Source organism: Dermacentor andersoni, chromosome 4 (assembly GCF_023375885.2).
Source record: "Dermacentor andersoni chromosome 4, qqDerAnde1_hic_scaffold, whole genome shotgun sequence".
Classification (NCBI taxonomy): Eukaryota; Metazoa; Arthropoda; class Arachnida; order Ixodida; family Ixodidae; genus Dermacentor; species Dermacentor andersoni.
Window position 1 is genome coordinate 224,005,162 of NC_092817.1, and position 72,089 is coordinate 224,077,250.

A 72,089-nucleotide genomic window follows, 5' to 3' on the forward strand; every position below is an offset into this window, starting at 1 on the left:
GTACTACAAAAACATTGCTGCAACCCACAAGGACACATAAAAGACTGGTATATCTGTAGCATTTCTTCATCTAGCACACAAGACACACCGGGGTGGGGTGAAAACACAGACACGTGCTAACTTCCAACAGATTGATTTTCAGAAGCGTCCCACACATATATATGGCAATGAACAAGAGCATGGGCATCTACAACTGCGTTTGTAACATTCGACGTGATACAGGCACAACGAATAGGCCAATACAACAATCAAGAAAAAATTTACTTTCCAAACACTTGATGGATAGTTCAGTTGTAAATTGCAATAAAGAAACAAAAGTTTTTGTCGGGCGGTTTTTTGTTGTGCTTCCCGCCAAGTCTTTCACTCCTTATGGTTGAGATAATTTTTGTAATAAATCAATCAATGGTGTGCACTCGCACACACGTCCCGAAAAAATTTTCGACCAAGATTCTCAAAAGCCATGGCAGGCTACGCAACCACTATTTCCAGCTAAGTATGAAATAAATGAAATACCAACATATTCCATATTTAGCAGATTCCAGTGAACCACAGTGCAGAAGAGCAAAATCCCAGAACATCGTTGATGGAGTGTGAAGGAAAGAAACAAATGATGGTGTCACGCGAAATGTCTCTGTCATCATGCCAAGGATTACAGCCTACCTCTCACTAACTCTAGCAGAACAAACCAACAAAGAAAATAACACAACATAATTGGAGCATCGAATACGAGACAGGCACAGCTAAAAAAAAAAAACATTGGCATAAAAGCTACGAAGGATGAAAATGAAGAAATGGTTTTACTTATTATAGTATTTTTGCTTCCAAGCACGAAACATATATATAGGCTTACAATTATTACAATGCTGACTTGTAACATTCCCTCACAATTTCAGCCTTTCTGCCCACCCTTCCCCGTGAAACCCAGTGCTCCTTCTGGCGCAGATGGTCCTTGTGCAACTGCAATTTCTTCATTGCAACTCTAGTTGCCGGTGATGCCAGTGCTCTTTTTTTTGCTTTCACACCTGAGCACCCTTGTGTCGGTGAACCTCTAACAGCAATTCCATTGCTTGTGGTCACGTTTTTTTCAGGGAGCATTCTTAGCTCATGTAACGAGCCAAACAACTGCTGCAACACTGTGTCATCATGAATGTAGTGCAGGCAAGACAGTATGCGCTCGGTTTCAGCCCTTATCTTCGATTTGAAATGGAGCCTGCTCTGCTCAGATGTTTTCGGCAAATCACACTCAAGATGTTCAGTGTCTACGCCACCTAGCTCTTCAGTGTGTCGTGCATCAGATGTGCAGCCTGCAACAGCATGAGCAGTCATATTCGGCCCTTCCCTGTATTCTGCAGGCAGACGTGAAAAACCCCACCCATCAACAAGCAAAAAACTGCAGCAAAGTGCTTGCATGGCAATTTTGACCTGTTAAAGTCGAAGCATGTGCACCTTGGAGTGCTGAAGCTAACCTTATGAAAGCCCCTCCCTTCATTGACAGAACGAATACAGAATGTTCCTTCCTCACTGCCAACTTCAACGTCCTCGGACCCGTAATCAGACGCTCGTGCAAGCCGCTCCATAATGTGTTTAGCTACAACAGGAGGCCTCCCATGGAGGAACTCGTGCACAGCATGGTGGTAAAGAAGGTATGCAGGTGAAAAACTCAGATTCGCCTGCAAGAATTGCACCTCTTTCTGCGGAAAAAAAATTTCAACCAAGACTTTTAAAAGCCCCTGCAGACTACGGCGACCGCTATTTCCAGCTAAGTATGTCTTGAGTTCCTTGTATTTTGATTCAGTTCCATTGTTCGTGCCAAAAGGGAGGTCCAACCTATACATCTTTACCCACATTTCCTTTACTGAGAGCCATTTACTGCTTACATAGGCTTGCAACTTCTCATTTTTCTTCCGTTGTGGTGACTGCTTCACAGCTTCAATAGCTTTTGTTAGATCATCCTCATTCGCACTGGATGCTATTTGCCTGAGCATTTTCTTCACAATGTCGACATCTTCTACTTCATTTTCTTTTTTTGAAATCCACCTGTGCCAAGCCTGTTCTCTGTGCAAATCACACAGGACTGGCCGACTGTTCGGGAAGGCAGCAGAAAGTGCGCTGATTTCCGCCTGGCAGTAGTCCACCATCCAAAACTTAGGACTCAGAGTTGGGTTCCAGGCCTTAAAGGTGTTTAGCGCCTCTTCGATGCAATCAGCTGTTTCACATTGCACCATGAATGCACCAGCAATAGCATAGGAACTTGCAGTCTTCACTACAATAAGGAATAGTGGTAGGGCATAATCCGTTGTTTTATATGTGGCATCAAGACATACCACATCATCACTATACTTGAGCATCAGTTCCCTCTAGAACTCAGCCTGAATGCAAAGCAGCAGTGTCTGCTCGCATTCCTGTGCACCAGTTTCCAAAGCGTCACAGTAAGGTAACTCATCCAGCGGCTTCTCTTGCCCTTCTGAATGATGTTCCATTGACTTCACATGATAGGGTCGAAAAAGACATCTTGTTCCAGGTGCTTTCTCAATCATTTGCTCAACATACATTGCTACATTTTCTTGATCAATTGAACTAAATCTATCCTTACGGAGTGCCTTCTGGATATGATTTTTTATGTGTCTTTGTAGGGTAGAAATCTCTGCATGTGGTCGGGGGGCACTGCTTGTTTGAGAACAGTACATCTCGGACAAAAAACCTCAGACAGCTCTCAACTGTTTTTACAGATGTCACACCTTGTTGTACAAGCTCACATATTTTTTTTTACACTTCTGAATTTATTGGCTGCGCATAGCCTGCACACCGGGCATCAGTGTCATGGTTGCAGTGACTTTACCTGTCGTACATGCAGACATAGAAGCGATGCTGGCGCAGAACAGCTTTACCACTAGCTTCTTCTTGCAATGCCAACCTCAGCCGGGACATCACCTCCTTCGAAGCTGTCTCGTGCTGCCATTTGGTACATTGTTCTGAGATGTTAATCTAAAGAGAAAAGAGAAGAGCAGATGGTAAACAGAGTAAACAAAATTAAGTGGTTCTGAATTTTGTCTGAAGGAAATAATAACCTCTTTCAGTGATAGAGAATAGAGATAAATTTGACATACGAAAGCAAAGGCATGACAGCTTAAATGCATAGGCATTAGAAGCTCATGTCATTATATTGGTGACATTACAGAACAACATCAATACAATAACACTACAATAATTTTAAATAATTTTTTACAGCTTTATCAGCATTCGCCAGGGGGTCTATACATGGCCAAGCATCCTTTATCCACAAATACTGCAATTCAGTGCTGTAAAGCGCACTTTTTTTAATGTTTCTCAACCGACAGTTTCACCTGTGGCATCAAATGCTAAGATTTTGCATCAAGAATTGCAGTATGAATAAGTGAAAAGATCCTTACAAAAGGCAAGAAATAATAATGACAACAAACAAGAAAAATCTTGCACATTTGTGCAACCGTCAATAGTATTACAAAACGGAGACTGTCCATGTTTGTCAGGAAGCATTTCAAGATGTATGTACAACACTCTTGGTTGCTTGGGCCTTGTAACATGCGCTAGCAATTCTACTGTGAAATCAAACTCATGCGCTGACCCAGCATTCCCAAAGAAGTGTAGAGAGGGATATATCTCGTCTCAACAAGCATACTTGGATTATGAGGTTATTGCCATGACATAGAAAGAAATTATTAAAACAAGTAGTTACGTTCACAAGCTGAATAACATATCATTCAGTGACTGCAAAAACAGTCATAAATAAAGCTGTAAGACTTGTAGGTTGAATAATTGTCCATACCATCTCTAAAAAAAAATTATTATTAAGACAAGGGCGGAGGCGGAGGCATGTACTTAAAGGGACCCTGAAACGATTTTGACGATTTTCCACAAACGTACCGAGTCATTAGAGTAGGTCCTTCTGATCATTAACTGACACATCTAAGTGCTCCGCGTAAAGCGTGTAATTTATCATAAGGTTTTAAAAATGCACATCGCCGCCGATCGGAGCACGGTGCTCGGCGGAATTTTAAGCCGCCCCTACCCATATGACGAAAATCACCCATATGACGTCAGTGGGGCGAGCTATCCGATTGGCTGACCAGGGTGCGTGATCAATAATTTTTCCAACTTTATGGTAAACAAATGATCTTCGTAATAGTTGGAATGTTAGTTCATTTGTTTTTATAAACAGAAAGTAACATAAAGAGAATGCACAAGAACGATTTTTCAATACAATTAAGCACTTCCGGCACACAGCAAGTGTCGTCTGCTTGTGTTACAACGTACTCTATTTTGACGAGAGCTCCGCGGTCAGAGTCGGTCTCAGTCTTTTTTTCGCGAGCACTATGATTCGACATTGTTGCTTTGTGGACTGCAAACGTAGCGACTGGCAATATGTCAAGCTGCGACATCGTGTCCCTCTGCAAGGCAGCATAGGAGCGAGCTGGCTGCTGCGCATCGGACTGCCGCTATCCGATCGGCGCCAGGGTTTGCGCGTTTGTGGCCGTCACTTTGCACCGGAAGATTACTAACGCAATAGCGTTTCGCGAGTCCGGTATTAGGGTAAATGCAAGCGCAAGGGGACAGGGTCTGGCCGCTTGACTGTGCCGTAACGGGATGAGCCATGGGATGAGCAGAATCGCAAATGCGAATGGTCTGCACGGTGCAGCCACCTGGTGGCACAGCTCCACCATACACAGTAGCAGTAACGAAGTGTATTCTTCTTTGGCTGCTGGTGTGTATTTTTCGCAGGAGTGTAATCATCAACACTTTGTTTTTATAAATGTTTAAAATGTTTTACACTTGGTTAGAGCAATATTAGCGCTTTGTTTGGCTGGTTAAGCGCTGCGCCAACAAGTGGCTGGACCGTGCAGACCGATCAGGCCGCACGTACGTCTACGCTAAAGTTCCTTCATCAGCTTGAGTTTATGCCTCCAGTCATTTGCCGAAACTTGCCTGTGGTTACCGGAATACCAGACACGTTCGGCGCTACGACAGAATGCTCGCAACGCACGCTGCTTCGATAGCTCCCGCTTGGGGTCGACGGCCAAGCGGCTAGCGGAGAGGTTTCACGCGGGCGGGGGCGGGCTCCAAAACAACCGGAAGTGGACGATGTGACGTCGCATCATGACGCGAAACCAGTGAAGGCGGAGCTTAGCCCCGATCGCTCGGCGAACGAGTTGAGGAAGAAAAGCATGACTAGGGAGGAGGGTAACTTCTAATCGCTTGTAGCTCCATTAATACGTAACGCTTCACTTAAATTGTGGTGTGAATGTTCTACTTTAGCTGTACCCTACGCGTCTACAAAATTTGTCCGAACCGTTTCAGGGGCCCTTTAAGATTTAAAATTGCTCATACTCATAGGCATTACCCCGTCAGTTCAGCCACTTTCAACCAGACGCATTTCTGCACTCGAAGAGGAGCAAAGAATGCCATTCAGTACTGATTTCACAATCCACATGCATTCACAAAAACATGTCTTTCATAGCGCATATGTCAAACCACAAGTTTCTTTCACAAAATTAGTGACAACTAGTTGTGCTTAGTGGATGCCCCCAATTTTAACACCCCAAATTGTCCTAAAATAAATAATTAAAGTCAATGTATGGAAAGAGTAAGAGTTTTTTCATTGGAAAAGAAAAATGAGAATTTAGGCATCATTCGAAATTCGCTGCATGTCAGTTCATTACTTATTTGGCTGCAAAAATTTTATTCATGACCGCTAAGCTGATGAAGTGAATGTCTAAGCTGAAATGGTCTAATTTCAAGTCCCTTAATTTAAAAATAAACATGCAGCTAAAGAAGGCTGTTTACGTTATCATCAATGTTGTTCTTCCTGGGCGTCCAGCGAATAAATCAATCCGAAAGTCAAAAAGTTATATATAGGCTACGTGTTCTTGCTTACCCTGAATTCCGGAAACAACTCCACTTGTTTTACATGCATCATTGCAGTGCAGCCCTTCTTCTTCGTTCCTTGTAACTTCACCTTTTTTCGTTGGAAGGTAGTTGCTGACCATTCTGCGTCTTTCTCCTATTGAATGAAGTGACATATCGAACATCCGTACGCTATAAATAATGACAATTACATTTGGATGAGTGCATGCAGTTAGTGCATTCATTATGAGTTCAGTATTGGTTCCTTGCTCATGCTCTTCCTTCATGGAACAATAAGTTCCATGGTCGCTTTAGCTCCTGCCAGTTGTCAATATTATAATTTAGCTTCGGAGCAGCACTTCGCATGTTCCCTTGGGCACAGGCACCAAAACATTTGGCTCACATTTACATTAGCATAATAGATCAACCCTCCCTCCCGAACTCCTCCCCTCTTCACCCCCCACTGAATTCCGTGGATTTTACAAATTTTTTAGTGTATAGGGATAGAAATGCTAATAGGGCTGGGTGCTTAAACACCTTAATCTGATTAATACCTAACATTTGAGTAACTAACAATCTTTTAACTATCGCTTTACTGATTTACAAGCATATAGTACCTAAAATGGAAGAAAACTGCATTTGAACGAGACAGGTCATCTTTAATGATGTCCACTTTCACATTATTTGATGCTCCCTGTGCTACTTATTTATGGATTTGCCTACCTCTGCTGTGTTAATATTGCAGCATGCCATTGGTAACAAATAAACCCTGCAACCAACAAGCTGGTTCCAATGTGTCTTACAAAACACTGGGGAGTTCATGCTCACTCCTGCTTTTTAAGCACTTCATAAGGCACCAAAAAAATGACGTGTGGGATGTGTTTTGCAGTAACTTCACCAATTTTCTTCAGGTTAATGTCAACTGTATGAACGTGCCACCCAGTTACCTTCATATTTCTCCGTGCTACTAATAGTAGGCTTACAAATCTCGCTTATTATATTCTTCCGTGAATTCTGCCATGACACACAGCACTGGAAGTCCTGCTACTAGAGTACGGTTAACTTCAGTCTAACCTCCCACAAGTGCGTGTCCCATTTTTAGATGGTATTTTTGACTAATATCAAGGTTACGACCTCCATCGTCATTACGGGCATAATAAATTGATCAACAGAGGAATGGGTAAATTTCCACACTTTAAATATTAACTAATTAAAGAAATATGAAAGAATCCTGAATAAATAGTAAACGTTAACGATGTTGACTTGCATAGACTTGAATGGATGCACTGTCCGCTTCTGTTTCTTCAGAAGCATCGCCATTGCTCAGTTTTAACGGTATTTTATCATTACAGAAACTATATAAATACTCACTTGGAATGCTTGTCTATAAATCTGTTAACGGTAAGCTCCTGATCTCTATAATTAATTACTCACGACCAGCTTCCTCACTGCACATCCACCCGGTTCACTTCTACCAACAGCTATTCATTACCACAACCTAGAACTAATCATGGTAAATTCACTACTAATTTTTTCCGCCACACAACTCAGGAACTCATTAACTTGTTGTATTAAGATGCAATGTCATTTATACACATTGAAATCGACCCTCCGTGAATTTTTTCACTTATTATGTTCATTTCATCATCACCATTTTATTATCAATTATTTTGTCTTATTAAAATACCTTACAGTGTTAGCTATAGTATCTCATTTTGAACAGTGCCTTATGTGGCATATAGGTGCCTTGGATTTACTTATTCTACTCATCTCTAGCGGAAGGTTCCTTGTGAAGTCTGTTTACTATGGAACCGCCCTCTGTATGCATGTATTATTTCCCATTTAAAACCTAAAGAAACTTATAACATTTCACTGCAGTGATGCGGACGGCATATATGCTTTCGTGAACGCGCATAAGCAGAATTTCATGCGACGTACCAATGCTTGCACGCTTCAGTGCGTAAGATATATGAGCGCATTCTACCCATATCGGCTCTGCGCGGTATCCGTGCAATTGCCACATACTTGTCGAGCACTTCTTGAATCTTGCACCTTGTGAAGGTCTCGCCCGAAGAGGCAGCCCCTGTCCACGGCTTGGACAACCTTTTGGACAAGCTTGGACAAGTTTTGCGATAGCCGGCGCACGGTGCAGAACAGTACGCGTGTAGAACCGGCCTACGTGCGACCACGGAACAGCCGTTTGATGTGTTTGTGGGTTTACGTTCTGTGGAGCCTTGCTGACTTTTGCAGCACATCCGCTAACCTTCACTTCCCTGCGCTTGCGCGCACAGATAAGATACGCCTGCAGTAGGGAGGACTCGTTCCTGAAGTCAAAGCATCAGCTTCTTTCCCATGTTCCTGTATGAAGCGTCGGCTGGCAGGCGCACAGTGCCAAGGGCAGCGAAAGGCACATATTCTGCGTAACGCTCGTGTATGGAGATACACCTGTGCAGGTGTGCATGAACCTCGAATGCGCTCTGCTTAAAAGGCTTCGTGCTCTCGCGAGTACTGCGAGAAACAAGCAATAGCTAAGCAACATGTGTTTTAATATGTACAAAAGCAAGTTGCTACTGAACACGAATGTTCTAAAACCAGGACTGAATAGAGAAAAAATCAGACATCCACCCACTCGTAGCAATTGCTACAAAGGAAACCCATACGGGTTCCTCGAAAGAAAAGCCTCACAGTTGAAGAAAAATTCGTCCTGGTCCGGGAATCGAACCGGAGACCACCGCCTTTTCGGGGCAGCCGCTCTACCATCTGAGCTAACCAAGCGGCTAGCAGATGGCAGGGCGAAGTCGAATTTGTCGACAACACGAAGCAAAGGCAAGAGTTTGACATGGTAGTTCTGCGGAAACCCGCAGGGTGGAGAGAAGTAATGAATAAAGGGAAAATCAGACATCCACCTGTTCGTAGCAATTGCTCCAAAGGAAACTCATACGGGTTCCTCGAAAGAAAAGCCTCATAGTTGAAGAAAAATTCGTCCTCGTCCGGGACTCGAACCCGGGACCACCGCCTTTCCGAGGCAGCCGCTTCGTAGCAATTGCTACGAACGGGTGGATGTCTGATTTTTTCTTTATTCATTACTTCTCTCCACCTTGCGGGTTTCCGCAGAACTACTACGTAAAACCAGGACTATGCATTCTTGCATAACGTACTTTCTACGTGCTGCAAATGCACCATGTGCTATCAAAAGCAGAAATCACTGACCTGTAAGGCGTTCACTGTACAGATTCTGGAACGCATAGGTTTCGGCCTGCGATGACATAACTCAGGGTGTCTACTGAGTTGATATTTTCAAAGTCCGCGAGTTTTCAAAGTTTTCCCTAAGTGCTTTCGCAAGATTCCCCGAGTGACACAGAACATTGTTTTCTGTCGACAGGTTGACACCATGTCCCCCGATGCTGTCACTCTCTAGTCAGCATGTTAGAAATAAAAAAAACAACCTAATCCAGTTTTAATAGTAAGCAGTAGTGTTTATTTTATTCAAAACAGAAAACTCCCCGGAGGGGTTAGTAAAATACACAGTAAAAAAATATTGTTACGCGAAGGCCGAGTCAGTAAGACGAGTAACTATTTGCACGTTATATTGACGACAGCGGCTGAAGGGCTGACCGGTTAGATTCACAGTGCGAGCCCAGTTCGTTCCTTTTCCTTTCTCGAGGGATGCCACCCACGCGCCTCGTTCGAACAATCAAATATCAAACGCGTGTAGCATAATCCCCCGGCGGCTGAAGCGACGTCCCAGAGCGTCTAAATGTCATCACTGGGAGGGTGATGCTGCTTCAGTCATGTAACGTAAACGATATCACTGGACTGGGAAGCAGATGAGGCATCAGGGGCGATTTCGTAGGTGACGGGAGTCGTGGTGCGAAGCACACGGTATGGGCCTGTGGAACGAGACAGCAGTTTTCCTGACAGGTCGACCTGACGTGACGGAGACCAAGAATCACCAAAGAACCAGGCGGGAAGTGTATGTCTCGGTGTCGCCGGACGTACTAACGCCTTCGACTCTCTTGGGATTTCAGAAGACGGTCACGGGAAATTTCCCTTGCGTGGGAACAGCAGGCGATGGCCTCAAGTGCATATTCATTGGTCGATGCCGCGTGAACAGGGAGGGTTGTGTCGAGGGGCAGTACTGGTTCTCGGTCGAACAGAAGGAAAAATGGGGAATAACCGGCTGTGTCGTGGCGCGAGGAATTATAAGCAAATGTGACACACGGCAGAGCGAGGTCCATGTCAGTGTGGTCTGAAGAGACATATTTCGCGAGCATGTCTGTGAGAGTGCGATTGAGAGGATCCTTGAGGCCATTTCTTCGCGGATGGTATGACTTGGATAGCTTGTGCCTCGTGGCACAGGACTCCAGGGTGTCCACTATAACTTTTGATTGGAATATCCGGCCACGGCCTCTGAGAAGTTGTCGCGGAGCTCCATGTAATAAAACCTCGTCGCGTAGAAGAAAATTGGCGACTTCTGTGGCGCAGCTTGTAGGAAGCGCTCGGGTGATGGCATAGCGCGTCGCGTAATCCGTGGCCACAGCGATCCACCTATTCCCAGATGTCGAAAGAGGAAAGAGGCCAAGTAAGTCCAAACAAACCCGAAAAAATGGTTCCGCGGGAATGTTGAGGGGTTTAACGTAGCCAGCAGGGAGCGTCGATGGTGTCTTGCGTCGCTGGTATTTCTCACACGCAGCTACGTATCTTCGAACGAAGCGAGAAAGCCCTGGCCAAAAGAAGCGTTGGCGGATCCGGTCGTAGGTACGTAACACATCCAGGTGACCGGCAGTGGGGAGGTCGTGAAGTTCGCGGAGAACAGCTGAGCGAAGGCGTTTAGGGACCACAAGGTGTAATGCAGGGCCGTCGGGGTGAACGTTTTGGCGGTAGAGTACGCCATCTTAAAGTGTGAATAAGCGAAGGGAACTGTCGGCAAGTAACGATTCCAGGTGGTCAATGATGATACGCAAGGACGGGTCACGGCGCTGCTTGTCGGTGACATGGAGCAGTGCAAAATAGAGAGAACACAGGCGTCGGCGTCAGTATCAGACGTAGAGGTCGCATCTTCGACTGGGTAGCGAGAGAGGCAATCTGCATCCTGGTGTTGGCATGCCTACTTGTTAGTTACTGTGTCAGAATATTCTTTTAGTCAAAGGGCCCAATGACCGAGCCGTCCAGTAGGATCCTTGAGCGACGAAAGCCAACAGAGCGCATGATGGTCTGTGACTACTGAGAAGGGCTTGCCATGTAAGTATGGGCGGAACTTTGAAACAGCCCAGACGAGAGCAAGACATTCGTGCTCGGTAATCGAATAGTTTCGCTCTGCAGGTGTCAGGAGCCGGCTAGCGTAGGCTATAACGCGGTCGTGTGCGCGTTGGCATTGCGATAAGACCGCGCCGATTCCGTAACCACTGGCGTTTGTTCGGACCTCTGTAGGTGCGGACGGGTCAAAGTGGGCCAAGACCGGTGGAATGGTGATAATCGCGATTAGGCGTGAAAATGCTGCAGCCTGAGGGGAACCTAACGTAAAAGGCCCGTCTTTCTTCTGAAGTTCAGGGAATTTCACTGCGAAATCGTTCACGAACCATCGGAAATAAGAACAGAGCCCCACAAAACTCCGGACGTGTTTGACAGACTGAGGTGCAGGAAAAGCCGTTACTGCTCGAACGTTCTCTGGATCGGGTTGTACTCCGGAAGCATCGACGAAATGGCCTTGCACTGTAATCTGTCGGCGTGCGAAGCGGCACTTCGATGTGTTTGATTGGAGCCCAGGCTTGAGGAAGACGTCAAGGATAGCTGCGACGCGCTCAAGGTGCGTCTCCAATGTAGGAGAAAATGAAAGGACGTCGTCGAGGTAACAAAGGCAAGTTGACCACTTGAAACCTTGAAGCAGAGAGTCGATCAGCCGTTCGAACGTGGTGGGGGCATTGCATAAACCGAACGGAATAACCCTGAATTGGTAGAGGCCATCTGGAGTGACGAAAACGGTCTTTTCATGGTCTTGCTCATAGACGGAAATCTGCCAATGACCAGATCGAAGGTCGGTGGATGAAAAGTATTTGGCACCGTGAAAACATTCAAGAGCTTCGTTGATTCGTGGCAAACGGCAAACGTCCTTTTTAGAATTCCAGTTTAGGTGGCGGTAATCAACGAAGAAACGCCACGTGCCATCTTTCTTTTTGACGAGCACGACCGGTGACGCCCAAGGACTCGACGAGGGCTCAACAATGCCTCTGGCGAGTATCTTGTTTACTTCCTGCTGAATAACTTGCCACTCTGCCGGGGACACGCGATATTGTCGGCGGTGAATGGGAACATCATCACCAGTGTTAATCCGATGCTTAACAAGGGACATCCGACGAAGTGGTCGATTGTGAGTGTCAAATATGTCGCAGTAGCAAAGCAAATAGCGATATAGGGCGGCAGCTTGGTCAGGTGCGAGGTCCGGAACGACCATGAGACGTAATGGGCCATCGAGGTTCAAGAAATCCTGCGGGTAATCAGAAGGATATGGAGACGCGTTGGTTGATAAAGCAGTGACGTGTCGCCTGTCATTGACCGAAGCGTGGCCACCGCTATGCCTTCAGGTAACACTTGCTTCGTCAAGCCAAAATTGCGTACGCGGACACACATCCGATTAGTGGCAAGGGTTAAGACGGAGTGTCGCACAGAGATTTCGTGCGCCAGGAGGACATCACGAATAGGTGTAACGACATAGTCACCATCAGGCACGGCTGCCGTTGGGGCCACTTCGACGAAGGTTAGGGCTTTTGGAGGTAAGCGAACAAACGCTGTAGTACAGAGCGTGTTCCGTTGCTCGGGGCGAACGTCTGAAAGAAAAGGAAGCTCGAGGCACAGCGTGTCGGTGGAACAGTCGATTAGGGTAGAATGCGTCGCAGAAAGTCGAGCCCGAAGATTAGGTCATGAGGGCAACTGGTCAGCACAGTTAACAGGACTGGAACTTGGCGGCCAGCAATTGCTATACGAGCAGTGCAGATAGCCCTGACGGCACCAGTGGTGCCATTTGCGACGCGTACGACTCGAGTGATGGCACGCGTAAGCACTTTTTTGAGGCGACGACATAGGTTAGCGCTCATTATGGACAAAGCCCTTTTTTGAGACGACGACATAGGTTAGCGCTCATTATGGACACTTGGGCTCCAGTATCAATTAATTCTGTCAACGGAACAGCATCTACGTCTACATCAATTAAGTTCGTGTTGGTGAGGAGCGTGAACGGAGGATTTGGACACGACGAACGTGATGCAGCACTACCTGCACTAGCTGCATGGCCTAGTTTTTCGTCCGGGATGGTCCATAATTGGTCGACGACGAATTGCACTCGGGCTGTGAATCTAAGCGGTCAGCGCTGCAACCGCTGTTGTAAATATAATCTGTAAATAGTTGTTCGTCTTACTGACTCGTCCTTCGCGTAACAATATCTTTGAAAAAAAAAATATGTAGTGCGTCTACCAAGTTGACATTTCCGAATTCCCTTTGTTTTCCAGGTTTTCCATGAGTGCCTTTGCAAAGTTCTTTGGGCGACGCAGGAGCATGTTTCATGTCAATACGGGCTGAAACCATGTCGCACGATGCTGTCACTCTCTAGTAAGCATGTGAAAAAAAAATTTTAAAAGACGATTGAATCCAGCTTGAATACTAAGAAGTAGTGTTTATTTTCTTCAAAAAGAAAATAGAAGGGAGGGGTTAGTAAAATGCACGCAAATAACATCCCTTCGAAAAAAAATGCAAATCGATTCGAACATTCTCAAGTACGAATAAAGAGTAGATGCATACAAAAGCAAATATTTTCGAATATGAGCTATTTCTATCAACTGATGGCAAGCTCACTGGTATGAGTTGAGTGGATTTGAATTGAGTTGAATGGCACATAAGCAGCTAAGGCCCAGCAGCCGGCGCCAAACACTAGGTATAGATTCTTTAAAAAGGTGGGACATCTCAGTGAGTCCTTGTCTGGGCAAGAGCCCGTGGGGTTCCAACAAAAATAACTAATGACCTCGGCCTTCTTCTCAGAGATGAGAAGGTGGATGAGGTGTTCTGTGTATAATGTCTCCTAATAATCGTGTGACTGCATTTCTGGCATGAAGTGCTGTGAGTGCACTTAGGGAGTCTGTGTATATAATAATATTTACGAAGTTCTTCTTTACTATTTTTTCTATGGCTAGAGAAATGGCGTAACATTCAACATTGAAAATGGATGTGCACTGCGGAAGTCTCACTGTTTCTTCCCAGTTCCCTTGGACAACTGCACTTCCACTGGCTATTATATTGATGAACCATCAGTATATTAGTCTTTGAAACTGCTGTATTTTTCTTGTAGTGCCAGGAATTCCTGAATATTGTGTTGGGGTGGGGTTCGTGCTTTACGGAACTGTGTTAAAGTGAGATCGCATGCTGTCGGAAAGATGAACCACGGGGGTAGTGGATTTTGTCTGTGGGTAATAACAGGTAATGTCCATTATGCCAAGATTCCGACACATTTCTTCAAATCGCAGGAGCAGTGGTCGTGTAGTTTGTGGTTTCTTGTTGAAAATTACTCGATAAGGGCATTTTGTTACAAGGGGATAGCAAATGCGTTTGGTAGAGATTGTACCTTAAGAATGTATGCACAGGTTAGAGCGGCTCTTCTAGTGTCTAGTGGGGGTTCGTTTGTTTCTACGTATAGGCTGGCTATAAGATATGTTCGGTATGCACCGCATGAAATACGCAAGCCTGAGTTAGGTACTGGGTCTACACACTATGCAGCCATATTCTAAGGAGGAACGTAATAATAACAATAAATGTGTAGAAAGCGTGTTCTATCAGACCCCCAATGTTTATATGACAGTACTTTGAGCATTACAGTGACTGGGAACCTTTATTTTTGAGGGTGTTCATGTTAGGTAGGAATGTGAGCTTTTTGTCAAAAGTTATGCCTAAATATGCTTGTTAATTCTTTACTGGAAGTACGGTTTCATTTAGGTATGGCGTGGAGTCGAGCTGTAGGCCTCTTTTGAATGAGAAGACAGCAACTGTTCTTTTTTTTGGAAAACGTAAATCCATTTTTGTCTGCCGAAATCGCGAGTTTGGTCAATGTGAGTTGTATGTGTCTCTCACATTTTGGTAAGCTGCATTATGTCATGCTATTTGAAGGCCATCGACATATACAGAATGCATAATGGACCTAGGAATAGTTTTTGCTATGGAGTTTCTTTTTAATATGAAAAGTGTCGTACTTAAAATACAACCCTGTGGCACTCCATTCTCCTGGACAAATTTCTTCGAAAGAGTCGCACCCAGGCGTACAAGAAATGAACGGTCAGACACGAAATCTTTCAGGGAGTTCAGCATCCTACCACAAATACCAAGTTCCACTAGGTCGCGGAGAATACCCAACCTTCAGGTGGTATCGTAGGCCTTATTGATATCGAAAAAGACTGCTAAACAGTTTTGCTTGTGTACAAATGCTTCACGGACTGTGTTTCCTAGGCGGACGAGATAACCAGTTGTTAAACACGCTTTTTTTAAATCCACACTGGTGGATGTCAAGGAGTTCAAGTGATTCAAGAGTGAACGTCAGCCTAACGTTCAAGATACTTTCAAATGATTTTGCGAGACAACTTGTGAGAGCTATAGACCTATAATTGCCAGGGGTGGTTGGTGGTTTTGCAGGTTTCAGAAACGGTACAATCACGACTTTTTTCTAAGCCTCAGATATTTTTCCCGATACCCTTATTTTGTTGAAGAATTGTAAAAGTGCATTCACAGCAGCGTCTTAGAGGTGAGCCAGCATTTCATAGTGTATTCCATCAGGGCTGAGTGCCGCGTGTTTACCTGCGGACAGTACTTTTTGGATTTCGCGAAGCGTGATTAATGTATCATAGGACTCATTTGTAGAGCCACTTGTAGGAATATTTGTTTTTCGGTTGTATGTTTGTACTTCAGAAACGATTGAGTGTAGTGTGAGGAACTTGATACATTCGAAAATGTTCCCCTAGTACGTCGGCCTCTTCCTCTCTACTTGTTTCTATGCCAGGAGCTATTAAAAACAGCATTGTGAAAGGGGAGAAGCTGCTATTTAATTTATGGACTTGTTCTCACATTTTTTTTGGATGTGGTTGAACTGTTGATAGAAATATAGTTCTTCCAGGAAGCTTTCTCAGCATCCCGATGGATGCCGTATGCATTGACTTTTGCCTTAGTTTAAATTTACAAGATTATCATGGGTTGGGTATGTACGGAAAATGCCCCAGGCTTTGTTTTCTTTCTTTTTTGCTTCCCTACATTCTTGCGTGCACCAGATTTTCTGATTATGTCGAACCACTCCTGAGGACTGAGGAATAGCTAGCCGCGCAGGATTATTAATACAGGTTCTGAACAAATTGTTTACATCTTAGATCGCCGACATTGAGATTACTTGAAAAAACTGTATGCAGGCTGGCCTGTGCTCGAAAAAGTGCCCAGTTTGCTAAGTGTAGCTTCTAACGACGTGGTTTGCTTGGGATGATTTGTGGTGGGGATGATAAGTTAATTTTACATGAGGGTGAGCACTTGCGTATGGGTTGTGAACATCCCATTTAATATGTGTAAAAAGTGATGGAGAACTAAAACGTAAATCTGAGCAGCTCATTTTTCCTGAGCTCGGAGAGCAATCTGTGTGCTTTCCTCTATTGAGCAGGCAGACATTATTTGATCGATAAAGTCTTCTATGGTACGGCCTCTAGTGTCCGTTTGGTCACTCTCCCAAAAAGATGACTGTGCATTACAATCCCCTACTACTAAATATGGCTCTGGTAGCTGTTTGAAAAGTGCTTCGAAATCATGAAGTGTAACATTTAGATGTGGTTCCAGATACACAGTACATATTGTAATTGTTTTTAAATCAAAACGGTCACTGTTGCAGCTTCATTATTTGTTTGAAGCGTGATTTCATGAGTAGCAGCACCATTTTGCACTCAAATCGCAACACTTCCAGAGAGCCTACTCGCTTGCTCTCTGTCACAACGAAATACTTTGTGTTTCTTTAATATGTTCTTATGTTGTGGTGCTAAGTTAGTCTCTTGTAAACATAAAGTCACAGGAGAAAATGAGTTGAAAATATCCTTTATGTCGCTGTAGTTTTTAATAAGTCCACCACAATTCCAATGTATCAGGAACGTCATCTTTAATTATGTTGTAGGCATATGGCTAAAAACAATTAGGTTCCTCGTTTTTGAGGACCCCTTATTGTTTTTTTTTCTTTTTTTTGACTGAGTTGTGCCTGCGGGGTTGCGGGGGCGAACTGGCAGTTGTCTCCATGCCTCTGCTGAGGCGCTGGAACTCCGCGACCCCGCGGGTGTGTGTTTCAGGCCTCTCCCGTTGGGATGAAACCTTGTGGGCGGCCGACTAGAGGGCCGGCGGGCCCTGCTTAGTAGGTGGCAGGGCAGCTTGTGCTGTGTCTGCCTGGGGCGTGGGTGGCTCTGCCGGAGGCCCTGTAACCGTGGCCTGAGCAGGCGCCAAAGTTTGGTGCGGCCCTGTCGCACCACATCGGCGAAGTTGCTTCTTCCATTGAAGGAGAAGGTGTTTGTTAGCGCGATACGCCTTCTTGCTTCTTTGAATGAAACGTTTTCTTTAGTTTCAGATGTGATGATTCCTTTTTTTCTTTTTTCCAGGGCGTGTCCGCCCTGGAGTACGCGGCATGTTGTCCTTCACAGTTTACGCAAAGCGCTGCACCATCACATTTTTGGAAGCATGTTCTTTCGAAGCGCATTTTGCGCAAGTTAGTGGCCCCAGCAACTCTTTGAGCCATGGCCGAACCTCTGACATCTAAAGCATCTGCGGGGGTTGGGAATGTAGGGCCTTACATCTATTTTCAAGTAGCCGACTTCTATTTGTTCAGGGATTGTGTTGCTGTTGAGCCTGAGGATCAGGTGTTTCGTGTCAATTTATTGGTTGTCCTTCCGGATTTTGATCCGGTAAACATCTATGACATCTTGGTCTGTTAGCCCTTCAAGCATTTCTTGTTTCGTTAAGTGTACGAAATCGATTTCTGATATTACACCGCGGACAGTGTTGAGGGATCGGTGGAATGTAACGGAGACAGGGATGTCCCAATGGACGCAAGGCTTCACAGTTTTATGTATTGCACATTGTCTCGAAGCTCGAGCAGCAAATCACCACTAGACATATTTGAAAGCATGCAGCCAGTGCCGGGGTCTTCTGTCAAGGACTTGAATACTGTGAAGGGGAACAAGATTCTTGCTGGCTTTTCTTCTATTTCCCTATGTATTACATGGTAATGTCGGAAGTCAACTTTTCTGAAAGAATTCAGTTGCTTGGGTCTGCTCTCTTTTATAAGAGGGGCGATCATTTTGGGGGAAAGGAGGAGCCATCGTAAAGTTGTGTTGTTCAGCCACGGTGCCAGCCGCTCACCATGGAACTCAACGAGGGGACGGGACAGGAACATGCGAACAAGTCCTGCCCACGCCAGCTGCATATCGAGACTGTAACCTAATATGACATAACCAAGGTAGGTTAGCCACGCAAGGGTAACCCATGGCACCTACGAAAAACTGAAGTGAATAGAAGATACGAGAAGTCTAGTAGCGTACGAGTGAGGGGCTAGTTGGTATGACATTATGAGAACAAAGAAAAACTGCGCTAAAAAGGACAAGAGAAGACAGGACAGGTGTGAAAGAAGAGGGTAAAAAAAGCGTGTGGAGGATTAGGAAAAGCTGACTGCCGATTTCTCCTAAGAGGGACAGTCCGGAGGTACCGTCTACATGAAGCAGAGGCCAAAGAGGTTTATTGCCTCCACCGAGGGGCCACAAAAACGCAAACACTCAGTGTCAGCTCGACCCCCAGGATCCCCGGACACGTCAAAGACACGAGCGGTTAGGCGGGGCCAGCCCTCGTGCGCTCGGGTACCTGGTGCCGCCACACACCAAGCGCCTGCTGACAGAGACGCCCCTGCAGGGCTCAGTGGTATGAGGTCCCAACTTTGTCACCATTTACATTCTCTCACAACAGTTCGTACGTCAACCTCAACTGTCCTGCCCCACTCTCAGTCTGCACACAACGCCTCACTATTGACACGTGTACTTATCTTTATCGGGTGACCATGTTTCGCCGCTTAACAACTGTAATCGCACAGCGCGGGACGCGCCTGCATGTATCCGAAGTTTCTGGAAAGTTATCGATGCTTCTACCCGGCTGTCTGTTATCGCCGAACCTTGTGTTATCTGATTTCATCGCGTGATGCGAATTATGTAGAACATTGTGGAAGGCACGCGGGCCCGAACGATTAGTCTAGAACATTCAACGACTGCTGTATAAAAGCCGACGCGCTTGACCCGCTGATCAGATTTTCGACGATCGCCGACCGTGTTCGCCGTTATCGTTGTGCTATAATTGTAGCCTGTTTTTGGGCACTGGTTCGCCCAATAAAAGTTAGTTTTGTCGTTCACAGTATTGCTACTGTGTTCTTCAACGTCACCACCACGTGACATCTGGTGGAGGTGCTTTTCGTTCATGTACCGGACGCCCCCGACAAGCCGTGATCAAAGCCCGGACCGGAAAGAGAACACCAACGTAGTCCCGGAGCATCGAGCAAGCAGCCGTCTTCAACAGCTTCCCCCGGAGCACGGACTTCTACCTGAGAAGACCAAGAAGATTGTGGCCAAGGCAACCCCAATCGCAGCCCCAGCGTCCCCCATCGTGCTGCAGCAGCCGAGGGAACCTCCGACGTTCCGCGGATCAACATTCGAGGACCCGGAAACCTGGCTCGAGACGTATGAGAGTTGGGAATGCGACGACAAGCTGCGGCATGCCTATTTCGCACTGCAAGACGCCGCCAGGACCTGGTTCGAGAATCGAGAAGCCACCTTAACGACGTGGGACCTGTTCCGAAGCGGCTTCTTGCAAACGTTTACAAGCGTCGTGCGAAAAGAGCGAGCCCAAGCACTACTAGAAACCAGAGTGCAGCTGCCAAACGAGACGATCGCGATCTTCACGGAGGAGATGGCCCGCCTTTTCCGGCACGCCGACCCGGAAATGTCAGAGGAGAAAAAAGTCCGCTTCCTGATGCGGGGTGTCAAGCAAGAACATTTCGCAGGACTTATTCGTAACCCGCCGAAGACCGTAGCTGAGTTCTCTGCAGAGGCATCCACGATCGAGAAAACTCTGGAGATGCGCACCCGGCAATATAACCGCCAGGGGCTCACGCCGCAGTACGCCATCCAAGGACTGAATTCCGACGACCTTCAGGAGACCATCAGGGCCATTGTGCGCGAACAACTGCGCAAGGTCCTGCCTTCGTGGCAGCCCCAAGTGGCTTCGATCGCCGACATCGTGAAAGATGAGGTTCAGCGATCGCTCGGAGTTCCCAAGGTACAACCACAATCATCGCAGTCCCAGCCAGAAGCGATGACCTACGCCACCGCCGCCCGCCGTCAAGGCCCCCCTCCACGACCGCGCCAAGGCCCTGTAACGCCGCAATTCCGTCGACCATCGCCGCCAGCACGCCCACTTGTCGCGCAGCGCAGCTACCCGACGAAGACAGACGTTTGGCGCGCTCCTGACCACCGCCCGTTCTGTTAACACTGCGCCGAAGCCGGCCATGTGTACCGCCGATGCCCATACCACGACCTGGGTTTGCGAGGCTTCGCCGTCAACGAACAGCGCCCGAGGAAAGGTGGACGCCCTCGTGACATCGCCGACTACCTCGCCGCTACTCAGTGGAGCCCTCGACGACCGTCCCGTTCGCCATCACCAGGCCGCTACCTGTCGCCGTAGCGCCGACAATACACTGGCCCAGCCCGGGGCCGGTCCGTCAGCCCATATCCGGAAAACTAAAAGCAACAACGGATGGAGGTGCAGTTGCTGTTCGTCGAACTGACGAAGATCCTCCGCAGCCGACGAAGACGACGACGAAACCATCTCGACGACCTAATGACGACACGCCGCCGTCCCGACGAAGTCAGGAAGCCAAGACTACACCGACGAAAGACGGCTTGACGACGCGACGTTCCAGATTCAGTTCAACGCGACGCAGCCGCGATCCGACGCCAAGACCCAAGTGCAACGCCAGACAAAGAACCACCGACCTCCACGTATTTCTCGACGGCCACGCAGTCACTGCCTTAGTCGACACAGGGGCCGATTACTCCGTAATGAGTGGACACATCGCCGACCAGTTGAAGAAGGTTAAGACTGCATGGACGGAAAACTGAAGTGTTGCTGTCAAACTTCAGCCAAGAGTTCAAGCACATCAACAAGGGCACGACGATCGCGTACATCGAGGAAATTCTGGAAACCAGTAATGCGTTTGTCCTCTCGGATTCCGCCGCATCTACACCGACGACGATGGTTCCCGAACCAGACTACGACATTAATCCAAGTCTCCCCGTGATTAAGCAACAGCAGCTCAGAAGTCTGCTCCAACGATACAAAGGCTGCTTTTCGGTGTCATCGAGGATTCGACAAACACCAGTCACAAAGCATCGCATAATAACCGAAGAGTGCGCTCGACCACTCCGCCAGAGCCCTTACCGAGTTTCGCCGCGAGAACGTGCAGGTATAAGAGAACAAGTCGACGAAATGCTGCGCAACGACATCATCCAGCCGTCGAAAAGCCCGTGGGCATCCCCTGTTGTCCTCGTAAAGAAAAAGGACGGAACCCTACGTTTCTGCGTCGATTATCGTCGTCTGAACAAGATCACGAGGAAGGACGTATACCCCCTCCCACGAATAGACGACGCATGGGATCGGCTCTGCAACGCTAAATACTTCTTGTCGATGGACCTCAAGTCGGGCTATTGGCAAATAGAAGTCGACGAAAGAGATGGCGAAAAGACGGCCTTCATTATCCCAGACGGCCTCTACGAGTTCAAGGTTATGCCATTCGGACTGTGCTCGGCGCCTGCAACGGTCCAGCACGTCATGGACACGGTGTTAGCAGGATTGAAGTGGCAGACTTGTCTCGTTTATTTTGATGACGTCGTCGTCTTCGCCGGAAATTTCGACGATCACCTCAAGCGGCTTGCGACAGTACTAGAGGCCATCAAGTCGTCAGGGCTTACTCTGAAGCCGGAAAAATGCCGGTTCGCTCACGATGAGCTTCTGTTCCTAGGCCACGTAATGAGCAAATGTGGTGTCCGTCCAGACCCGCAAAAGACAGCTGCCATCGCACAGTTCCCGCAACTCATCAACAAGAAGGCAGTGCGTAGATCCCTTGGCGTGTGTGCCTACTACAGGCGCTTTGTCAAGGACTTTTCACGCATCGCTGAGCCGCTAACGCATCTAACCAAATCTGATGTCGAGTTCAAGTGGGAAACGCCGCAGGCCGACGCATTTGAAGAACTCAAACGACGCATGCAGTCGCCGCCGGTACTTGCGCACTTCGACGAGTACGCCGATACAGAAATCCATACTGACGCCAGTAGCCTAGGCCTCGGTGCCGTTCTAGTCCAGAGAAGAAACGGAGTCGAACAGGTGATAGCTTACGCTAGCCGGTCGCTGTCAAAAGCGGAAGGCAAATATTCTACGACCGAAAAGGAATGCCTCGCCATCGTTTGGGCTACAGCTAAATTTCGCCCTTATCTTTATGGCAGGCCATTCAAAGTCATCAGTGACCATCACGCGTTGTGTTGGCTAGCGAATATAAAGGATCCTTGAGAACGACTGGCGCGGTGGAGCCTCAGACTACAAGAATACGACATCAAGGTAAACTACAAGTCCGGACGAAAACACTCCGATGCCGATTGTCTATCACGCGTACCCATTGACCCGCCGCCGCAAGATGACGAGAATGACGACGCCTTCCTTGGAATAATAAGCGCGGAAGACTTCGCTGAACAGCAACGGGCAAACCCGGAGCTAAAAGGCCTCGTCGAAGGGCACACCGACGTTGTTCCCAAGGCATTTAAGCGCGGATTATCTTCCTTCACGCTTCAAAACAATCTACTCGTGTAGAAGAACTTCTCACCAGTCCGCGCCAATTACCTTCTTGTTGCCCCGTCAGGACTTTGTCCAGAAGCATTGCACGCCCTACATGACGATCCGACCGCTGGACACCTCGGATTTTCTCAGACACTATCGAGGATACAAGAAAAGTATTATTGGCCGCGCCTGACCGCCGACGTCGCCCGTTATGTCAGAACATGCCGAGGCTGTCAGCGACGCGACACCGCCGACAAGGCCAGCCGGATTAATACAGCCAATCGAGCCTCCTTGCCGACCATTCCAGCAGATCGGGAGGGACTTGCTGGGACCCTTTCCGACGTCAATAACCGGAAATAAGTGTATCGTCGTGGCGACGGACTACCTCACCCGCTTCGCTGAAACAAAAACACTGCCGAAAGGTAGCGCAGCCGAAGTGGCGAAATTCTTTGTCGAAAACATCCTGCTGCGACATGGCGCCCCAGAAGTCCTCATCACCGACAGAGGAACGGCCTTTACAGCGGAGCTCACCCAAGCCATTCTGAAATACAGTCAGACAAGGCACAGAAGGACAACGGCCTACCACCCGCAGACGAATGGTCTTACGGAGCGGCTGAATAAGACCCTCGCCGACATGCTAGCGATGTACGTCGACTACGAACACAAGACCTGGGATGCCGTCCGGCCGTATTTACATCTTACCTTCGTATTTACATCTTACATCTTACCGTACTTACCTTCGCTTACAACACGGCGGTGCAAGAAACAACACAGATCACGCCGTTCAAGCTGGTCTACGGCAGGAACCCGACGACGACGCTCGACGCCATGCTGCCGCATGTCACTGACGAGGAGAACCTTGACGTAGCTACCTACCTCCAGCGCGCCGAAGAAGCCCGACAGCTCGCCCGCCTGCGGATCAAGAACCAGCAGAGGACCAACAGCCGACACTACAACCTCCGACTACGCTTCGTCGAGTACCAGCCCGGCGACCGTGCTAGGGTACGGACCCCGATACGCCGACGAGGACTCAGTGAGAAACTACTGCGACGCTATTTCGGACCCTGCAAGGTCATCCGACGTATTGGCGCACTGGACTATGAGGTCGTGCCAGACGGCATTTCGCATTCACAGCGGCACCGCGCACGATCTGAAGTGGTCCACGTGGTGCGCCTTAAACCCTTTTACGGACGCTGACAAACTTCCCTATCTTTTTTTTTTTTGTTTTCTGTGCTACAAGTGCTTTTGTTTACTACTTTCGTTTGTTTGCAGCATCGGGTCGATGCTTTTTAAGAGGGGGGTATTGACACGTGCACTTTTCTTTATCGGGCGACCACGTTTCGCCGCTTAACAACTGTAATCGCACAGCGCGGGACGCGCCTGCATGTATCCGAAGTTTCTGGAAAGTTATCGATGCTTCTACCCGGCTGTCTGTTGTCGCCGAACCTTGTGTTATCTGATTTCATCGCGTGACGCGAATGGTGTAGAACTTTGTGGAAGGCACGCGGGCCCGAACGATTAGTCTAGAACATTCGACGACTGCTGTATGAAAGCCGACGCGCTTGACCCGCTGATGAGAATTTCGACGATCGCCGACCGTGTTCGCCGCTATCGTTGTGCTATAAGTGTAGCCTGTTTTGTGGGCACAGGTTCGCCCAATAAAAGTTAGTTTTGTCGTTCACAGTATTGCTATTTTGTTCTTCAACGTCACCACCACGTGACACTACGTGCTTTGGCTGAGGGACACCTGCATCTGGGCATCAGCCAACACTGTTTTTTTTAGCTCAAGCCCCTTCAAGATGGCGGCAGCATGCTGCCTTTCCCTTTGATTCCTCAACGTGTAGGTCCTTTTTGTTTTGGTCCTCCTTCCGCCGCTCGTTCACCCAACGCACCATTTGAACCATCTTGTTGGTCAGTTGTACAGTCAACGTCCAATTTTTCGAACTGCCTAGGAGCCGTGAAAACGTCTGAAAAATTGGCCAGTTGGAAAAAATGAATGCTTCTTTTACTGTCCTTAAGGGCTGAAACTGCCACAGGCACATTCGAAAAAAGCTCTGAAGGCCTGTCGGTACACGTATTAGGCATATTGGTGCTCGGACTGTGACTACAGATGCCGGGTGCACGCGTGTATAATTAAGGAATGCACTCAACCCCGTGGCAATAGTCCCTTCCCACACTTGTTATGCTGCACCACAATACTTTTACGTATGCTTCACCAAGTAACATGTCTGTACAAAGGCAAAGCTGACTTTCGGGAACCGGCATTATGTAATGCATCATGCTTTCCGATTTTCGAAGCCAGTCGCGAGGACCGCAAAGGTGGAATCGGTGCCATTTCGGACCGCGGCGAATTCTTTCCATGAAAAACATGGCAACCGATGGCAAGTAGCTTAAGAGGAAGCTTTAGTTCGGGTGCTCCTTTCTAAATACATGTAAATGGAGAATTCGTTTTTCTCGGCAACCACTACACCAAATTTGACGAAGCTGGTTGCATTTTATAGAAAAACATAAAATCTAGCGACTGATGGTTTCGAGTTCTTGGGTTAGATGGTCAACGTTTCATTAAAAATTGGCAAAAATCGAAAATTTTCAAAAAACAAAACTATCAAGTTTACAACTCCGTAACTCAACAACTAAAAATGATAACGCAATTCTGTGAAGTGCATCTAATAGTACATTTAAAGCAGACAAATTGATATGTTACAATGACTATAAAAAATGTAGTAATATGTAAATACCGCTTTTGCAGAACCCTTGTAACCAACGTAACAAATTCACGTAAGATCTAAAATGACATAACCAGTTTGTCCGCTTTGAATGATCTAATGGATGCCGTTTACAGAACCGCGATATTTTTTCTTCATGCAGAGTTATTAAATTGTAAACTTCGTGCTTGTATATTTTTATAATGTCGAATATTTTAAAATCTTTTTAACAAAATTCGCGTCCTCAATCGAAATTCCACTACAAACAGTCACTGGAATTTAATTTTCTCTCTCAATTGCAAGAAATTTCATTAAAATCGGTCCAGGGGTTATCTCACAAAAACATGTCTGCGTTTTATATGTATTTGAATAGGCCGCGTCGTAGTCGGGCCTGAGCTTCCTCTGAATAGCGAAAGTCGAAGCAGCTAGACCTAGCGTTGCCGCTACGGCTGCCACCGGTGTGAGGCAGCGAGGTAGTCAAAACGGTAGCGGTGGTGGTTGGATTTGATTACTGCCGTTTCGGACCTGCTGTCACGGCAAAAAGTCCGGAAAGTCGGACGGCCAAGGTTGCTTGCGTCCGAAATTTCAGACCTTCTGATACATTGACTGTATGGGTACGTGATGTTGCCGCAAAGCTGTCCAAATTATCAGGCATCCGGAAAATCGGTGCTTTACCGTACACTGGCAACACCTCTAGCCGATGACAGGGCGTAAAAATTGAAGACGATTCGTTACAATTCATGTCTGTTACTCGCGCCAGCATTGCCGCGACTTTCATTCCCTTTCAATAAAATGACAGCCAATTTAGCCTGACAGAAGCACAAATTCATTGACTTTTCCCTGAGTTTCTTTCCAGACTACAGAAAATCCCTGAGAATTCCCGGATTTCCCGGCTGGTAGACACCCTGTCGTTAGCACAATTCCGCCAATGAGGCCAAATTTCCCGCGGACATTCCTTCGTCCGTTGCCATTGCCGTGGCGCGGTACGTTGCGTACAGTGTTGCATGCGCGTTCATTTCAGAAACTTTAGTTCCTCCGGTCTCACCTGGCCACAGCAACATCCGGGAGAGCACGGTCCAGATAACACAGCGCAACGAAATACGGAGACAAACGCAAACCTGCCCACAGGGCGCCTTTGCCACTGTACGGAATATACGAAGCAGCACGTGTGAGCCCACGCAACCACAACAAAGCCGCCATTATGGCCCGAAAGGCGTGGCCACTACAGGAAAAGAAATAAAAAACAGCAAGAAAAGGAGACTCTACTACGTCATTTCCTCCACACTTTTCTCCTAGCGCGCGGATGGGGTAGGGCCTTTCGTAGTTTTCCTTCCTCCATGGTGAGCGGTCTCCACGGTGCAGCCACCTGGTGGCACATAGCTCAACCACACACAATAGCAGTAACGTAAAGTAATCTTCTTTGCTGCTGGTGTAAATTTTTCGCATGAGTGCAATCGTTAATACGTTGTTTTTGTAAATGTTTTAAAAGTTTTACACTTGGTTTGCATCTACGCTAAAGGTCCTTCATCAGCTTGAGTTTATGCCTCCAAAGTTCCGTCAAAGCGCCCAGCACCCCTGTGGTTACCGAGATACCAAATATGTTCGGCGCTGCGACAGAATGCTCGCAGCGCACACCGCTTCGATGGCTCTCGCTTGGGGTCGACGGCCAAGTAGCTGGTGGCGAATTTTGAGAGGCTTCGCGCGCTCGCTCCTAGAGAACCGGAAGTCGACGACACCACGTGCCATCATGACGCAGGGCCAGTGAAGGCGGAGCTTAGCCCCGATCACTCGGTGAACGAGTTGAGGAGAAAATGCATGACTGTTGTGGAGGGTAACTTGTAATTGTCCGTAGCTATCTTAATATGGGATGTTTCACAGAAATTGTGGTGCAAATTATTCACTTTAGGTGTACCCTACGCGTCTACGAAATTTGTCCGAGCCGTTTCAGGGGCCCTTTAAGTTGATTAGCATGCTTTCCAAGGGTGTTACATATCGTTTGCAAAGAGTCATTCTGGATCTTCTGCTCAACATTCCTTTTGCAATTTCGGTTCGCAAAAGCCTCTTTATCTCCTCTGTAGCACCGTACGAGAATTCAAGGCTTTCAGTCATGCTTCTTAACTCGTTAGGGAGCTCACGAATTTCAATTCGCAAGTCTCTCTTCAGTGATTCTCGTGATGTCTTTACTTCATCTTTGAGTTTACTGTAAGTTCTGCTTTTAGCTCTTACTTTACCTTTGCAACGACCATAGCCATTTGACCCACACAGTGCTATAGCAACAAATTCCAAAGTTTAAACCAATCACTGTTACAAAAACAGACGAACAAAGCACTGTGGCAGTGGCAACAACGGAGACCTGTAAGAAATAGGGTAATATTGTAAGTTCCCTGAGTGTTAACCTGCGGCGAAAACCGACATTAATTAGGCCAGATGCAACGCCACCGTCACCACTGCCAAATGTGGCCGGTAGCAGCAAAATCCATCCAAATAGGTCACGAAGCTTTCGAGCGAAAAGCAGTTCAGTACAAATTGTCACCGACATCAGCAAGGTTGGTTATGGGAGCAGCGATTGAAGCGCGACTATGTTTGGTGGGAACAAGCATTAGGAAAGAGAAAAGCGTTTTTTTTTTGTTCATTCAAGCGAAGCACAGTAAGATTCATTCAACGAAAATAAAATTCGTGGTCAAATTTATATATTCGTGACGTGTTAAGAAAACACAAATTTATTTATTTTATTATTATTAATAAATACATTTATTTTCAGCGCCCATCGTTACAGGGGTCATTGGCGCCGCTGTCACTCGCAATGAAATTCACCTATTGAAATGTGCAGAGAGGCGCGCTCGTAAAGTTCACCTGTTGAAATACGCCCCCTCACACGTTGTGCTTTCTTTCTTTGTAGAAGTTTGTCTGAATTAGGTGATGCGGGTAGCTTCATCGCTTCTTACCTGTTCACTCAAAAGTCGTGAGTTACGAACGCCAGATAATTGTGTAGTTTTTTTCGTGCGACTGCGCTGGCCGACGGGCTTCGCATCCGACGATAGGATCAGCACTCTACACCCAAAACTTTCGTCGGCCTCCAAAGAAAGTATGTTCCTTGGAGGGGTGCAATTTCGACAACCATGTGGCTGGCCTTTTCCTGCATAACTTTCTCTGCTGGAAGCTCGAAACGCCCATCAAGTCGAATGGCGGGGCATTTTAATATATAGATCGAAAGGCAGGTTTACAAAACAAATTTCGCGCCTTCGAAAACAAAATTACGTCGCTTCTGTTTTTAACGGATATAGCGCCACATTATTCTTTCTTCCGCCGGAAGTGTTCCCTCCACATACAGATGGCGGTAAGCCCCATGAACCACCGATGAACCACCATGTTTTGAACGTATGGGCTCCTATGGAAGCTTAGCTACCTTGGAAGCAGTCCCTTAAGTCCTCATACATGCGCTTGATTCAGGGTTGATGATCGTCGCCGCTAGCCGTCGCAAGTTCCGGCAACTGCTGGCAAGTGCAACTTCTGGCCGTAGATTATCTTCACTCCTTGTATGAAGGCAACAAACGGTGATGCGCCAAAACGGAGGGACTGAGTGCACCTGCGCGTACGGTGACCTGCAGGAAAAGCCGACAGCGATTAGGCCAGATGCAACGCCACCGTCACCATTGTCAAATGTCAATTCGAATGGTGCAGAACGTTCTGGAAGATACGCGGGCACCAGCGATTACTCTGGAACCATCGAAGACTGATGTATAAAAGCCAATGCGCTTGACCCGCTGATCAGATTTTCGACGATCGCCGGCTGTGTTCGCCACTGCTGCTGTTCTTTTAGTGTAGCCTGTTTTGAGGGCACAAGTTCGCCCAATAAAATGCTAGTTTCGCTATTCCCAGATGTGCTTATTTCTTCACCGTCATTACTTGGTGACATCTGATGGAAGTGCTAGTGCCTTCATGTAGCGAACGTCCCCGCAACGACACGATCCAAGCCCGAAGCCAGAGAACAATACCAACGTCGCCAAGGACCAGCGAGCTAGCCGTAGGCAACAAGGGATGCTACCGGAATACGGACCTGTTCCGGAGAAGACCAGATGGATCAAGCCCAATTCTGTAGCCCCAACGGCTGGCCCAGCGTCCCCCATTATGCCGCAACAATATCGGAACCCACCAACCTTCTATGGATCATCGTCTGAAGACGCAGAAACCTGGCTGGAGGCCTATTACCGAACCCTGACCTTCAAAATATGGGACTCCGATGTGCTGCGACATGTGTTTTTCGCATTGGAAGACGCCGCCAGGACGTCGTTCGAGAACAGAGAAGCCGCCTTAACGACATGGGACCGGTTCCGAAACGGCTTCCTGCAGACATTCACAAGCGTCGTACGCAGAGAACGAGCCCAAGCACTACTAGGAACCCAGGTGTAGCTGCCCAATGAGACCATCGCGATCTTCACGGAGAAGATGAGCCGTCTATTCTGCCACGCCGACCCGAAAATGTCCGAGGGGAAGAAAGGCCGGCTACTCACGCGTGGTGTGAAGGAGGAAGTTTTCGCCGGAATGGTACGAAGCCCACCGAAGACTGTCGACAACTTTCTTCGCAAGGCCACTAGCATCGAGAAGACACTATAAATGAGGAACCGGCAATTCAACCGCCGCACGAACTCGACAAACTACGCTTGTGTTCAGTCACTGGCTACCGACGACCTGCGCGAGACAATCACAGTGGTCGTGCGGAAGGAGCTTCACAAGCTGTTTCCTTCATCACAGCCTCAAGTCGCTTCGATTGCCGACGTCGTACACGAGGAGCTCCAACAATCATTTGGCGTACCTCAATCGCCGCAACCTCAGCCTGAAGCAATTACCTATGCCGCCGTAGCCCACCCTCACGTTCCACCTCCGGGCCTGCGCCATGGCGTGGTAACGACTTAGAACGACAGAAAGCTGAGCTAGTTGGTAAGGATTCATTATGCAAAAAGGTAAGGCGTGCAGACAGGACAGAAAAGACGGCGTTCGTGTGGTCCACTTCTCTTGTGTCCCGTCTGCATGCCTTACCTTTTTGCACGTGGTAACGCCACAGTTCCGTCGTTCACCACCGCCGCCGTCAGCACGCGAACCCATCGCTCCGCGTAGCATTCCGAGGAAGACGGACGTTTGCGCGCCCCCGACCACCGTCCTCTTTGCTATCGTTGCGGAGAAGTCGGCCACATTACTGCCGGTATCCTTACCGCGAGAGTTCGCCGTCAACGCGCCGCACCCACAGCCGCACCCCCAATCTGAGCCACGCGCGGCCCGTGTGAGACCCTCGGAAATTGATCCGATTAGGTCAATGACCATCACCTAGGGCCTTGTGTTCACTAAAAATATACTCCTCTTTATTGTGGTTCATCGTCATAACTGAGTTTGCCCGCCACAAGATTGGTGACCATGGACAAGTGCACAGGCTGGCTCAACCGCAACACTTCGCATGGTCAGCGTGGAATCGCCGTCACGGATAACAGCTGTCGAACAACCCCTGCACACAGCACCACTTGGCAACTCTTTCGCTGAGGTTACCCCAGAAGTGGCCAGCGGACCCCCTACTCGGGATCGCTCACGTAAAAAGCCTGTTCGCCATAGCACAAGTCACGTCGAAAACTAAAAAAATTCAACCATATTGCACCCTCGCTGCCACCCTAGATTTCCAGCGAGCTTCGCGACCTGATCCTTGAATCCCCGGCAACAGACCCTTTTGATATTGTTACGTGTAGAAAGACAGAGACAAAAGAGGCTATTTACAGACTATTTACACAAGAATGGAGCCAGAGCGCCAGGCCGACATTCACTCGCGCCAAGGGCACAGACCCACTTCGTCGTCGTTCTCACGGCGGCTCGTCTCTCGGGTATTTACCGATCATATCGTAATACTACCCCCCGGCGGCAAAAGCGCCGTCAAGGTGCAGTTAAATATCCAAGGCACGTGGAGAGTTGTAGGGCTTGAGTCGGGCGACGTGGACAATGTCACTGGTTGTCACAGGAGAGGACGTAGTGGGAGTGGCGAGAACGATTTCGTAGGTGACATCTGTCACTTGGTGAAGCACGCGATATGGGCCCGTGTAGCAGGAAAGCAGTTTTTCACAAAGACCAACTTTACGCGATGGTGACCAAAGCAACACGAGGGTGCCGGGGACAAAAGTGACATCGCGGTGACGGAGGTCGTAGCGCTGCTTTTGTTTGTCTTGAGAGACTTGTAGACGAGCGCGCGCAAGTTGGCGAGCATGGTCAGCATGGGCGATGGCATCACGGGCATAAGCGCTAGTTGAAACTGTGGTGGACGGAAGCACAGTGTCCAGTGGTGGCGTCGGTTCGCGGCCATACAAGAGGTAAAAAGGAGAAAAGCCAGCCGTGTCGAGACGGGAAGAGTTGTACGCAAAGGTGATGTAAGGTACAGCCTGGTCCCAGTCACGGTGGTCGTCTGAAACGTATTTGGATAGCATGTCTGTAAGGGTGCGGTTCAAACGCTCAGTGAGGCCGTTTGTTTGAGCGTGGTAGGAGGTGGTAAACTTATGCTCTATTGCGCAGGCACGCATGATGTCGTCAATGACTTTGGCTAAGAACGTACGGCCACGGTCTGTTAGCAATTGAGGCGGAGCACCAAGAATCAAAATGATATCATGCAGGAGGAAGTCCGCAACATCAGTTGCGCAACTGGTCGGAAGAGCGCGGGTTACGGCATAGCGGCTCGCGTAGTCCGCCGCGACTGCAACCCACTTGTTTCCTGATGTAGATTCCGGAAATGGGCCGAGAAGGTCTAAGCCGACACGATGGAAGGGCTCGGCAGGGATGTCGAGCGGCTGCAGGTAACCAGCGGGGAGCTGGGAAGGCTTCTTGCGTCGTTGGCAAAGTTCACAGGCGGCGACGTAACGTCGCACGGAACGGGCAAGGCCCGGCCAGAAAAAACGGCGACGTACACGGTCATAGGTTCGAGATACGCCGAGGTGTCCTGCCGTTGGTGCGTCGTGAAGCTCTTCCAAAACGGTTGAGCGGAGGTGTTTAGGCACGACAAGTAGGAACTCAGAGCCGTCCGGATGAAGGTTATGACGGTACAGAGTACCATCGCGGAGGACGAAGAGGCGTAATGTGGCGTCGGCTGGAGTCTGTTCAAAACGGTCGATGAGTGCTCTGATGTTGGCGTCACGACGTTGCTCGTCGGCGAAATGAAGCAGCTGCGACACAGAGAATATGCAAGCAGCACTGGTAATATTGGAGTCAGGGTAGTCAACAGGGTAACGCCACAAGCTGTCAGCGTCCTGGTGCAGGCGGCCAGACGTGTACACCACGGAATATGAAAATTCTTGTAGCCTCAAAGCCCATTGACCAAGCCGGCCTGTAGGATCTCTTAGCGATGAGAGCCAGCAGAGAACATGATGGTCAGTGACTACGGAAAAGGGGCGACCGTAAAGGTAAGGACGGAACTTCGCTACCGCCCAGACTACAGCAAGGCATTCTCGTTCCGTAATGGAATAGATGGGCTCCGGTGGTGTGAGGAGGTGGCTCGCATAAGCAATAACGCGATCCTGGCCACGCTGACGCTGGGCTAAGACGGCACCTACGCCATGACCGCTGGCATCCGTACGCAATTCTGTAGGGGCATCAGGGTCGAAGTGGGCGAGGATGGGTGGTGAGGAGAGAAGAGTAACAAGGCGAGAGAAGGCGGCGGCTTCTGCAGTACCCCACGAGAACTGTACGCCTTTCTTCAAAAGATTACTGAGGGGTCTAGCAATTGCCGCAAAATCTTGAATAAAACGACGAAAGTACGAGCATAGCCCTACAAAACTTCGAACGTCGGCGGCTGTCTTCGGAACCGGATAGTCTCGGACAGCGCGAGTTTTGTCAGGATCAGGCTGTACTCCGGAAGCGTCAACGAGGTGGCCCAGAACAGTAATTTGGCGTCGGCCGAAACGACATTTGGACGAGTTAAGTTGCAGCTTCGCCTTTCGAAATACATCAAGTATAGCTGTGAGAAGCTGAAGGTGAGTGTCGAACGTGGGTGAGAAGACGATGACGTCGTCGAGGTAGCAGAGACATGTGGACCATTTGAAACCTCGGAGCAAGGAGTCCATCATACGCTCAAAGGTGACAGGCGCGTTGCAAAATCCAAACGGCATTACTTTAAATTGGTATAGGCCATCAGGTGTGATGAACGCGGTTTTTTCTTTGTCCATATCGTCAACAGCAATCTGCCAGTATCCAGAACGAAGATCAATAGAAGAGAAATAGCTGGAACCATGGAGGCAGTCAAGGGCGTCGTCTATACGTGGGAGCGGGTAGACGTCTTTCTTAGTAATGTTGTTCAGATGACGGTAGTATACACAGAAGCGCCACGTGCCATCCTTCTTCTTAACCAACACTACAGGTGACGCCCAGGGACTCGAAGAAGGTTCAATGATGTTTTTGTCTAGCATTTTGTTCACTTCGCTTTGAATAACTTGGTGTTCCGACGCAGAAACTCCGTACGGTCGTCGGTGAATAGGAGTAGCATCGCCAGTAAGAATCCGATGCTTCACCGCGAGTGTCTGGCCTAAAGGGCGATCGTTGAAGTCGAAAATATCTCTGTAGGCCGATAATACTCGATAAAGGTCTTCAGCCTGCGCAGAAGACTGGTCCGTCGCAACCATTTTCTGTATCTTGGGATCGGCGGCCGAGGCTGGCACGAGAGGCCTGCTATGCTCGCAAGAAGGATCGGTTGATAAATTTGCCACGTGATGGTCGCCGAGACAATCAACGATGGCAAGGCAAATACCTTGTGGTAGAATTTGCTTCGCCAATCCAAAGTTAAAGATAGGCATGAAAGTGCGGTTCGCAGTAACAGTAAGTATACTGTGAGGCACGGTAACATCATACTGTAGTGGAATGTCGCGCAGAGGAGTGACGAGGTACTCGCCATCAGGGACTGGTGGGGAAGACAAGAGTTCAATATAGGCTATTGATTTTGGCGGCAGGCAAATAAAGCCAGTGGGGCGTAGGCGGCACTGGGGTGCGTCAGAAGGTTCTGCGAGAATCGGTAACTCAAGACGAAGGGTACTGGCAGAGCAGTCAATAAGAGCAGAATGCGCGGAGAGAAAATCGAGGCCGAGAATGAGGTCGTGGGGGCAATCAGCAATCACGGTGAAGAGGACAGGAGTGTGGCGGCCGGCAATGCTAACACGTGCCGTACACATGCCGATGATAGGCACAGTACCACCATCCGCAACGCGGACGACGCGTGCCGACGCTGGGGTGAGGAGCTTGTTCAGTGGTCGACGGAAGGCAGCACTCATAATAGAAATATGTGCCCCTGTGTCGATGAGTGCCGTGACTGGATATCCATCAACGTCAACGTCAAGAAGGTTTTGGTTCGTGTTTAACGTGAGCAGAGGATTTGAGGGCAGTGTCGACAACGCAGCTTCACCTCCAGAAGCTGCAGTGCCTAGTTTTCCGGCTGGGCCCGGGAGGTGATAGGCGGCGAAGAGAAGCGGCGGCGTTGGGGCGAACGGGACTGACGGCGTCGAGGTGAGGGCGAGCGGCTGTAGCGAAGGTTCGGAAGAGGAGCATCAGCGGCAGTGGGTTCACGGCGGGTGGCATAGGGAACAGAAGGTCCAAAGGTGCGGGAGTAAGTGGCGGCGTATGTGCGAGGAGGCGGAGGCCATCGGTTGCGGCAGTGACGAGCGACGTGGCCGATGCGACAGCAGTGAAAGCAGATTGGTCTGTCATCAGGGGTTCGCCAACCGGACGGGTTGCGCCGAGATGTGGCGGAAAAGGACTGTCGGGAACGAGGAGCGCCGGTGGAGAACTGGGGAACGCTGGGTTGAGATGTTGACCACATGGAGTTCAGACCCATGTTCTCAAATTATTGTCGGACTACGGCCTGAATCATGGCAATCGTGGTTGCTGGCGGATCGGGAGGCGTCGCGGAGAAAGCTGGCGAACAGGCGGCCTCAAGCTTGCGGCGAACAATACGGGTGACGTCGTCACAGGTAGTGGCCTGACGCGATCGACCCTCACATGTCGACGTAGCAGCGGTGTTGGGTAGCCGCGTGATGTGGTGTGTGATACGACGGCTCTTGGCTTGTTCAAGGCGACGGCATTCTTTAATGATGTCGTCGATTGTCGAGACATTGCCGAAAACAAGCACATTGAAAGCGTCGTCGGCGATGCCTTTTAGGACATGTGACACTTTATCTGATTCAGACATAGCATCGTCAGCTTTGCGGTATAGAGCCAAGACGTCGAAGATGTAGGAAACGTACGGCTCTGTAGATGTCTGAACGCGAGACGCAAGAGCCATTCTCGCGGCAAGTTTGCGGCCAATGGGGTCGCCGAACAGTTCCCGTAGCTTTTCTTTGAAAGAGTCCCAACTGCTGATCTCTTCGTCATGCGTCTGGTACCACACGCGTGGCGTGCCGCCAAGATAAAAGATGACATTGGCGAGCATAATGGTTGGGTCCCACCTGTCATTAGCGCTGGCATGTTGATATAGCTTGAGCCATTCGTCAAAGTCCTGTCCCTCCAGGCCAGAGAACACACCAGGGTCGCGATGTTGGGCAACTGTGACGACGGGAGCAGTCGGGCCAGCCGAAGCCGTTGCTGAGGCGGGCTCGTCACCGGGAGGCATGGTGGCAAGCTCGACGTACCGACCACTCCGGAGTTCCGTGGCGAAGACGGGGATCGCTGACCTCCACCAGAATGTTACGTGTAGAAAGCCAGACAAAAGAGGCTATTTACAGACTATTTACACTAGAATGGAGCCAGAGCGCCAGGCCGACATTCACTCGCGCCAAGGGCACAGACCCACTTCGTCGTCGTTCTCACGGCGGCTCGTCTCTCGGGTATTTACCGATCATATCGTAATATTTTTTACAAACGAACTCGTCAAAGGCATGACAATGTCGGAGCAGCGACTGCTGCAGCAGCTTCTCCAAACTTAAGAGCTCGGAGATCGCCAACCTTCGCAGCTACTGCGTCGTTTTTAACAGCTCCTTAGAAACAAGGGAAACTCCTTCGATCAAGATTTGCTTCGAGAATTGTTCCTTCAACGTTTGCCCACCTACGTCCGCATGGTACTGGCGACCACTAGCAGTTTGCCCCTGTCCCAGCTAGCGCTACTTGTCGACTCCGTCATGGACGCATTAAGTCCAGCAGCTTCACTTGTGCAACGTTCTGAAGCATCTACTGTGCCTCTCTCGCCCTCCCTGCAAAGCATGCGTGATGAATTCCGCGAGGAGATATGGAAACTGTCAGTACAGGTCGCCGCTCTCATTCACTGGACGCCAGAGCTCTTCGTCGTGTGGTCACTCGTTCTCGCACAGCCAGTCGCCGTCCTGATCATGACAAGGTGAATGCCGTTACCATCGTATATTCAGTAACGCAACCCGAAAGTGCAAGACACCCTGTAGTTTTGAGGGAAGCCGCCGCCGCACCACTAGAAGCGGCGAGTGGTGCTTGTGCCAAAGTCAGCAGCTTATTCTTCGTGACTGACATAACCACAGGCCCGCGCTTTTGGTGGATACTGGTGCGGACGCCAGTGTCATCTCATCCTCAGCTGTGATTCGCAAGGGCAGGCGACTGCAATCAAGACTACAAGCTGCCAACAAGACCACCATTGTCACCTATGGGGAACAAGCACTGTCCCTCAACATCGGCCTTGGCACAACATTCTGGGTTTTTCTAATTGCCTATGTTGCTTCGTCCATCTTGGATGCGGACTTTCTGGGCCACTGCAGTTTCATAGTTGACATGGACCGCAATCTAGGCTACCTGGGCAACCTGGTAACCTGGGCCACCAAGAAAGGTGTGTCGCAACCTCGTGGATGCTAGAACATATTTCTGTGCTTGGTATAGCCTCGCGAGTGCCACTTCCGGCAGTAAGCACCGCATTTCCGAAGTCAGTCTACATGAAACTTCTTGAGAAATCCCCATCCCTTCTTCGACCGGCCAATTGCCTTTTCCCCGTAAAACATGAGGTCACTCATCATATCATTACAATTGGCCCACCCGTCCACGCTCGAGCTCGTCGTTTACCACCTGATCGCTGCAAGATCGCACGCAGTGAATTTGAACACGTGCTCGACCTTGGGATCGTGCGGCCTTACTGAAGCCCTTACGTATCTCCACTGCATATGGTGCCAAAAACGTCGTCTGGATACTGGCGGCCGTGCGGTGATTACTGTATGCTCAAAACTGCTACTTTTGGGGACCATTACCCACTTCTGCATGATGCAGATTTCTCTGCACCAATCCATGGAGGAACAATATTTTGCATGATTGATCTGGGGAAGGCTTACCATCAAATTCCTGTGGAGTCAGTGAATATTGCCAAGGCAGTAATGTTTTTATTTATTTATCAAAATAACTAGCAGGTTGCTTTACATGGGAGTATTATGAATGATGGTGTAGTGTTTATTGGCGCAAGGGCCAGATATGGCCATAGAGTGCCATTGCTGTGGTAATGAGGTCCCATGCAGTTATGAGTTTTATGAAGTTGATGTCACGTTGCTGTAAAGGAGCCTTAAAAATAGTCACTATAAAGTGCGTAAAATCTATCTGCAATAAGATTATGACGATGATATATGACGAGTGCTTTGAGCATTAAGATGTATTACATAAGAATGATACGATGTATAAATTTTGTCAGACTCTAAAATTGGCTAGAGCACTACGGCCTCGTTTGAGCCATTGATACACGAGGGCTTCGAGGCATGTGCTATGCAAAACAATTATGGCAGCGGCATCCTTTGGAAAGAGGACGCGAAATGTAAGATAACATCATTCAAGAAACCGATAACTGCTTTGGTGTTAAAGAGCGGTTCTTGACAAAGAAACATAGCCAGGTGGACCAATAGCCGTATGCCAGAGAAAAATGTTTCTCTCAGCTTCGCCCATCCGACACTCCAGGAGGACGTGAAGGACAGTCAGCCTCTCACCACATCTACCACAGATTGGAGGTTGATTTCCAGTAAGTATAAAATTATGAGTGCCAAATGTGTGTGCTATTCTGAGACGACAGAATAAGAGATCTGTTCGCTGTGACTTTGTTGCGGAGGGCCAAGAACTTAACTTTGGCTTTATCATGCGCCGCTTGTTATTTCTTTCTCCGCCCCACATGCACTGCCTATGATCTCGGAGCTTCTTTCGTAAGAATGGTTTCAGATCTGTGACAGGGACAGCAGCGGTAGGATTAGAAGCAAGCGATGCATTTGAAATGGCCATATCGTCCGCCAGAACCTTACCCTTGATGCCCCTATGGCCAGGCACCCAGAATATAATGAGATGCTGATTAGATAGATATGCTTTACACAGGTAAGAATAGAGTTCATAAGGTACTGGATTTTTGTGCTTGCAGATTGACATCACGGCCTTCACGACGCTTAGGGAGTCTGTCTATATAACTGCTTTTTGGAATTTGAATTTCCTTATATGCTTCACAGCCTACAATACTGCGTAGGCCTGGACCATAAAGATACTTGTTTGCGGATTCAGAACATCGGATTCCGAGAAGGATGGACCAACGGCTGCATAGGAGACCCCAGCATGTGACTTGGAAGCGTCTGTATAGAAGTCTGTGCACGAGTGCTTGTACTGGAGCTCTAGGAAATGCATTTGGATTTCGACCTCTGGAGCGTGCTTTGTAACTTCTAGCAAGGATATGTCACATGCAACCACATGCCACTCCCAAGGAGATGAGAGCTTGGTTAGATGCATTAAGCGATGCTCGAGAAGTGGGACGTGCATTTCATTTCTAAGCTACCACACGCGCCGCGAGAAAGACTGCCTTAGAGAGGGACGATTGCGGAAAAGTGTAGCACATGTCATATCGGTAACGGTATTCAAACATGGATGTTCCTGATTAGAGTGTTTTTTTAGAAAATATGTGAGGCTGATTTATGCTCTCTGCGAGTGGAGTGACCACTCATCTGATTGCGCGTACAAGTTTTCAGTCGGCCTTGTCCTGAAAGCGCCAGTGGCTAAGCGGGTACCGAGATGGTACACAGGATCTGGCATAATTAGCGCGCTCGGGGCGGCAGAGTAATATACGACGGCACCATAGTCCAATCGTGACCGAATTAGGCTCTTGTAAAGATTTATTACACACTTCCTGTCACTACCTCATGTAGTGACAGGAAGTGTGGAATAGAAGCTTCAGTAAATTGATCGTCTTTAGACATTTTTAAAGACATTTAATGTTTGCAAGGAAAGTGAGCCTGGAGTCAAGTATAATACGTAGAAATTTAGGCTCTTTGTTCAGAATTATTTGTTGTCCACGCAGTTCTACACAGAGATCTGGAACAAGGGCTCTCTTTCTTTTAAAAAGGACACAGGAACTTTTGTGACGGTTGATTTTAAGTCCATTTTTGTTTGCCCGCTTGGACACCTTGTTCAAGCCATGCTGTACCTGCCTCTCGCACACTGCAAGGTTACAGGATTTGAAACCAATTTGAATGTCGTCCACGTAGACAGAATATAAAATGGCCGGTGGTAATGAAGCACGAAGTGTGGTCATCTTGACGATAAAGAGTGTGCAGCTGATCACGCCTTCCTGGGGTACGCCAGTTTCCCGTATAAATGGACGTGACAGTACATTGCCGATTTTTACCTGGTAGGTACGATTGGACAAATAGCTTTCACTTAGATTTATCATATTGCCACGGATGCCCATTTCGGACAAGTCTCGCAAGATTTCGTAGTGCCTCGTTGTGTCGTACGCCTTCTCCATATGAAGGAATATAGATAAAAAAATTGCGTGCAAATGTGTCACAGATATTTCCTTCAATACGTACAAGTTGATCGGTTGTGGACCGTTCGTCTCTGAAGGCACACTGATAGGGACCAAGAATTTTGCTCAGTTCAAGGAAATGGATGAGTCGCCGATTAATCATTTTTTCAAATACCTTACAAATACAACTTGTGAGAGCTATCAGGTGGTAGCTTGCCACACTGGAAGGGTCCTTCCTCTGTTTCAAAACAGGGACCACAATTCATTGTTTCCATGCAGTTGGAAAGTATCGGACAGCCCAAATAGTATTGAAAAGTGCGAATAGTGTAACTTGTGTGTCAGCCTGCAAGTTTTTTATCATTTCATACATGACTCTGTCAGATCCCGGTCCAGAGTACATGCATGCGATCAAGGTAGCTCTAAACTCGGCAATACTAAAAGGACCGTTATACGGTTAATTCTGTTAGCATTTACGTATGAATGGCTCACATTCTTCTATTTGTTTATATTAAAGAAAGGACTGCGAATAATTGGTAGAGCTTGATACGCTTTTAATGTGCTCCCCAAGTGAGTCTGCCTGGTGTGGCAAGGTATCGTCCTGTGCGTTTACCAAAGGGAGTGAATATGTTTGCTGCCCTCTCACCTTATTAACCCTGTTCCCCACTTTGGCCTCATCTCTATACGAGTTGATACCCGATAAAAACTTCTGCCAACTCTCTGTTCTGGCCTGTCGGCGCGTTCACCGGCCTTGGGACTTTACCTTTTTAAAAATGATAAGATTCTCCGTAGTAGAAGTGCGCTTTGTTCTGTTTTCTAGGAGCGTTCCCACATTCGTCGTTTCACCACGGGACAAGCCGTTTGCATGCCACACCACTTACTTCAGATATGCATTTAGAAGCGGCATCCATTATGACGGTTGTAATCTACTCCACAGCAGCATCAATTCTTAGCGAAGACATCTCAGCCTATGAGGTACTAGTAAGAGTTCGAAATTTCTCCCAATCGGCGGTATCATTCTTCCACCGAGGAGCATGTGGTGGCAATTTGTTTTCTTTGGATGTTCTGAGCAGTATTGGGAACTTATCGCTCCCGTAAGAATTTTTGGTAACTTGTCAGGCAAGTTCAGGCAATATTGACGGGGAAACTATGCTTAGATCAATTGAAGAAAAGGTTCTGCTTGCAAGACAGTAATATGTTGGTCCTTCTTAGTGAGGAGACACGCTTCAGAGGAGAAAAGAAACTGTTCAACAAGATGACCTCGTGCATCTATACGAGAGTCACCCCACAGGCTGTTGTGTGCATTGAAATTGCCAAGGACGAGATAAGGTTCTGGCGGTTCATCTATAAAGAAATCAAATTGAAATGAAAAATGAAAAAGTGGTAAGACGGGGGTATGTAGAGCGAGCAGATAGTGATAAGTATGTTAAGGAGAACAACTCAAACCGCCACTCCTTCAAGGGGCGTTTGCAGCTGTAAACGTTGACATGCTATGCTTTTATGAATTACAACGGCAACACCGCCCGATGATGCCACAGCATCATCGCGATCTTTGCGAAACGTAACATACCATCGGAAAAAGTTTGTGTGTTTCGATTTTAAGTGTGTTTCTTGTAAACAGATTCTTTTGGTAACATGATCTTGAATTGACGTAATAGTTCTGCGAAAACCCGCAAGGGGGAGAAAAGTAATTAATAAAGGGAAAGTAAGAGATACACCCGTTCGCAGCAACTTGTAGTAGTTACTACGAACGGGTGGATGTCTGATTTTCCCTTTATTAATTACTTCTCTCCACCTTGCGGGTTTCCACAGAACTATTACATCAAACTCTTGCCTTTGCTTCGAGTTGTCGACAAATTCGACTTTGCCCTGCCATATGCATGCCTCCTGGTCAGTTCAGACGTTAGAGCGGCTGCTACGGAAAGGCGGTAGTCTCGGGTTCGAGTCCAGGACAAGGACAAATTTTTCTTCAAATGCGAGGCTTTTCTTTCGAAGAACCCGTATTATTTATTTTATTTTTATTTACACAATACTGCAGGCAGCAATGCTGCCCATGCAGGAGAGGGTTTACAAAAGATGCTTTGTCAACATATTTTCAAATGAAACATAAGAAGTGCATTCAACAACACATTCCGGTAAATGATTCCATTCTTCGCACGTGAGTGGAAAAAATGATTTTAAACAAAATTATGGGGTTTTACGTGCCAAAACCACTTTCTGATTATGAGGCACGCCGTAGTGGGGGACTCCAAAAATTACGACCACCTGGGGTTCTTTAACGTGCACCTAAATCTAAGTACACGGGTGTTTTCGCATTTCGCCCCCATCGAAATGCAGCTGCCATGGCCGGGTTTCAATCCCGCGACCTCGTGCTCAGCAGCCTAACACCATAGCTACTGAGCAACCACGGCGGGTAGGAAAAAATAATTTGTGATAGATTTTACTTCGAGCAAAGCATGACTGAACAACTTTAGAATGAAATATACGCGACGACCTTTGTGGAGCATGGGTCATTGGGAGCATATGTGGCATTTGCTAAACCAGTTTGATTATGATACAACAAGTAAAAAAATTTCAACCTGGCGATATTACGGCGCACGTGGAGCGGATCCAGTCCAAGTTGGCCTAACATGCCAGAAACTGATGAAGATGTTTTGTAATCAGAGCAAATAAACCGTGCAGCCAGGCGCTGAAGTCGTTCAAGTTTGTCAATTTCCTTCTTAATGAACGGGTCCCACACTATGGAAGCATACTCTAAGACTGGGCATACGAGGGAACGATAAGCTTGCAGCTTGACAGATGAAGGGGACTTCTTTAGCCTTCTCCGTAGAAAGCAAGGTTTTTTGAAAGCTTTGTTGCATATGTTGTTAATATGGGTGTCCCATTTGAGGTTACTATTAATTGTTATGCCTAAATATTTAACAGAGATAATTGATTCAAGGTTCCGATTGCCAATGTGGTAAGTATAAAGTAGTGGTTTTCGTTTCAATGTTATTGTCATTGACACTGTTTTGGAAAAGTTAATTTGCATTCCTCTGTCGTCGCACCAGTCCGCGAGTTTACAAAGACTGTTGTTAAGTGCATCCTGGCATGAAGAACTCCTTACAGTGGAATAAATGGCACAATCATCGGCAAACAATTTCACCGTGACATTAGGATCCAAATTTTTAGCAATATCATTTACATAAATAAGAAACAGCAGGGGTCCCAACACTGACCCCTGTGGTACACCGGATAAAACAGGCAGGCTATTAGATTTCACACCATCGATTTCCACAAATTGAACACGATTCGATAAATAAGCTTGAATTCATCATCATCATCATCATCATCATCATCAGCCTGGTTATGCCCACTGCAGGGCAAAGGCCTCTCCCATATTTCTCCAACTACCCCGGTCATGTGCTAATTGTGGCCATGTTGTCCCTGCGAACTTCTTAATCTCATCCGCCCACCTACCTTTCTGCCGCGCTCTGCTACGCTTCCCTTCCCTTGGAATCCATTCCGTAACTCTTAATGACCATCGGTTATCTTCCCTACTCATTACGTGTCCTGCCCATGCCCATTTCTTTTTCTTGATTTCAACTAAGATATCATTAACTCGCGCTTGTTCCCTCACCCAATCTGCTCTTTTCTTATCCCTTAACGTTACACCTATCATTTTTCTTTCCATAGCCCGTTGCGTCGTCTTCAATTTAAGTAGAACCCTTTTCGTAAGCCTCCAGGTTTCTGCCCCGTACGTGAGTACTGGTAAGACACAGCTGTTATAAACTTTTCTCTTGAGGGATAATGGTGCTGTTCATGATCTGAGAATGCCTGCCAAACGCACCCCAGCCTATTCTTATTTTTCTGATTATTTCACTCTCATGATCTGGATGCGCAGTCACTACCTGTCCTAAGTAGATGTATTCCCTTACAACTTCCAGTGCCTCACTACCTATTGTAAACTGCTGTTCCCTTCCGAGACTGTTAAACATTACTTAAGTTTTATGCAGATTAATTTTTAGACCCACCCTTCGGCTTTGCCTCTCCAGGTCAGTGAGCATGCATTGCAGTTGGTCCCCTGAGTTACTAAGCAAGGCAATATCATCAGCGAATCGCAAGTTACTAAGGTATTCTCCATTAACTCTTATCCCCAATTCTTCCCAATCCTGGGCTCTGAATACCTCCTGTAAACACGAGCTTGAATCCATTGTACTATATTTTCTGGTAACCGAAGTGATGTAAGAATTTCAATTAGATTTGCATGTGGCACACGGTCAAATGCCTTTGACAAGTCTAGGAATATAGCGTCAATCTGCAGGCGGTCATCAATGGTACTGGCAAAGTCATGTACAATGGATAACAATTGAGTTGAGGTTGAAAACTTTCTACGAAAGCCATGCTGAAAATCAACAAAAAATTTATTCCCTTCCAAGTGGTTAGATATGTGGTTAGCAATAATATGCTCCAAGAGCTACAACATGTGCTTATGATGGAAATAGGTCCATAATTGTTAGGAGTAAGTTTATCACCTGATTTAAACACCGTCATTACTTTGGCCGTGAGCCAGTCTTTCGGTACAGAGCTCTTTTAAGAGATGCATTAAAGATAATGTATAGGAATTCAGAAGTTATTTCGGAGTAGCGTCGAAGAAAGTTGTTAGGCAAACCATCGGCTCCAGGCGATTTTTTTACGTCAATATCAAGCAACATAGTAAGAATCCCTTCACGACTAATTGAAATGTCAGGCATTGATTGAGATGTAGATAGCGTATATGACTTATCATGGGCGCTGAGAACTGAAGGGGGAGTGAATGCTTTATAAAATGTATCATTGAATTCATTGACGATATCATTAAGATTAGATTCTTCGCTGCTGAACGCTTCAGTTAGAGTCAGACAGGAAACGCCAAAACTTGTCTGGGGAGGTTTTTAGGAATGTAATCCCAGTCTGATTATGAAATTTGTCACGGGCGTTGCGAAGCTTGATGAGTAAAGCATCCCTTAAAGAGCGGAGTTTGGTACTCTGAGGTAGCTTATATTTGCGTTTGCGCTTTATTCTACGTTTGAGATGAATGATTTCACGAGTGATCCATGGATTATGACACGTCGGTACGAATTTATCGATACAATACTTAACAACATAGTTAAACTTATCCCAGAGAAGCATGACGTCATCATCACGTTTGAATTCATCGAGGGAAATGTGTAAGCAATCCAAGACGGATTCGTCATCAGCCGATGAAAAATCTAGAAAGGACTGCGTGATGGGTGTAACTTGGTCGCTTTTTTGTATTTCTAAGTCCACATGTACAAGTTTGTGGTCAGTTATACCTTCAGTTAAGACAACAGTAGGGTTTCCCGACAAGCCTTTGATAAAAACAAGATCAAGATTTGATTGGGTGAGATCTGTGACACGTGTGGAATGTAGTACAACTTGTTTAAGATCATGAATGAACATAGAATCAAGAAGAACGTGTGCACTGTCAGCATCATGAGAGCCAGAGATTGATAACTGTTCCCAATCAACGCAAGGTGTCACTCACCGGCCATCAGAAATTTATGAATAGATCGGAGCATGCGCTCTAGGTAGACGGCAAGGGATTCCACGAATTACACTGGGCTTTTGGGAGGCCTGTACACGACACCGACTAAAATAGAAAAATCTCCATATTTAACGTCACACCAAATGCTTTCATGCTGTGGTATGTTTGGAAGCTGGGGTGCTATGCAGGATGCGCCGAGTTTGGCGAAACTCGGGATCTTCACGAGCTCTCGCGACACCCCAAGATGAAAGCACAAATGGTACCGAGACACAGTTCATCTTTCGAGAAGCCTCCAGTTTCATAGGTTTATCTAGATTCACTCTGGGTGGCTATCATTCCTTGGGCGTTGCCTTCTGGGCGGTCGACAAACTGGGGCTCACGTGATCATACCGTCGGTGCATGGTCGCGTCTTCTTTCACTTGTTTGTCGTTCCACCGAGTGCATTACACGCACAAGCGAGTCATAAAACAAATGCATTTAATACAATATTATTAGTTAGTTTAACGTGGTTTAAAAGCATTTTAAAGCTTACAAGATGTACACTGAATGTGTATTCGACTAATTTGTAATTTAGTACGCTTCGCATTATACCATGAGGGAACGCTGTGGTGGCGTCATCACATACATTCATCGGGCGAGCATGGCGGCTAAACATCGAAGAGGCCCAGTGTAAACAAACCCGTACAACGAGCTTGCAGTGCGCGACGTAGTGATCAGGCTCGACGATGACCATTATTTCTTGGATAGTCCTGTTCCTCCGTGAGCAATCTTACCGTGCACCCCGAAAGACTGCGAATAGCTTAGGCAATTTTACAGATCGCAACGCGTACTTACTGTTCACGGCACAATCGTGAACAAACAACTTATCCGGTGCTGCTTCTGTGAATGCGCTGAGTTCCTCCACTCTGCGTGACTGCAAGCGTCACGAATATTGCATAGTGTGTGCAAAAGGAAGACTGCCGATATAGCTACGATGCGACAAGGAGGTGGTGCCGACGATGGATCTCGCAACCAACACAGTGACGGAGGCATCGACAAACTGCAGATAAGTATATTTCTACTGTTTCATATTTAGCATAATAGTAGTGCACGGATTAAGTCACTTTCGTAGAAACGAACTGAATGTCCTGCAGTTTAAAAAAGGCATTGAGAGCCAATGAGTGTTCGTGCTTTTACATGTACGTGGGCCCGCGAAAATATGGAAAAGATAAAGGTAACCTTCGCTAACTTAGTGATATAACAGAAGTTCATCAGTGACATTCAGCCCGCAGAATCTATGGAAGAGTATCTTTATCCAGGTGAAATATCAATAGCCTGTACTGATACGAAGCAGGAAATTTATACAAAAATTTCATGGGTTGAACAGCACATGGGAGGCATTACCGAATCGTGATCGCCACGTTACCGCTATCCTTGAAAAATGTTTAGATTCGTTGCATTCTACCGGTTATGCAATATGTGACATAAACCTGGAGGTTAACAAAGAAACTTGAGAAGTCGAGGACTGTGCAGAAAGCGAAGTAACAAAAATTGTTGGAGATACCATTAAGGCAGGAAGACAGTGGCGTAGTAAACCAGGCAACTGATATGCGAGTAGAGATTAAGAAAAAAAAATGGAATCGGTGGTCAGGCCATGCACATCTTCAATCACTTGTTGCCAATTTATAATAGGTGATTACATAAGCGTCACAGAATGGGTGTCAAGGAGGGAGAACTGCAGCCGAGGATGGTAGAAAATTGCGTAATGGGACAAAAATATGATGTTTGTAGGCATAGGATACAATCAGCTCGCATAAGACGGGATTGTAGGGAGCGCCATTGATTTTGCAGTGAACAAAAATAGGTTTGTGGTGCTGACAGTAGATACTCGTGAAGGCTCGAGGACACGTCAGCTGTTGGCACACTAATAAACATTACAATTGGCTCTGAAAAATACAACCCGTTATAAAAAATAAAGCAAAATTGTCCCGACAAATTATTTTATTATGCATACGCTAAAGGCTTCCACAGTCAAGCGCAGTTAGTACCAATAGTGCAATGAGCATTTTTATTTGTAAATAATGGTTTATGTGCGGTTGACTCATTCCAACAATCCACTTTTTTTGCAGCAAAACATTCTGCTGCTGGAGGCACTCAACCACCTGGTGGCAGTAGGCGAGCGCCAGGCACATGCTCTTGAGAGTGTGGCAAGGTCCAGAGGGCTGCTCTGCAACAGTAGGATCAGTGCACTCACTGCTTTCCAGTCGAGCCCCCAGAACACACCTTATAAAGGAGCTTTCAGTTTATTATTTTGTTTATTAGTCAAGAGCATGAACAAAATTATTGCAGTAAACATTGTGCTGTGCATATTGGGACACTTGTAACATGCACTTGATGTCTCTTCAAAATGGGCAAACACATAAGAAAACCTGGACCGTGTAAATGAAAAAGACACTAATGCAGCATATACGTCATTGTGCTGTTTGTTCTTTCTATGTGCAAGAATACAGTGGTTGTTGATTAGCCACAAGATGAACGGTGTGTGTATTTCACAATGAAAAGACAGGAAACGGCATGACCTTAATAATGCTATCACCTATAGACTCTGCACATGAATGCAACACTCCCCGATTTAAACGTGCCATTACATGCATGTTCGATACCACATATTCTTTAACAATGTCATATATTTGCATGTACTAATTTTCACACAGCTTAAGCGCATGCATAGCTCACTTGTGATGTATCCATTTCATAGGCCAAATAATTGTACACTTTGTCCTTTTGTGTTGTATGAAAAGCGGCATCCTCTAGTCGGATACAACTTCACAAGACAGGAGAGGGCCCGCCCAGATGACCAAAGCGCAGCAGCCGATTGCCTCCACGTCTAAAGAAATAGTCCCTCTCCAATGAGCGGTTATTACTGCGTCCAGCGGCACGACGTCAGTGTAGAGTGTGTGCCCACTGGTGCAGGCTTGTGTTCACCTGCCGTTGAAGTGCAGATTCTGCGGCCTCCTAAAGTTGTATCCGACTATAGAATCACGTAATGTCTTGCACTGATTGCATAGACTTTAGCAACTTGATAGCACACAATTATCAGGAACAGAAATCTATAAAGGCACCCAAGCAAAGCTGGCTGGCCACACTTCCATTATGAGGGGCTGTAAAGAGTTCTCACCAAATATGCCCATGACATCCTTAAAAAAGAGGTGGTGATTGGCACTTTAGAATCAAAAACAGATTACAGTGAATGTTGTGTACCACGTTAAAACAAACTGAGCTTGGTTATCTGCACAGCATGTAATGGAAGCTTGTGCTTCACATAGGAAACAAAGTGCTCCGTCCAGTACAACTGTCGAGTTTGCTGTGGCACCTATTATGTAATTAGTGTCAACATATAAATTTTCGAAGGCCATTCACTTCACCATTATTTTTGTATGATGGTTCTTTCAATCAGTGCTTGTATTACATGAGCAGGTGGATTTGAAAGCAAAGCTTTGTTTGCAAACCTTCAGACTTCCATAGTTGCGTGGCAAGGCACTGGCATGGTGTCGAATAGCTCACACTTCCTCGGTCCTGCACCAAAGAGGCCCAATGCTCTATTTGAAGTTGGATCGCACAACAATTCGACGGCACACAAAGAAGAGTAACACACACAGCAGTGCGTTCTTCTGTGTGTATTTCTCTTCCTCAGTCCTGCACCAAAGAGGCCCAATGCTCTACTTGAAGTTGGACCGCGCAACAATTCGACGGCACACAAAGAAGAGTAACATACACAGCAGAGCGTTCTGCTGTGTGTATTTCTCGTCTTTGTGTCCCGTCGAATAGTGGTGCAATTCAGCTTCAAGCTTCTATACCAATACAACGAGTCTTCAACCTCACCAATGATGTAGTTATTAAGCCACAATGGCGCACACCTTTGAAATGTCCCAGCACGAATTAGCTCTCCAAATCACCGCAAGCATAAAATTTTGCTGCCCAGGTGTATGCACGTGCCATATTCTGTACCACTAAACTCGCAGGAATCAAAGGGGCAAGCGTTAACCAGCCTTACTGCTGCCGTTACCATCATCATCATGACACCAATAGAAAGACAGTGCTGCGTTTCAGTAAAGGGAGTGCCCGAGGGAAAGGCGTGAGAGCTAGGCTTGAGGCTTACAATAAAAATAGCATTTACAAGACATGTTCAATGCCGAAATATGCTGCATATCGCTCATCCCACTTTGGCATTGCGGCAAGCTTTTACACGTTTGAGCATGTCACAGTTTGTGTAATCATTGCTCTAAAGCTGTACAAAAGGTCTATTTGCTCTGCAATCTTTATTTTTATCATGGCGGTTTAAAGACCCAGTTTTCATTGGCACCTACACCACATTTCTCCCGATATGTAATTTTGCCTTGGTGGTTCACGACATCTTCACGCACACCAAGTTCTGCAGAGCATTGGATCTGCATTGTTCTACTGCTGAAGAATTAGAGCCCTATTATGAGACGAAAATATACGATTTGTCCATACAGAATAACGCTGCCCCCCCCCCCAAAAGAAATACACTGAACCACTGGCACATGCACCAACAGTGAACACAGCAAACACTCTGAAGTATTTTCTTCATTCAAGCCAGCATACTAAGATTCTCAATGCATTTTCATTTTGCCATAAATGCATAGGCACAACCGGCTTGGCGCGACATCCACATCTCGCACTGCAACGAATTGTGCAATGCCTTCCTGTTTCATAGTGTGGCCGATAGATGACGCATGACCAAAATTCAGCATTATGCATACTAAGTAACTTGTACTAAGTACTAAGTAATCTCATAAAAAAAAACCAAGTTCTTTATGAGATTAGCATTCACAGGGTACTTCACACAATTTGTGATATCCATTTATCTATTTATACTTCATTAACCTCTTTCCCCAAAAAAGTGAGCCATTTGGAAGGCACCCTGATAGACAAGTAGAACAATCGGTAAAAAGTCAGCAACCAGTGAAAAAGTCAGTATCATAGGCTGCCGCATGTGTGACGTCGGAAACACAAAATTTAAGTCGGCTACAGAGAAGTGACAAATTTGGCAATATGGTGCGTCTAGACATTGCTTCAATGCTAATCACAGTAACGCTGACATTGAAGGCACCTTAATTCCTACGTACGTTACGTCGACACACCCGACTACGTTCGTAATGTTTCCGCGAAGTAAGAAGCGTTTTTTTATAAATGCCTGCTCAGCCGCAGTCTTCGGGAAAGCCAGCCACCGCTTCCGCACTACCGCATCAATAAGCGCATCAGACATCTGACACAGAGGCTCACAATAGTTTGATGACGTCCAATGTAACGCTCGGCGCCGACGCTTCCCTGAAAACTCCCAGTCCCGTAGAAACGGAGGGCGCAGAGGACTTGCTCTTCAACGGTGAGCGAATGAAGCCCGCCACGCTGTCTCCACAGACGAGAGTCTTCGCCTAGCTCGTCACACAGCCAGCGCACTGATGTCTTCGACAGGCCAAAATGACGCTGAAACTCCACGGCGGTCATGTACGCGAACGGGTCCAGACGGTCATACTGACGCTTGCAGCCGCTGGCTGCACAGGCTGCTGCTGCCGCCGCCATGTTCCAGAGTTGAACTCGGAGGGGGTTTCGCGATGTACGAGTTTAGCACGAGTTCGCCTGTCAATCAAAGCCAGAGGTCACGCCCCGCGCGAGGCATGTAACTCTTGTGCACGCACCCACCACGGTTGGGCCACGCCGAACTTATCTCTCGGCAACAGCGACGCGGTGCCGAGCTGAGAGGCATCAACAATATTCACCACCGACATAAAACACGCACAACACACTGTCATCGGTGATGTATCAAAAGCAAAGCGTTGACTGTCGCTGGCTTCTCGGGCTGAGATGGCCCCACAGCACGGTTTCATTGCCTGCATTGTGGCGACGTAGCGCACAGTAAATAATTATCGGCACGTCACTGCAGCTGCTTGCAAGGCGTCGATGCGCCGAGGGTGACGACGATGCTGAGGAGTGCGTATCGCAGCAGTCGTTTGAGATGGCTGCTCTGTCATCTGTGATGTATAGGAGCCACAACGTCGTAAACACGATCAGCGTCCGAGAATCGCTCGCTCTTCTAGACTCAGTGCAATGGCATTTCTTCATCACAAGCACTGCGCACTCAACAGTTCCACCACCTTCCTCAGTTCGAAGTATCATTTCATAACCGCACACAAGAGCCCTCACCTGCCAAAATGCGATTTCTGCGGTGTTGTTACGATATCCTTCTGCGATCGCTACTGGCTTCAGCATAAGTAATCCACAAGCACCTTGGTGCGCACAAAACACTCAAATACTGCGTACATGCGCTCAGAGGCACTTTCACTGGGCAAGTGATGACAAGCGATGAATTGTGTCGATGGGAAGCACGCACTTCTTCGCAATGCATCGCCGAGGCTTCGCGCACAAAGATAAACTGGTACATTTTCACTAAACTGCGTCACTACGGGCACTACGGACCGCCATTTTGCAGCGACGGCCGTTGCTCCCATATTTATGACTAGTGTATCGTTTTTAGTTGGTAAAGCGGGGGCCTTAAGGCGCCTGCGATGAACAGCCGTACCACAGCGCTGCGTTTCTATTCACCTAATAGAGAAAGAGTGGTGATCACTGACATTATTGAGAATAGCACTGCAGCGCCCCTAGGCGACTTGTTACCGTATGAACTGCCTCGTGCGTGCGACCCGCTTCAATGTATCTGCTTCTAAGCTTTCGCCTCACTGTCGCCACACGCGGCAAGAAGTGCAAAATTTAATAATTTGCTCGATCTCCGTTTGTCATCAGAAATTTCTAGCATTCAAAACGAAAAACAGACACTTAAAGAAATAATAATGTTCGTTATTTTATTTGTTGTAGTTTAACGTATTCGTTTGAGCGAAAGCGTAGGTGCAAGAATGCGCCGCATGTACCCTGTTCGCATTCGATCGAGGATGTAAAGATAGTTGCCGAAAAAGGAGGCACGCCCTTGACGCGCCCGGGAAAGGCGTGGCAAGCGGCTCACGGCAAGTCTGCAGACAGACAGCGGGACAGTCACGGTATTGCTAAGTTGCGATAATCCGTTGATAACAATACGCGGCGTTGGCGAGTTTCGTTGTGCAGCCGTCTGCGGTTGAAACGTGGAAGCAGCGTGCCGCGCAGGGTGCGCTCATGTTGTCATACGCGGCTTTTTGTCTACATATTTTTTTGCCTGCAGTCTTTGCGCGTTTCACGCTATCTCCGTTCACTGACTGCCGTCGAGCAAACTCGGGTAAAACTCGGGTGAACGAAAAACTCGGCGCACCCTGCATAGCACCCCTGGACACAATTTATCTCCCTTTTTGCGATCAAGGCAACGCCCCCTCCTGGCCCAGTGCGGTCATGTCTAATTATTTTGTGGGATGGGGGAATTATTTCGGAGTCATTTATCTCCGGTGTCAACCAAATTTCTGTGACTGCCAAAATGTGTGGGTCATAGAGGATGAGGATATCTTCTAACTGGGTTGGCTTGTTGGCAAGACTTCTTGCATTAAGCAAGATAAAACGGAGCGTCTCTGTTTGCAATCAAGTACCAGTTCTAGGGAAATTAGTCTGAGGTAGCATAACTGGCTGCGAGGTGGCCTCATCCCAAACGTAAACGCTATCGTCTACTCGAAGTCTCTCATAGTCCAGAGAAACCTTATGGCCTTTAGCTTTAGACTGTTTGCCATGTTGCCATAGTTTAGAACGTTTCTTTAAAGTAGCCACACAAAAGTCGTGGCTAACAGAAATGGTTGAGCCTTTCAGTTTGAATGAATTGTGTAGGACGCGCAGTTTCTTATTGTAATCAATGTTCATTATGACTGGTCTATGTTTATCACGCCGTTTCTTTCCTATTCTATGCACCCTTTCTATGGTACTGACCGATAATCCCAGCTTTACGCGGATTATATCTTCAGTAATTGCGTGCTTTAAAGTGCTCGGACTCTCATGATCAGATTCAGGAAGGCCAAAAACAACTAAATTGCGGCGCCGACTTCTGTCTTCAAAATCGTCCAATTTCTTTTGTTGCGCATTGATCACCTTCTTAAGAGAAGCAACTTCAGATTGCAATTGGCCGATTGCTTCGGTATGCTGAGCGAGCACTTTTAGCGTATCATTTAATTCATTGAAACGGGAGCTCATAGATTTTTCGAGATCGGAATGCGACGTAGCTAGGTTATTAATAGATGCCTGTAAGGATGAGGACATATCGGAAAGAAGAAGCTTAATCTCATCCCTAGAAGGTCCGGGATCTTGCTCAATATCACCAGCAAGCCACAGCAAAAGCACACTCCATGCATCATCAAGTAAAGAAATGCACTGTTGAGCGCACGGTAGGATGATAATACACCTATCATCACTACGAAAGCAACGACAGGAATAATAAGGACGAACCTGTACAAAGAACATAAGGCGGTTCATGGCTGCATCTGCGATGATCTCGCCGTGCCCTCTGAAGGTGCGCTTGAGTTGCCCGGGTGTTTGTACTGTCAGTGGTGGCGCTGTAGGTCGGGGCGGATTTGGATTTGGATTTTGTGGCGGATGGACGTGCTTTTCGGGGCTCCGTGGCAACGACGAAATCATAAGTTTTTGTGCATGCTTTGAGCTTGCTTCTGTTTTTTATTTGCTGGTTTTTGCATTTGAATAGTAATTGGGGGGTTTTCCTTTTCTTTCCCTTTTTTTGTCTCTCGTATTTCGGGTGCGCGGGTGTGCTTCGTGTAAATTTGTTTTGCAGGATGATTAGAGCGTCCTTTCGTGCCACGTGTTCCAACACGTGCAGCCAGGTGGGACGTTGAGTGTTTGTAGCCTTTAACTAGTAGCTTGGAAGTGGCAAGACAAATATCTATTAGCGGGTTTACTGTGCGTGTTTGGTAGAAAAGTGAGAGCGTGGCCGCGTGGTTGAGCGCGTGCGAGAGCGTGTCATACCTTCGGTCTCCGCGACATTGTTTATTTTTGAAACAGTGGTGACAGTTGCTTCGCGGCATTTTGAGGATTTGGATCCTGTGCGTATCGTTTTTTTCTAAAAGGCACGTGCTCTGCATTGATATAGTATTATAGTATTTGCAAAAAGCCGTGCAATACATGGCGAGAAAGCCGGTAAAGCAGGCAGTACGGGGGGGGGGGGGGGGGTCCCTCAAGGCAGATGAGGAGACGGGTGAGAATGGAGAGGGCGTCGAAACAACCGGCACACAATGTGATGTCGATACTAGGCTGCAAAAAATGGAGGCTTTCCAGGAAGAGCTTCTCAAACAGGTGCAAGAGCTCAAAAATTAGCTAAACAGTGAGCGTGAGGCACGGAAGGTAGTTGAAAAAAGGCTCGAAGCTGCCCAGGAAAAGCTGAACAGGGCCGCCATTGTGAACGACAATGTGCGTGACAATGGAACGCAGACCCCCGACGCGATACGCGAGGGAGGGTCAGAGAAATACGTCGAACGCAGGCAGGGTGATGAAGGGTTAGCCGGAAAGAGCAGCACCTACCTTGAGGCCGCTACGCGGAAACATCAGGAGCCCAGGGGACAATCCCCCTTGTCGAGTCCGAATCACGCGGAAAATGACAAAGGGAAGCAGGCAGAGGTAGGAGAAAGTGAAATGGTCATTATCGCTGGCGATTCAAACCTGGCTGGGTGCTCAAAAGCAATTGTGGAGAGGGTGAAAGGCGACAGAAGAGTGGTGGTAGGGACATTTCCAGGGCGCGCACTTGGTTCTATCATGGAGCGAGCGAAAGAAAAGCTCGCGGAAAATGCCCACGTGCGCAACCTCGTCATAGTAGCAGGTGGGCTAAATGACGTCCTAAACAGGAAAGGGCCAGGACTAGCCCAGCACTTGGCGAAGGGGGTGGACGACTTGCGTGAGCTATACCCTCAGGTGCAGATCGTGGTGTGCACGGTACCGGAGGTGCCTGTGCGTGACAGTCACGTACAAAGAGCCGTAGTGGCTGCTAATGAGGAAATCTGGAAAATGAGCCGAGGGAAAGGCTTCGAGGTTGTCGAAGTAAACAGGGAAGTGAGAAGTTGTGGTGGTTTTAAACGAGACGGGATCCACTTCAATTACAGGTTAGCACGAGAACTGGGCTGGCGACTTGGCGGTCGCGCTGTTGCTTTTTTAGGGGGCCCGCAGGCGCTCAGGAGGTCAGAGTAGATAGTAATGAAGAAGGTCCCCTAGTGGAAAATCAGAAGACCATCGCAGTCGATAATAGAAAAAGGAGGAAAACAAGAAAAATAGCTCGCCATGCAATAGGCTACATAAACATGCAGGGCGGCAGAAGAAAGGAAAAGTGGGCAGAGATTGAGGAGCAGTTACACAGAGAACAAATAGGGGTGTATGCGGTTACAGAAACGCACCTTAGAGACTCAGAAGAGCCGCCAGTTATTGAGAATTATGTTTGGGAAGGGTGCAACAGAACTAAGTCGGAAAGAAAGGGAGGGGGAGTCGGAACGCTCATTCATCAGGGCGCCAAATGGAAAAGAGTAAATTCACAATGTCAAGAGCATCTTTGGTTATCAGGTACAATAAGTGGGAAAGAAACTTGGCTGGGTGTTACGTATTTGTGGACCGGAAAAAATTGCACAGAGAAGAATAAAGACTTAGTGGAATGCATAAGCGCTGATATTAGGGGTTTCGGGAGTGGTGCTGAAATTGTCCTATTAGGTGACATGAATGCCCACATACAGGATTGAGATGGCTATACCGACAATAACGGGAAGTCAATGCTGGACCTTTGTGAACAACATAACCTCGTGATCATGAATACAGGGCCTTAGTGTGAAGGACGGGTCACGTGGGCAGTGGGAAACCGGCAATCAACCATTGATTAGTGTCTGATGACCGAAGGAATTCATGATAAGTTGAGAGAAATGGTCATCGATGAGGAAGGGTTTAACAGCATAGAGAGTGACCAGAAACGCATCATATTGGAAATGGGATATGTAGTTGGGAAAGAGAGCAAGGAGAGCAAAGTGGCCAGTCCAAATTTGAACGCTGAACAAATAGCAAATACAATCACTAGAGTTGAGGAAGAACTTGGCAAATGGCCAAGTAAAGAGTGGGAATATGGTGAGCTTCTAAGTGTAATCACGACAGAAATACGGAAAGAGAAACAACATGTTCGTTGGAAAGGAAAAAAGAAACCAAAAAGCTGATGGAACAAGGAGATACGAGAAGCGATCGCCGAACGACAGAAAGCATCTCGAGAACACAGGCAGGCAAAGAAGGCGCAGTTGTCACAGAATGAAGTAACTAGTAAATGGGAAATATACCGGGAGAAAAAGTCTATGGTTCAAATACTGGTCCAAGCAAAATTAAAAGGTGAAAGTGAACGTTGGTTGTCAGAAATACGTGAGAAAAAGGCCACACCTAGAATATTTTGGAACCACATAAAATTATTAGGCAGGAAGTCAACAACAATACAACAACATATCCTAGACGAAGATGAAAGCAGACTGGAAGGAGAAGCGGCAACAAATTACATCCAAAATGTAACAGCCGAATCTTTCCAAGGCAATGACGAGGTTGTATTTGAGCAAAAAAAGAGCATGAAAGAGACCCAGGAAAAGGAGCTGGTTCTGACAAATCTAAACTGGAAGAAAGCGGAAGAGAAAATTCCGAAGCGCACAGCCACAGGGCTAGACGAGGTTCCCGTTAAGCTGATAAATGAACTAGGACCAAAAAGTAAGGAAGCTCTGGTGAAAGCAGTGGAAAAAACTTTAAAAGATAGACGGGTACCACACAGTTGGCGACAAAGTAGAATGAATTTAATTTATAAGGTTAAGGGGGAAAAAGACAGAATTCACTCGTATAGACCATTGACCATTACATCGGTAATATACAGGCTAGAAATGCAGGCAATCAAATTAAAGCTTCAAGCATGGACAGAGAATAATGGCATTTTGGGAGAGCTTCAGAATGGCTTCAGAATAGGTAGGCGTTTGGACGATAACTTGTTTGTTCTTACTCAGTGTATTGAAATATCAAAAGCAGAAAGCAGACCGTTGTATGTGGCCTTTTTAGACATTACAGGTGACTACGACAACGTAGACAGCAACATTTTGTGGGATATTCTGGAAGGGGAAGGCTTAGGTAACGATTGTATACAGCTTTTGAGAGAGATTTACCTAGAAAATACCGTTTCGTTGAATGCGAAGGGATGAGGAGCGCGGAGAAAGTTCATATCAACAAGGGACTGAGGCAAGGGTGCCCTTTATCCCCGCTGCTGTTTATGATGTACATGGTGAGGATGGAGAGAGCGCTGGAAGGAAGTAATATCGGGTTTAATCTCTCATACAAACAGGCAGGTACAGTAATAGAGCAGCAACTCCCAGGTTTATTTTATGCGGACGACATTGTGTTGCTCGCTAACAAGCAAAGCGATTTGCAACGTCTCGCTAATATCTGTGGACAGGAAGGCAACAATTTAGGTTTGAAATTTAGTGTTAGAAAATCAGGTGTTATGGTATTCAATGAAAAGAGTGAACAGACAGTGGAGATACAGGGCCAAGAAATACCTCAGGTAACAGAATATAAATACCTTGGTATATGGATAAACGAAGGCAATGGATATATGGAAACACAGGAAAAAACCATAACAGTCAAGGGGAAGAGAAATGCAGCCATAATGAAGCACAGAGCGCTATGGGGATACAATAGGTACGAGGTCCTCCGAGGTATGTGGAAAGGGGTAATGGTTCCAGGACTTACTTTTGGAAATGCGGTTGTTTGCTTTAAATCAGGGGTACAATCAGGACTCGACGGGAACCAAAGGTCAGTGGGTCGCCTCGCATGGCGCTCACGGGAAGACTACAAATGAAGCTGTGCAGGGGGATGTGGGCTGGACTAGTTTTGAAGTGAGGGAAGCTCGCAGTAAAATTGAGTATGAAGAACGGCTGAGGAATATGGAAGAAAGTCAATGGGCTGGGAGAGTGTTGAGGTACCTGTACAGGCAAAACATTGATTCACAGTGGAGGAAAAGAACTAGGAAGCTTACCAGCAAGTATGCGGCCTGTGGGGTGGGCAACACAGCAACAAGGAAGGTCAAGAGGAAAGTCAGAGAGGCTGAATTAATCTCATGGGTGCCGGCAATGGAAAAGAAACCTGCCATGAGTAACTACTTAAGAGAAAAAAACGAAATCAGGAAAGAAACCATTTATGATAACTCAAAGGGAAGCTCATTACTTTTCGAAGCGAGATCGGGATGCCCTAAAACACGCACCTATAAAGCGAGATATAAGAACGAAGAAGAAGCATGTGCTTGCTGCGGTAAAGCTAGGGAAACGACGGAGCATATTTTATTAGGATGTGAAGACGTCTACCCAGCGGTCGATTTAGGCACCACTGGCCTCCTTGAAGCCCTTGGGTTCAGCGGGAGCAGTGGTAAAGCAAACAGGTCCGCAATAGACATTAGTAAGAGGCGATTGGAGGATTGGTGGAAGAAAAGTAGGGAAAGGACAAAAGAAGGAGACGTACAAAAGCACAATTCGCAATAGGGGATCAGAAAGTTTGGACGCGGTAGATCATAGTGTTTTTTTTCTTTTTTCATTGGTTAACCTAGGTAGGATATTAGGCAGCATAGTAGCAAGAGCTTGGTGGCGCAACCCACCGCCCCGTTCCAAAGGGGACGCTCATAACATCCATTCATCCATCCATCGATGAGCAGATTGCGTGAACAAGCCTCGGTTGATATCGGCAGCCACGTGGTCGACAGGAAAGATTCCGTCATCAAGACTGCAAGATGAGTTGACTGATGGTGCGCACAGGATTGAAGTGGTCAGCGTGACCTGTACAAAGAACATAAGGCGGTTCATGGCTGCATCTGCGATGGTCTCGCCGTGCCCTATTTACCTTTGTAGCATTTGCTACAAACGAGTGGATGTCTGATTTTCCCTTTATTAATGATCTTGAATAGTAGCGCGAAGTGACACAGAAGAAGACTAGAAGCAGGCAGGACGAGCGCTCGTCCTGTCGGCTTCTATTCCCTGTCTGTGTCACTTCGCGCTACAATTCGATAAAATGGTACCGTACCGATTCGCCCAACTTTCTATCCTCTTGCATTACACTCTTTTATATTCTGTTCGTGGATAAGTTCTTGCACACCATCAATGTTTCTAAGAAGACCTCTGACGTTCTATTGAATAATTTGTGTAACCATACTGAAAGGGAATTGGAGCTGTGCGTACAAAAACGAACGTGTTGTCATAGATTACAGAGCTGTTTCGAGGCCCTGTAACGCGGCTTTTGTCTTTCTGGAGTGGTCGACGGAGCCTCGCCACCCCTTAATCGCTTGGTGTGCCGTCAGGATAGGTGTAGTCTCCGTTGCCTCTTGTGAGGCGCCGGACACGCGCTCTTGCGAGCGAGAAGTTCCGCGAGAGAGTCTCGCCTCAGAGGGCGAGACCCCTACGTCCACCAGCCCGGAGGTTGATGGGGCTGCCTTTGGGTCTTATCTGTGCCTTCTGCTGCCAGCACTGAAAGGGGGGCCGGGGAGGTTGAGGCAGCTTTGACTGCGCCCACCTTCGGGACCGCTCTCGGTCCGGCGCGATCGCTACACGTAGCGCAGGTTGCGGCAGATAACTTTTGCGGGGCCGACAACCCAAGGATAGCCTGGTCTGTTTCCTGGTTGCGTGGAGTAGGCTTACCTACTTCCACCATGGGGGCAGGAGCCAAACAGGTACCTGCTCTCTGCTCGCGGGCTGGGCACTTTATTGGCCGCTGCGACGCTGCCCCCCGACGCTCCGCATCAGCATAAAGTGTGCTGTGAAAAAGTAGGCACCACTTACGGGCTTCCTTAAACGAAATACTTTCTTTGACTTTGAGGGTGGTTATGTCTTTTCGTTCTTCCAGTTCGGACAGCAGCGTGAGTAGGCTAGGCAGTCACCACTGCAGTTCACACGTTGAGGTGTGCCACTACAGTTGTGGGAGGGGTGGCCCTGGACTCCACACTTTGCACAAGCTATTTAACCACAACACCTCTGCGAGCCATGGCTGAACCTTCGGAATTGAAAACACCGTCTACGGTTTTGGATAGGTCGGACGGATAACTTAATATAGCCTGGTTCAAATTTGTTTCCGGCAGAACGCTAGATGAGAATGTTAGGAGAAGATGTTTGGTGGGGATTTCTTTGTGGTCCCATCTAAGAATAATACGTTCTACATTGGTGACATTTTGATCTTTCCACCCTTCCAGGAGTTCAGCTTCTGGAAAATCTTGGAAGTCTGCTTTTGACACTTCTCTGCGTGATTGATCGGTGTGGTGTAACAGAAACTGGTATGTTATCAAATGTCACATGACTGCCTAGATTCTCGTACTGATGCTTCTAAGGGATCTGAAGAAGAAGGTATCCGCTAGCCATTTTCTTCACTTTGTAACCTGACCCTAAGGCTTCGGTCAAAGGTTTTGAAACTGTGAATGGTGAAATGCATCTGGCCTGATTTTACGAGTTCTCACTGAGCACAATATGGAATTTCGAATAGGTCTCTTTTGTTCGGTTGAAACATGGGCTTAGCTCATCGGTGCTCCACTCTTTTGATGGTGACGATCAAGCCCACGTGATTCTAAAGATGGAAGTAACAGCGTCACCTTTACGTTAGTCGCTGGAATTTCGGCTATTATCGTGAGCGACGAAGCACGCAGCAGGGTTTTGAACGGATTCAAGGGACTGTGTTAAGTATGGTTGGTAGGGTAAGCAAATTGGCGATGCAAATTAAAGAAACGTGAAGTAAGCTAGTTTTTTGGTCGCAGGTGGCGCACCATGAAGACTAGGTTTTAGTCCAAAAGGTTTTAGCCCAAAAGGTTTTAGTCCAAAAGAGTACGTGAAGCCGTAGCTACGAGTTCACTTATGTGTGTCATCTAAGGTTAGGAGTAAAGTGGATACCGAGCTATTCGTATGAAGATGCCGCTGAGACTGGGATAAATAAATGGATAAATAAAATGAGACATTAAAAGCAACGCTTGCAAGGGAACGCTTCTCACAGTGCAGTGTTAGTTGCATTCTCACCAGTAAAATAAAACACAACTGGCATATTATCAGACCTAATTTTCCGGAACAAAAACAAAATTCACATATGGAAACTTCATAGAACTGTTTGACTAGCCATGTATTCAGCAAAAGAAGAAATAGAAGCATTGTAGTGAAACATTAAGGAGCGCAACAGCTGAAGGCCCAAAAGAGCAATATATCCTATAGGAAAAACAATCTGAAAACCACAAATACGTTAGCACAATGATAAATTCTGTACGAGAAACAGGCAACCCCCTGCAGCAAAAGGATGCCAGATTAGCTTCACCATAAAGCAGAAAAATTCGGAACACAGCTGCTGCATAAAAAAATAGCTTTAGCATATTGTTGTCACTCTTAGAAATGAAGGCTGGTATAACAAGGAATTGGTGAAAACACGTTGGCGGGCTAGTTGGTTAGAATCCATGGTAGAGTGTATAAGCGCGACTGGACGAGGACGTAGAAAGAAACAGATACACAGACACAGCGCTCCACTTTCATCTATAGATTTTATTTTCGCACGCATCGATAAATATATACCGTGCGAGCGGAAAGAAACGTAACAGCAAAAAAAAAAAAAAAACGTGGAGTGGTGCATTTCGTTGAACCGAACAAGTGTGCAAGGCAAGGGAAAACATGTACTACAATGGTCACAAAGATAAACCGAGGGATCTTATCTGCTTTTCCGATAGTGACACTGATAAACCGGGTGACACCGGTTTATCTTTGTGACCATTGTAGTACATGTTTTTCCGTTGCCTTGCACACGTGTTCGGTTCAACGAAATGCACAACTCAAAGTTCTTTTTTTGCTGTTACGTTTGTTTCCGCTCGCACGGTATATATTTTTCGATGCGTGCGAAAATAAAATCTATAGTTGGAAGTGAAGCGCTGTGTCTATGTATCTGTTTCTTTCTACGTCCTCGTCCAGTCACGCTAATATAAACACTCTACCATGAATATTACAAGGGAGTCATTTTCTTCGAATAAGTAAGCATGCAGTACAAGTACAAAAATGGTATGCTTTATAAATTATTCAAGTACAATAATTATACCAAATTTTCATGTGAGTGAGACTGCAGCCATTCTTGTGTAGATTCATGGATCATAAGGAATGTCAATGTAGTTGTAGTTAGTGGTTACCTGCATAATAAGGTTCGTTACAGTGCAATACAAAACAAGGATATAAGAAGGTATAAAACGAGGACACGGCGCTGTTTTATACCTTCTTGTGTTCTTGTATTGTATTACGTTGTAATGAACCTTACTTTGAATCCGAACCAACTGGCCCAACTTGCCGTTTTGATGCGCACTTGGCATGCACTAGTCAACCAAATGCAGTGGTACCAGGCCACACCATGCTGCTGAGAGTGCTGAGCCAATTGTAGCAGTATCAAATCAGCCCTTTTAAACTGCCTCACTGCTTTCCGTACACTAAGCGCCACCCCCCACCCCCCTGACATCACGTAACAGGATTCTATATTTGTCACATTTTTGAAAACATACAGCACTACTTAAAATGCAATCAGGTTCCACGAAAGGCATGAGCATTTATTCAGCTGATGCTGGAGATGAGCTGCTACATCTACGTGCCTGCAGCGTTATCTGGTTGGTGTTCATACACTGGGCTCAACGTAGCAGCAGTGGCTAATTGCATTGTCGCTCACAGCAGTACTAGCAAGGAAACATGTTTGAGTAAGTGCTCATCTTAAGGTTGCCACTTCAAAGAGAATGTTATTTTTGGGCACTGAAGATAGTGAGGTTTAGCCTTGTAGTCATTACCATGACTACAATTTAGACCGCTACCAGTTTCAACAGGGGAAGAAAATTTGTGAGCACTCCTAAAGGCACACAGCAGGATGCTATGTGGGGCTGGATGGTGAACCGTACCTGGAAGATCACTCTCTTGCTGGCTGGCTTGAGCATCCTAAACCTGAAAAATAGGACAGAATCTTTACAACTATGCAAACACATCGCTTATTACTTACTCCGCATTTCGATATTCACCTTTACTTGAAGCCCATGCTTGACTGGCAATATAACGACAGGTGCAAACGTGCCCAAGACACTCACTGTCTCTCCTTGGGCGCATTCGCGTTGGGCTTCACCTCGACCAAATCAAGCATGGGCTTCAAGTTAAGACACATTTCTGAATACAAGGGTAAAATATACAAGGTAGCTTAATACGCCTAAAGCAACCGGTTTTCAGCTTCCCTAAATTCAGTGATAAGGTTAAAATCGCTGAGTATAAACCCACACCTATAGCATCTTTATCATGGAGGCACATCTAAGGCATCTGCTTAAATAGTACCACTGACAATAAAATTATCCGTGCAAGCAGTAGAGCTCAGCAATGCTTTACATAATGAGCAAGAAGATCGACTGTTCAAGAACACGCGAAAGTACATGGCTTGTGCCTACAAATCATACAAGCACGTAATACTGCACGCTATACACAGGAGCTGTGTGAACGTACAGAGGAAAAACAAAGCGTGCAAAATATCACGCAGCTCTACAGACAGCCGTTATTACAAAAGGCCTCGAAAGCAATGCATGAATGGTGACAACGTCACAACATCGAGCACCACTATCGAAAACGTGTACAAGAACCACTGAAACCACCGTGCCGTTGAGCACCAAACCTGCCGACCACGAGAAGAACGTACAAGTACAGTACAAGAAAGACTAGGACGAGTATGAGAAGATAACTGAAACACGGGACAAAGGGAGACAAACAAGAACGTCGATTCTCTATTGCCATTTGTTTCGGGTTGCAGTTAGCTGTTCAACAGTAAAACACGTTGTGGGGCTATGAGGATAGCAATAGGGGCTTGTTGGTACGGCATATCTTATTTTGTTATAGCGCAAGCTAGACAAGGACAACAGAAGGCACATCTGACACACACAGCGCTGAGAAATGAAGTCGATGAGGATAGCAATAGGGGCTTGTTGGTACGGCATATCTTATTTTGTTACAGCGCAAGCTAGACAAGGAGCGATGTGTGTGTCAGATGTGCCTTCTGTTGTCCTTGTCTAGCTTGCGCTATAACAAAATAAGTTGTGGGGCTAGTTGGTGCATAGCTTTCAAGATTAAGCGCCAAAAGTGACGGCACACAAGAAGAAATACAGACAGGACAAGGCGCTACTTGCAACTGTTTATTGAAATGACAGGTGGCTGATTATATAGCCATGAGCAGAGGGGAACGAAAAAAGGAGGGACACTAAATATGTGAATGCGCACGTGCGAGAACACTGAAGATAAAGGGAATCACGCTTAATCTAAATCTAAAACTTATCTAAAAACATACTTTCATTTGAGTATATATTCAAAGACGAGGTACTGATACAGTTGTCCCCTCTTTTCTTAATCTCGTTGGCCTTCAACAATTCCCGCGCAACAGAATCTTTACTTTTATACATGATTGTCGTATCATGAAGCCTCGCTTCATATACCCGTTCATCCTCATTTCCGCAGGCCTTGCAATGAAGCGGCAAGTTTGAACCACATCCATTTTTTAATGATAGCTTATGCTCCCGCAGGCGTTCATTAATACATCGCCCAGTTTGGCCGATATACTCTTTTCCACACTTCAGTGGTATGTGGTATACTACCCCTTCTTCACACTTAACAAAGGGGTTCGTATGTTTAATAAAACACCCTACTTTTTTAGAGTCATCCGGACTAGTCAGGCGGCACAAAGTAGCAAGTTTTCGCGGCGCGGAAAAAAACCACAGGAATTTTGTATTTCGCGGCGACGTGTTTCAGATTATGCGCCACTTTATGAGGATATGGTATCACCACCGCTTTACCTTTCTTTTCGACTGTTTGACCTTCTTCACTTCTTTTTCTTTTTTTTTTTTTGAGTTTTTTCAATAACGCCTCTGAAACTGCGCCTAAAGCCAGGCAAGGAAAGCCAGCCTTCCTCATTTTCAAAATCTGGTCGTCAAAGCTTGCTTGTGCCTTATGACAGCATGATTTTTTCAGTGCGCATTCTAGGCACATAGTGGCAATTGCTCGTTGAACAGTCTTGGAGTGTGTAGACTCATACGGCAACACCTCCTTGCGGGCACGGGGTCGGTACATCCAGCAGGAGCCTTCGTCGGTAAGGGTTATGTCAAGATCTAAAAACTGCAAGCTGTTATCCTTGGCTAGTTCGGAAGTAAAATCTAAGCCTTTTCCTTGCTGTTTAAAATCAGTTAAAATGCCCTGCACAGTATGCGAGTAAGTCAAGGGAGATCGTTCCGTCAGTAAAATTAAAAAATCGTCAAATCGATCGATTATTTAATTTTACTGACGGAACGATCTCCCTTGACTTACTCGCATACTGTGCAGGGCATTTTGATTTTAAACAGCAAGGAAAAGGCTTAGATTTTACTTTCGAACTAGCCAAGGATAACAGCTTGCAGTTTTTAGATCTTGACATAACCCTTATCGACGAAGGCTCCTGCTGGATGTACCGACCCTGTGGCCGCAAGGAGGTGTTGCCGTATGAGTCTACACACTCCAAGACTGTTCAACGAGCAATTGCCACTATGTGCCTAGAATCCGCACTGAAAAAATCATGCTGTCATAAGGCACAAGCAAGCTTTGACGACCAGATTTTGAAAATGAGGAAGGCTGGCTTTCCTTGCCTGGCTTTAGGCGCAGTTTCAGAGGCGTTATTGAAAAAACTCAAAAAAGAAAGAAAAAGAAGTGAAGAAGGTCAAACAGTCGAAAAGAAAGGTAAAGCGGTGGTGATACCATATCCTCATAAAGTGGCGCATAATCTGAAACACGTCGCCGTGAAATACAAAATTCCTGTGGTTTTTTTCCGCGCCGCAAAAACTTGCTACTTTGTGCCGCCTGATTAGTCCGGATGACTCTAAAAAAGTAGGGTGTTCTATTAAACATACGAACCCCTTTGTTAAGTGTGAAGAAGGAGTAGTATACCACATACCACTGAAGTGTGGAAAAGAGTATATCGGCCAAACTGGGCGATGTATTAATGAACGCCGGCGGGAGCATAAGCTATCATTGAAAAATGGATATGGTTCAAACTTGCCGCTTCATTGCAAGGCCTGCGGAAATGAGGATGAACGGGTATGTGAAGCGAGGCTTCATGATACGACAATCATGTATAAAAGTAAAGATTCTGTTGCGCGGGAATTGTTGGAGGCCAACGAGATTAAGAAAAGAGGGGACAACTGTATCAGTACCCCGTCTTTGAATATATACTCAAATGAAAGTATGTTTTTAGATAAGTTTTAGATTTAGATTAAGCGTGATTCCCTTTATCTTCAGTGTTCTCGCACGTGCGCATTCACATATTTAGTGTCCCTCCTTTTTTCGTTCCCCTCTCCTCATGGCTATATAATCAGCCACCTGTCATTTCAATAAACAGATGCAAGTAGCGCCTTGTCCTGTCTGTATTTCTTGTTGTGTGCCGTCACTTTTGGCGCTTAATCTATTGATAGCTGTTCAAGCTAGCCTTAGCTATGCACCAAATGGCTCAGTTTAATACTATTCCGAGAAGAAACACCACCGGCATGCCTTGAAGGGTACTGCCGAAACCGCTGGGCGTTTGCGTTGCGCGTCAGCTCTCCCAGCCCATTCTAAGCACTGATTACCGGCATAAAAGAGAAGATAGTACAAAAACAAACCACCGACATACTTTGGAAGCCATGTGCCTGCTGACGACCGGACACCGCTGCAGACATGGCGAGAATAAAAAATTAAGTGTCAAGGCAATAGCACCTCAACCTAAAAGTAGTTCGTTGTTAGAACGGAAAGGTAGGCGCTATTTTCTGCAGCCCATCAGGGAGCACAGCATAAAGCAGCACGGCTCAGCTATAGAAAAAGCTCAGCGCCAGCATTAGAACACAAGCTCACACATGCCCGCATACGCTGGCTTGCTGCGCCATTTCAATACCTGCGCTTGTGATGACGTATGATAGGCACGCGACTGTGAGAATAATTGACAATTGGACAATAATGCTGCGTAAATTCTCTTTCTGTCATTTAACTTTTCTGACGTTTTTAAGCACCATTTCCTTTAATGCAAAATTTGTGGCATGCTTCCGGCTCCTTGTTTTCGAGCATGCTTTCGACGCACATGGCATCCGAGATGGAGTGTGACGTGTCGGAGGCTACGCCATCACTTCCACACGGGAAGTTTGCTCATGTTTAAAAACGTTTGGTGTTGCTCAACGAAAGTGGAGTGCCTTGATGTAATTTGCATGCAGTTTTTTCTACTATATATATCAGCTCATTCCGAAACATACTGTACCTTGATTGTTCAGTTACTTTTCCAAAGTCGGAAATAAAAAAATCATGAATTGCAAAAAATGGGATGTCTATGGACATCTTACATGATCACTGATGAAACCGCGCGATCGTCGCACTAAACTATAGGCTCAACTGCGCAGCATCTTCCCCGTCAAAATCATAGGAGCGCACGTAGACAAAAAAAAAAAAGCTTTGGGGGCCTACAATGCACGTCTAAAGTACAAACTTGATGGAAGTTACATGGACGTCAAAAATTTTGCCTGCTGTACGTCTGATGAACGAACTAAATGAATGTTCATCGGACATCCAAAACATTGATGCCATTGTACGTCCCTTAGATGTATGTGCATGCAAAGGGTGTCCATAGGACATCCCATTTTTGATGGATGTTTGGATCAATCTGGTACATCTATCGGATGTTTGTGGCTATCAGTGTTGTCATACGGTCTAGTTCCTTCTGTAGCGCAAGGCGATCAGTTGGATTAAAAATAACACAATCATCTGCAAACAAACGAGTGGTAGCGGTAATATCTGTAGGTAGGTCGGTATTATATTAGAAATAGGAATGGGCCCAATACGTTACCCTGGGGAGCACCAGACGATACCTCAGAGAGGGATGATGAAGAATCATTTTTGCAAGTGAATTGTTTCAGAAATCTCAAAAAAATTCTAATCCATGACAGTGCAAAAGAATCAATGTTTAACGCGGAGAGTTTCGAAATTAAGCAACAATGTCGTACGCGATCAAATGCCTTTGAAAAGTCAATGAAAACACAATCCGTCGGATGATTACCGTTCATATTAGACAAGACTTGATTCCAAGAGTTGCGCATCGCACGACAGCCCTTTCCTCAAACTATGTTGATGAGGGTAAAAAACTTGTTTTATTCAAGATACTGCGCGACATTTGATGCAATGATATTGTTACCCACAAGGTATTTAATGCAGAACCAGATGAATCTTGTTGATGGGCGCGTTTCGAGAGCGGTCCCGAGGCAGCTTGGCTAACGTCGTTCTCTTCTTTCTTCCACCTGGTAGTCTGCGCGGCAGCCGTGGTTCATGACAGAGCTCGTGACATTTCCCCGCTGGCAGATGAAGCCCGCCGGGCCAGTCACTCATCTCGTGAATTGCAACGCCTCAGACGTGCGACGTGTGTGACTTCAGCCTTGGCCGAGCGCCGTCCACTGCTCGTGAGACGCGCAGTGCGATAGTTCATTTCACTGAGGCGCTCCAGAATAACGTAGGGACCGACGTAGTGGGCGAGAAACTTCTGGCACAAGCCACGCTTCCGCAACGTCGTCCAGAGCCACACAAGGTCACCAGGATCAAAATAAACGTGGTGGTGACGCCCGTCATAGCGTATGTTGGACCGGCGTCGCGCTTCTGCTCGACAGAGGCTCTCATCAACTGATTCGTTGTCATGAGCTAAGTAGGGAAATATGGTGTCGAGGGTGTAGCGCGGCGGACGCGCATAAAGTAGGAAAAATAAAGAGTAATCAGTAGTCTCGTATCTAGCGGTATTGACGGCATAGGTAATGAAAGGCAAGATCATCATCATAATCAGCCTGGTTACGCCCACTGCAAGAAAAAGGCCTCTCCCATACTTCTCCAACTACCCCGGTCATGTACTAATTGTGGCCATGTTGTCCCTGCAAACTTCTTAATCTCATCCGGCCACCTAAGCTTCTGCCGCCCCCTGCTACGCTTGCCTTCCCTTGGAATCCAGTCCGGAACCCTTAATGACCATCGGTTTTCTTCCCTTCTCATTACATGTCCTGCCCATATCCATTTCTTTTTCTTGCTTTCAACTAAGGTGTCATTAACTCGCGTTTGTTCCCCCACCCAATCTGCCCTTTTCTTATCCCTTAACGTTACACCTATCATTCTTCTTTTCAGAGCACGTTGCGTCGTCCTCAATTAAGTAGAACCCTTTTCGTAAGCCTCCAAGTTTCTGCCCCGTACGTGAGTACTGGTTAGACACAGCTGTTATACACTTTTCTCTTGAGGGATAATGGCAACCTGCTGTTCATGATCTGGGAAGGTCTGCCACACGCACCCCAGCCCCTTCTTATTCTTGTGATTATTTCAGTCTTATGATGCGGATCCGCAAAAAGGCAAGAAAGTCAAGATACTGTCCCAATTCTTGTGTGCTGAATCGACGTACATGGACAGCATGTTGGCAAGCGTTCTGTGTGTGCGCTCAACCAGACCATTAGTTTGTGGATGGCAGGGCGTAGAATGGCGGAAGCTACATGAACACAGACAAAGGGTTTTTTCAACTACGTACGCGGTAAACTGTCGCCCACGATCGCTGATTACTATGCAAGGAGGTCCATGTCGAAGTATAACGTGAGCCATCAAGAAAATAGAAACTTCTGTAGCTGTGGCCGATGGCAACGCGGTGGTCTCACAATCGCGGGTAATGTGATCTACGCAAACGATAACCCAACGATTGCCCTTGTAGAATCGCGGGAAAGGGCCGAGAATATCTCTACCAACTTGCTAAAAGGGGATGCTAGAAGGGGGAACTGGTTGAAGCAGGCCGTGTGGCGCTTGTGGCGGACGCTTGTAGTGCTGGCATTGACGTACCGTTCGATATCGTTCCGCATCTTAGGCCAGTAAAAACGTTCTTGAGCCCGGTAGAGCGTACATGTGGAACCAAGATGACCGGAAGTTGGGTCATCGTGCATGGCGTATAATACTTGGCTGCGAAGGTTCTTAGGGACAATTAAACGGCAGCGTTCACCGGTGGTCGAGTAGCTCTTATACAGCGCGCCACCATCATGTAGGTGAAAGCGACTGCCTGCAGGTGACTCCTGTGCTGCCGCGAAGAGCGGTTGTAAGCTCTCGTCCTTGCGCTGCTCGGATATGACGGTACCCATATCTGGAAATTCCGGGGACACAAAAGCGATGTATTCATTAAAGTTGTCCGCGCCACATTCAGTTGTTTGAAGTGGCATCCCAGAGAGGCAATGAGCGTCATCACATCACCGGTCTCTTTTGTAGCAAATAACGAAATCGTATCCCTGTAGACGGAGAGCCCAGCGCTCTAGTCGTCCTGGGGGATCCCGCAGGTTCACAAGCCAGCATAGCGAATGATGATCTGTTGTCACAGTGAAGGGGTGCCCGTAGAGATACGAACGAAACCGTTGCACTGCGAAGATGACCGCCAAACACTCTTGTTTGGTGACTGTGTAGTTGCGCTCGGAGCGCCTCTAGGACCGGCTAGCGTACGAGGTCACGTGCTCACTGTCGCCAACACGCTGAACTAACACAGCACCGATGCCTACGCCATGGCATGGGTGTGAATCTAAGTTTATGATGAAGGATCAAAGTGGCGAAGAATGGGTTGGGACGTCAACAGGAACTTGAGCTGGCGAAATGATGAGTCGCGATCTGCAGTCCACTCAAAGGGAACGCTTTTTTGGAGAAGCGTGTAAGGGTAAGAGCCCTGTCAGCAAACCGGGGAATAAACCGACGAAAGTAAGAGCGCAACCCCAGGAAACTTTGTAACTGCTTGACAGAGTTGGGTACCTTAAATGCTTCTACGGCTGCAGTCTTTTGTGGATCTGGCCGGATGCCTTCTTTAGCGACCAAATGTCCTAGCACAAGAGTTTGTCGTTCCCCAAAAGGACATTTTTTTTTAATTGAGCACAAGACCCAGTTTCTCTAAGCAGTCCAAAACCATGTCCAAAGGTTTGTTTTGCTCACTAAACGTTCGCCAGAATATCACAACGTCGTCTAAGTACCACATGCAAACTTCCCATTTTAAGCCGCGTAATATCGTGCCCATGAACCTTTCGAACGTTCCGGGCGCGTCACACAACCCGAAAGGGATCATGTTAAACTCAAATAATCTGTCGGGCGTTACAAATGCTACCTATTTTCTGTCGTCCTTGTGTATAGGAATTTGCTAGTAACCGTACCGTAAATCAATAGAGGGAAAGTAAGATGTCGCGAAGAGACACTCGATGGTGTCGTCAATTCGTCGGAGGGGATATACATCTTTCTTAGTAACGGCGTTTATGCGACGATATTCAACGCAGATTCGCCACGTACCGTCTTCTTCACCAATATTGTCACGTGGTGGTGAC